Genomic DNA, 71,130 nt, shown 5'->3' with positions numbered 1-71,130 from the left:
ACGTGGAGAAGTGCATGCTCGATCGATGATGTGCGCTTGGTCATCGATCGCTCTCTCCACCGACCGCAACAGGCTTCAACGTGCGGGTGCTCGGGCCCGCAAGTGCTACAACGTAGCCCTAGTTCTTATTATTATTCTTATTATTCTCCGAACAATGAATTGGCTTTTTGAGGGCTTCAACGTGCTCAAAAAGTTTTTAAACTTTCCAGTAAATTAGAGAGTGGTGAAAATTTACGTAATCTGGAGTATTTGGAAATGGGCGTGGCAAAACGGCTCAACAGCGCCCCCTGGAACCAGCCCCTAGGTTTCCACATAAGCGATTTTCACCAAAATCTAGACACTGGTGTAACGTGAATAATCATAGAAAAAAGTCTCTTGGAGCATTATGAAAAACGCAACAGGAAGCCCGCCATTTTGGATTTAGTGGCCATTTTGGCCAAATTCCACATTTTTAGTTTAATGTACTTGTCGTAGAGCTTTCATCAGATCAACTTAAAAATTAGACGCGTGTCATCACAACAAGATTGAGAAAAAAAAGGATCAACGGAATTTTTTTCCGTCACTTCGTGTGACCGTGGCGTGTCGTCAAAGTTTGGTTCCACGCCATCAAAACACGGGCATCTGTATCTCGAACATACATGGTCCAATCAAGTCCAAACTAGACATGTAAGAGAAGAGTCCCGGCCTGATGACATCTACACAGAAATAATGACTTAAAATCACAGCGCCCCCTGGTGGCACCAGGAAATGTCTTGTTTTTTGCTTGTCTTACACTTGGATGTATTCCTCCTCATCCACTGATCTCAACCATGTCAAACTGTATCAAATGGGTCTCAAGACATTGATAATGAAGGCATAAGATAACTGTGACTTTTCGTCAAACGCCATATTAATGGCGTTGCATCAAAGTTCATCACCTCGCCGTGAAGCACGAAATTGCTTTAACTTCAGTGTTCATGGTTCTATCTCACTCAAACTACATGTGTGCAACAACATCCCCCCCCTGAAGATTTTCATATGGTTTTAAGGAATGGGCGTGGCAAAATAACTGACTAGCGCCCCCTAACGGGCAGCCCCGGCACTACAATTGGCCGACATGTACAAAAATCGATTTGGGCATGTGTCTTTTCATAACAAACAAACAAGTCTCTTGGATAGATATGCTAGACTAAACAGGAAGCCCGCCATTTTGGATTTAGTGGCCATTTTAGCCATATTCCACATTTTTACTTTGATTTACTTGTCGTAGAGCTTTCATCAGATCAACTTCAAATTCAGATGAGTGTCATCAGAACAAGATTGAGATAAAAACTGATTAAGGGATTTTTTTCCCTTCACACCGTGTGACCGTGGCGTGGCGTTAAAGTTTGGTTACACGCCATCAAAACACGAGCATCTGTATCTCGAACATACATGGTCCAATCAAGTCCAAACTAGACATGCAAGACAAGAGTTCCGGCTTGATGACATCTACACAGAAATTATGACTTGAAATCACAGCGCCCCCTGGTGGCAACATGAAGTGACATGTTTTATTCTTTGATGAACTGCTCCTTGCTGCTTTAAGATATACAGCTCAAATGAGCTCAGTCAAGTCATTGAATCAAGGTCAGAATTGTGACATTTCCTCAAACCATTTAAACATTGAGGTGCGGCGAAGGATCATCCTTCGCCAAAGGACACGATGTTTTCATAAGTCCACTGTGCATTGTCCTATCACTACCAAGCTTCTGTCACAGGATAAGAGTACAAGCCTGATCAGCTCTATGTGTCAATATTTCCTCAGTGTCATAGCGCCACCTACTGATTCGCCAGGAAACAGGAAGTACTTTGTTAATCCACTCTGCATTATCCAACCGGCTCCAAACTACTGACCTATGATCACAATACTGATCTGAACAGCTCCACATATAAATATGAGTTCAGGGTCATAGCGCCACCTACTGATCAGTGTGAAAATTAAGTTGTGTTAACATTGACCGATTGACACAAAATTGCTCACGCTACATCAGAGCGCCTACATGAACAGATATATATATGTCTGTGCGTAATAATAGTGATGGCGCCACCTACTGGCAAACCAACTGCCGCAGAGCGCAAAACGCATGCAACGTGGAGAAGTGCATGCTCGATCGATGATGTGCGCTTGGTCATCGATCGCTCTCTCCACCGACCGCAACAGGCTTCAACGTGCGGGTGCTCGGGCCCGCAAGTGCTACAACGTAGCCCTAGTTTTCTAGTGAAATCACTAAGAAACACAAACAAGCTGGGGGGAGAAAATAACCTAAAAAAAACTAGTCTTAAGTCATCAGAACCGTCTGTGCGGTCAGTGTCCATGGAGGGGGGGGGGGACAAGTGACGGATCAAGGGGACCTGAATCACTTCTCGTGTCTTGTCAAATTTACATGTGCTGGATGGTTCCTAGAGGACACTGCAGGAAAAGAGGAGTTTGTTAAATCAGAGACTTTCACAGAAGTGTGTCTAGACAAAATAATGTTCAAAACAATAATCAAAGAGATCATGGATAACACACACAGTAAGCCTCTGAGGCCACACAACCCTAGATGTCAAAATGGATGCCATGGCTGTGGCCTGTCCATCGTCTCAGTTGTCAGGCAGATTTCTTCTGTGTTGTGGCAGAACGGTTGTGTGGTTAATCATACACATCTCTCGCTGCTTCTCAATCAGTGGGAGTATCAGTGTGTGTGTGTTTTCAGTTGAAGGCGTCAGCTGGTCCGATGGAGCTGGAACTCGTTTGCAGTGGCTGGCGTGGATCCAGGTGGCTCTTTCAGCAACTTTCACTGCTGTGTAGGTTGTGAGCAGTATCTGGTGAGGCCCTTGCCACCTGCGTGAGCGCCAATTCTTTCTCCGGAAGTCCTTGAACACCACAAAGTCGCCTGGCTGGAGGTTGTGAAGTGGTTCAGTAGCTGGATGAGGAAGGGAGGAGGTCACCTGTGTATTCTGATGTCTGAAAGAGACAAAGTTAGGTTAGCACAATATGTCATCATCACACAAGTCTGTGGATCAGAATCAGAATCAGAAGTATTTTATTGCCAAGTAGGTTTACACCTACAAGGAATTTGCTCTGGTAATTGGTGCTTACAATTAACATAGAAACATGAAAACGCAATAACATAAAAACGCAATAAATACAACATACATAGGAAAAGCAATAAAAAATAGAAAACCAGTAAATATTTACTCACTGTTTACTTCTTATTTACTCACTTTTTTCCAATATCTATACAAAGTAACATTTATTTTGACAAACATTTCTGAATAAAAATATATAAAAGATAAAAGATGTAAAAAGTGAAGTAAAAAGTGATATGCAAAATGAAAAACAGTAAACAGTGACCGATTGCAATATGCAATGTAATGCAGTATAATATAATATGATATGATGTAATGTGTTAATTTAACACATCCTCAAGGTGTGGGGGCGGAATAAAAGTCCGAGTCAGGTGGGGGTCCCGGGCCTTGTTGATGAGGCCAACTGCAGCCGGGAAGAAGCTGGTCTTGTGGCGGGAGGTTCTGGTCCTGATGGCCCGCAGCCTCCTGCCCGAGGGAAGAACCTCAAAAAGTTTGTGACCCGGGTGGGAGGGGTCAGCCACCATCTTACCTGCACGCCTCAGGGTCCTAGAGGCAAACAGGTCCTGTAGAGATGGCAGATTGCAGCCGATCACCTTCTCAGCAGAACGGATGATCCGCTGCAGCCTCCTTTTGTCGTTGGCAGTGGCAGCAGCGAACCAGATGGTGATGGAGGAGGTGAGGATGGACTCGATGGTGCAGGTGTAGAAGTGCACCATCATTGTCTTTGGCAGGTTGAACTTCTTCAGCTGCCGCAGGAAGTACATCCTCTGCTGACCTCTTTTGGTGATGGACCTTAAGGAGTTTGACGGACAGGTGACTGGAGGTGCAGCTGTTGGTATACAGGGAGAAGAGAAGAGGTGAAAGAACACAGCCTTGAGGGGAACCGGTGCTAATGGAGGAAGCGGAGACTGAGGAGCCACACCAATGTGGGGAGGAGTTGCAAAAAGCATCTCATAAGGTGAAAGGTTAGACCTGGTTGGTTCTCATCCTCATGTACATCAGCACCAGAGGCAGGACTTTTGTCCATGCAAGACCTGTGTCTTCACAGCACTTTGCAAGTTTAGTTGTGAGTGTGCTGTTCTCTCGTTCCACAGCTCCACCACTGGCTGGATGATATGCACAGTGTGTTCGCTCATCCATACCGAGATGAGAACCGAGTTGTTTGACACCTTCGTTTACGAAGTGTCTGCTAGGAATTCCCCAACGTGGAATAATGTCTCTTAATACTTTGGTGACCACACTTGCAGTTTGTTTTGAGGCAGGAAAAGCTTCAACCCATTTTGACCACATGTCGACCATCACTAAACAGTGAGATTTACCTACTGATGGTGACAGCTCTATGAAGTCCATCTTCAGATGTTCAAAAGGTTGAGTAGGTGGTGGGTGTGCTGCCTGGCTGGTTACAGCCACTGGCCTGCCAACATTGTGTGTGGCGCAGATTACGCATGCCTGACAGTATTTTTGAGCATAGGTGGAGAAACCTTTCGTAAACCAATGTTCTGTGATCATAGATAACATCCCCATTTTAGATGTGTGATCTTTGCCATGAGATAACTTAGCATAATGGGGAAAGAAAAGTTTTGGCAAACAGGGTTTTTTGTCAGGACCATACGTCACACCAGCTCGGAACATAGCACCGGACGTCCTCCATAGGGAGATCTCAGGAGGAGCAGCAGTGGACTGTACTGCAGAGAGAGGAGGAGTCAGATGTGAGTGCAGCTTCTTGTGTGTGAGAAAGAGGAGGTGGTAAGCGAGCTGCAGCTTTAGCCGCTGTGTCTGTTTCACTGTGATGTTGGGCATGTCAAGAAGAATAGTGGGATACCACAACCAGCGAGCAGCCGAGAGATGTGAGGTCTTCCGTTCTGTAAGAATGAGAGACACAGCATGAGTAACAAGGAGTGTCAAGTCAGAGTGAACTACTATGTCTCGTAAGGACGGCCACTGCATGTAAACATGGAAGGCCAGCTGCCACCGGATCAAGTTTGGTGGAGAAGTAGGCGACAGGCCGATATTTGTCATCATGAGACTGAAGGAGGACGGTTGTCATGCAACGGGCAACATGGGCGGTGTGGCCTAGTGGTAAGAGTGATGGTTCTCCAACAACAAGGTTGCCGGTTCAAACCCCACTCTGTCCCATCTGCATGCCGAAGTGTCCTTGGCAAGATACTGAACCCTAAATGGCCCCTCATGAATGTTGAGTGTACTAATTGTAAGTCGCTTTGGACAAAAGCGTCAGCCAAATGACATGTAATGTAATGTCTCTCTCAACCACAGCCTGAACAAAAGGTTTGTCAGGGTTAGGGAGAGCAAGGTTAGGGAGAGCAAGAGTGGGATATTGCTGCAGCGTCTTCTTCAGTGTGACAAATGCCTTGTCTACCTCTGGAGTCCAAACCACACGTTCATGAGGAGTGAGTGATTTGCCGTGGTACAGAGCACCTAAAGGGGCTTCAAGAAGAGCAAAGTCAGGAATGAACATTCTACAGAAAGAGCATGTGCCGATGAATGACATGAGTTATTTCTTCGTCAAGGGTTTTGGCATGTTAACAATAGCTTCTACTCTCTTATCAGACAGGGATTTGCCATCTTTGGTGACGACATGACCTAGAATCAATTACAGCGTCATTCACAGCCTTCAAATCCTGCACAAACCGCCACTCAGTAGGTTGACCTTTGTCTCTGATCTTCTTAACTGGGAACAGTGGAGTGCGGACGAGTGAATCAGGGCAGGGGACAATTACACCAGCCTGCAAAAAGGATTAAAAAAACAGTACAAAAGTGATTTTGACTGGATCACAGCTTCTGATGACACCCACATCACATTTGTCCTTTGCCCACAGTGTTTCAGGCAGATCTGAAAGTAAAGGAGAAACTTTGGACAACGTTGCATAAGGATGAAGGTGATTTTCAGTCACAACAAATGAGTGTGTGGCTTGAGAACAGAAGGTTGGAGAATGATTTGAGATCAAATGCACTCAGACTGGGTGAATACAGTATGTCAGGCTGTTACGGTCTGTGGAAGGAGATGGACCCAGATGCAGAATTTTAAAACAAAAGGTGATTTTAATTAAACTAGCTCTTTTAACAAAACAAAACAAACGTGAGCACTAAAGGGGAAAAACTAAAACCGAAGGAAGCTTACACGAGGGGTTCAAAGTGAAGAGGCTCAGGGGACCAGGACAAGGCAGGACAGGAATTCAGGACAGTACCATGGACGACAGCGGGTAGAAGACCAAGCGATCCGACTGAGGACAAAGGAAGCACATAGGCTTAAATACACAGAGGGAAGGCAGGGGCAATTAAACACAGGTGAAAAACATGAGGATTGGGGACGACAATCAACGACAGGAAGTGAAGACAGAAGCCACACACAAGGAACAGAGACTACAAAATAAAACAGGAAACAGAAAACACAAAGAGACTGAAATCAGCAAACTAAAAATGACAGAACTGACAGTACCCCCCCTTCAAGGGCCGGATCTAAGACGGACCAAAACCTGAACTGCTCAAGGGCAAAGTTCTGAGGCAAGGGGGGGGCGGCACCGTGTTCACTCAAGGGCAGAGAACAATGGCTTCAGTGGACGGCCCAGAGGCCGGTCAGGAGCCAAGCACGGGAGCTCCTCAGGCGGGCGGCCCGAAGACCGGTCAGGGGCAGAGGGAAAGAGCTCCGACCTCAGCCCCGGACGTGGGGCAGGACTGGAGCTGGCACCGTCAGGAGGTCCGACGTCGGAACCAGAGTAGCTACTGCCGGGACCCTCCGGCGTGGGACAGGGACTGGAGCGGGGGCAGGAGCAGGGACTGGAGCTGGCACCGCGAAGACCTCCGACGCCAGAACCAGAGTGGCGTCTGCCGGGACCCTCCGTCGGGGACAGGGACTGGAGCGGGGACTGGAGATGGCACCGCGAAGACCTCCGACGCCGGAACCAGAGTGGCGTCTCCTGGGACCCTCCGGCGCTGGGGGAGGGACTGGAGCAGGGACTGGAGCTGGCACCGCGAAGACCTCTGACGCCGGAACCAGAGTGGCATCTGCCGGGACCCTCCGGCGTGGGACAGGGACTGGAGCGGGGGCAGGAGCAGGGACTGGAGCTGGCACCGCGAAGACCTCTGACGCAGGAACCAGTGTGGCGTCTGCCGGGACCCTCCGGCACGTGACAGGGACTGGAGCAGGGACTTGAGCTGGCACCGTGAGGACCTCCGACGTCGGAACCAGAGTGGCGTCTGCCGGGACCCTCCGGCGCGGGACAGGGACTGGAGCGGGGGCGGGAGCAGGGACTGGAGATGGCACCGCGAAGACCTCCGACGCCGGAACCAGAGTGGCGTCTCCTGGGACCCTCCAGCGCTGGGGGAGGGACTGGATTAGGGACTGGAGCTGGCACCGCGAAGACCTCCGACGCCGGAACCAGAGTGGCATCTGCCGGGACCCTCCAGTGCGGGACAGGGACTTGAGCGGGGACTGGAGCAAGGACTGGAGCTGGCACAGCGAAGACCTCCGACGCCGGAACCAGAGTGGCGTCTGCCGGGACCCTCCAGTGCGGGACAGGGACTTGAGCGGGGACTGGAGCAAGGACTGGAGCTGGCACAGCGAAGACCTTCGACGCCGGAACCAGAGTGGCGTCTGCCGGGACCCTCCAGTGCGGGACAGGGACTTGAGCGGGGACTGGAGCAAGGACTGGAGCTGGCACAGCGAAGACCTCCGACGCCGGAACCAGAGTGGCGTCTGCCGGGACCCTCCGTCGGGGACAGCGACTGGAACGGGGACTGGAGCAGGGACTGGAGCTGGCACCGCGAGGACCTCTGACGGCGGAACCAGAATGGCATCTGGCGGGACCCTCCGTTGGGGACAGGGACTGGAGCGGGTAACACAAGGACCTCTGACGTCTGAAGAGGAGAGACGTCAGCCGGGAGCCTCCGGCGCGGGGCAGGGACTGGTGCAGGTGCCCTGAGGAACTCTGAAGCATGAAGAGGGACGTCTGCCGGGGCCCTCCGGCGCGGGGCAGGGACTGACTGTGACCCAATCATGGCCGGAGATGGCTGGTGCCTCCGAGCACGCTGCTGAAGAGCGAGGCTTCCGCTGTGGATGCCCCCTCTCCAACGTCCACCCCTCATACCAGAACCCTTTCTGAGGCTTAAATACACGAGGGAAGGCAGGGGCAATTAAACACAGGTGAAACACATGAGGATTAGGGACGACAATCAACGACAGGAAGTGAAGACAGAAACAACACTTATGGAACAGAGACTACAAAATAAAACAGGAAACAGAAAACACAAAGAAACAGAAATCAATCAATCAATCAATCAAATTTTATTTGTATAGCCCATATTCACAAATTACAATTTGTCTCATAGGGCTTTAACAGGGTGAGACATCCTCTGTCCTTAACCCTCAGCAAGAGTCAGGAAAACTACTAAAAACCCTTTTAACAGGGTAAAAATACATAGAAACCTCAGAGAGACACATGTGAGGATCCGTCTCCCAGGATGGACAGAAGTGCAATAGATGCCACGTGTAGGAAAAAATCATCAAGATTAAAGATTAAAGTCTCTAGCAGCCTTGATCAGGGTAAGCATCCCGAAGGACAACCCCAACATGACATGCCAAGGAGTCCCGCTGCAATCACAGTCCATGATGAGCAACCAGCAGGACCACCATCCATCATCCAGACCAGAACGCCGCTCCAGTCCTCAGTCACCGTCCACCGCCGCCCACCAGGACCCACCACGAGCCGCGGTCCTGGTCCACCGCCCGTACCGGTAAAATGTCAGACCTGACACAGGCGTGGTTGTGGGTTGCCAATCAACGACAGCCTGGCATGATCTGACAAATGGGCCAAAGTCCTTTCACTGGTCATCATGTGACTTGGTTAGCGAGATGTGAGGGCTGGAATTCGAGACGCGAAACACTGCCACCTGCTGGTCAGTGAGTGAGATGACAGCTGCACTTCGGGACCAGACCAAAAAAGATTTGACACTTTCAGAGAATCATCAGAAAAAGGCAAAAATAGAGATTTCATAAAAATGATCTGCTGTGTGTGTCACATGTGAAGTGCAGTGCAATGAATCAGTGTGAATTAAATCTGAAAAAGGAGTGACAAGAGTGTGACGTGGAGAGCAGATCAGTGGAGCCATTTATAGGAGGTTGCCATCGATATACAAACAGCTGCTCATGTGTGGTCTGGGACATTGTGAAGGTGGGTGATGAAGAATTGTGTGTAACTGTAACTCCATCAGGGGAGGATACCAAATTGAGGCTTAACACAATCATCAAATCTCTGCCTAATAGATTAATTGGACAACAGGCAGACAACAACAAATCATGTTCAAACTTTATGGGATATTTGTCTAACTGAGCGGTGCATTTGAGAGGTTGTGAAATTTTATTTTACAATGGCACTGCTGGCACCTTGAGAGAATATAAAGCTTTTTCAGATGTGTTTCATAAGCCCCTGGATCGTTGCCAATGTTGTCAGGCATGGGGATGCTGCTGTGTTGATTAAACAGGACGGTCAGACATGTGAGGAAATCTCCTACGGTTTCATCTGGTTATTGTTTGCATCCCGTTATTTTTGACATGTACATTTTATTGGGGAAGGCGGTCCCCAGGGCGTTGCGGAGTGTGTTGAGAGCGTTGACGTATGCTACATTAACCGCATCATGTCGTTGGTGAGGAGAAAGGCGTTGAGAAGAGGACTGCCACACCCTGTAAGGGGAGAATACAGAGATCTATATGATTACTTTTCAACTTTCTTTTCAACATTCTCAGTTTCCTTCTTGTCAACAATCTGTTTTTAAATGTTTTATTCTGTCCATACACTCTGCCTTTTCTTCCCACATTTCAAGACACTTCTTATTATCTTCTGTCTTTCCATATTGTGACCTTGACATTTTTTTACCTGTTTCTCGAGGAGTTTCTCTCTTAAAAGTTTAGTTTTTTCAACACTGAATGACCCGTTGTGAGGAAAAGCAAAGTCTCTGGACCATACTGGAAAAATGTCACACTTTCCCGTCCGTGTCTTGAAACCATAACGTCCACAATACGGGCTATGAAGATCTTGACTTCCCAATCCTATCAGGTCTATGAAATCATACTCATCCACAATTTTCACAACATTCTAATTTAAGATGCGGACGTCTCCACGAATCCTTGTTTCTTTCTCTGGCAAAACAGGAGAAATGCCTTCAACTAGGATGATTGCCACAAAATGGGTCAGATTAACATTAATAATCCACAATAATCCAGAGAGAACGACCAATACACCCGTTCCAGATAAAATCTTTTAAATATGTTATTTCTTATGTTTGATTTCGTATTTGAGAAATCATCTAAACAGTTGTGAAAATCAGAATTTCAACACCTCACCGGATATAAGATGACCAAGGAGAGGTCTTTGAAGAAGGTCTGGAGCCCCAGTCACTTCGGTCCTCGCGTCTCTTCACTGTTGGAGGTGGAGGCAGAAGATTTGTTTCTCTCCTGGGTGGCCACCCACCGAAGACTTCTCAGGTCCAGACGATCTTTCAAGGGATCCTGTTCATGACGCCAAGTTTGTGATGGAATTCATCTTGTGAGTTGAAATAATGAATTCTCCGACTGGAGTTGCTTTTGAGTCTTTATAATAATAAGCTCTGCAGAGTTTACACAACAAGCACGGGAGCTAAAAATTAGCTTATTTAATGTTTTTTATATGTATCCATCAGATTTGTGGAAAATAACTTTTGTGATTTTTCAGATCAATAAAATGATTAATTAATAAATAATGAATAAATAATCATTAATGAGACGAGACTCACAGACTGAGGTGAACTCTGATGGATCTTCGGCCTCAGTGGCTCAGACTGAGAAGGAAGTTCTCTTAAAGATCAGCAGAAGAATAAGTCGGTTCCAGTGCACATCCAGGACCTGGTCAAACCTCACAACCCGTCCACTCCGCTCTGCATCGACCAATCAGCTGCTCCCTCACTGCGAGGCACAGCTGTCACTCAACAACGGCCTCTTGAAGCAAATGTTACCTTTTTGATTCTTGTTGTTCTGGGCTGTTCCCTCATGATGAATTCATTGTGAGTCTCTCTGAATAAAAGCATCGGCTCAATGAAATGTGATTTACAAAAGAAACAATGAAGAAAAGATGTTAATACTTTACATAAGAAATCATCTTTATTTTCTTAGTATTTGTTGATGAATGTTTTCTTTTTATTGAGTTGTTTTGAATAATGTTAATAAACAAAAAGCATCCATATCTTTATATATACAATACAATACAAGCAACAAAATATTCATAAATCACAGCAGCTCATAAATCCAAATGATAAATGATTATTAAAACACATACAGGCTTTCGTCCCAGTGTTTCTAGAAAAAATGGGAATTGCTTGTGTCACTGTGACGATGCTCAGGCTATGATGAAAACATTATTAAATCAGTTTATGAATGTACATAAATACATATGAACTTTTATATCCATATACAGAATGTGAAAGGTTCCTCAGAGCAGAGGAGGAGTTCTGGGTCTGGATCAAACTGAACCTGGTTCTCTGGGTTTGCAGTGAAAACACTTTGTTGGAGAGTTTGGACTTTTGAAAGTTAGTTTCATGTCTTTGTCTCTTTGTTTTCATATCGTTCGTCTGGAGAAATGTCCAGTGAACCTGTGCAGGAAGGTTTTCGGGTCACAGAGGAACTCGTTAAATTTAGATGCAGATCTGGATCACGGGGCGGATCCAGGAATCAATGATCTCTTTCTTTACCTTTTGTGACATAAAACAATAATGATGAAAAGTATCAGACTGATATTCATCAGTTTGATTTGATCCAATGACACTCGAGTGAATTTCAATGTGTTCATAAGGAGACTGTTGTTAAAGGGATGTTCTAGTTTACTTATACTCTACATTTATATTATATATATAGATTAATTCACAGTTCTTAGACACATGGCCAATAAACTTCATCAGGAAAAGGTTACTGTTGGGAAGAGATGCATTGTGGGAGATGCATTCTATTTGTTTTTCCAACAATCTTACGTAATGTTTTATGAAGTCTGAGATTAACACTGAAACACTGAGTCACAGTTTCAGGATGAGAGACGCGCTAAAGCTAAAGATCATGAAGCTTCTGATTAAAACGTCTGAGGCTGAACCATGAAATAACAAACATTGAAGTGTAAATGAGCTTTAATTTAAATCGGCGTCGTTCATCAACACGTTTGTTAAAGTTGTTCAAAATCCCTGTGACGTCTGAGCGCAGATGAGGAGTTTCCAGGCGTTTCGTATCGTTGACATCTGCAGTCCGAACATGAGAGGAGTCAACAGCGGCTGAATGATGAGAAAATACAGAGACAGGAAGATTCTGAGCTCAGAGGGAAACGTGCTCATATCAAACCTGCTGCGCAGGATCTCAAACAAACAGCCGAAAGAGAAGTTGAGCAGCGACACCAGGTGGGGGGTGCAGGTACTGACGGCTTTCTGTCTCGTCTGTTTGGAACTAGAGAAACAAACTTTGAGAATCTTCCTGTAGGAGAACAGGATCGGAAGCAGAGGAACTAAGACGGTTATAAAAACAATGAACAGTCCGTAGATGTTGTTCACTGTGGTGTCGGAACACGCTAACTTCACCACAAGGAAGTTATGACAATACAAACTGTCCAAGACGTTTCCACAAAGAGGCAAACGGATGTTCAACGATAGCGTAACCAGAAACTTAACAAAAGAGTAAAACCAGAGCACAATAATGAAGGTGACTGCTTTGTTCACCGTCATACGTGTGTTGTACTGCAGAGGACAACAAATGGCCAGATATCTGTCGTACGACATCACGGCTAAATTACAAAACTCCACATTCACATACGTGTACAAACAGAAGATCTGCAGGAAACAAAGAGGACGAGAAACAGTGTGAACGTCTGAGAGGATCTGGAGCAGGAGGAGAGGAAACAGCCCTGTGCTACCATACAGTTCATTTACAAACAGGCTGCACAGGAACACGTACATAGGTTCATGGAGACTTCTGTTAATACAGATAACTACAATCAGAGACGTGTTGGAAATCAGGATGAACACGTAAATCACTGCAGTCAACATGAAGAACAAGTATCTCAAAGTTCCCACTTGTAAATAAGCCTCAAGAACAAAGTAGGATGAAGTTGATGACGTTGAATTCAGCATTGTTTTCGTTTTCAGTGTAAAAACTGTTTAGAAATATTGAAACATTAACCCCCCCAAAGAACTGAAATCCTTTGGTTCACTGAACACAAACAACACCTTTGTTTTCATTCCTTCTGACACTGAAGCAACACAAGCTCCTCGACATCGCGTCACAAACACGTGAACATGCAGCTGAACTCACTCAGACGTCTGTTTAACAAGCAGCCGACAGAACGAGCTGCAGTCGACTGCACTTCTCAACGAGCCTTTAACAACAGGAACGTCCCCCGAGACCGTCCCACGTCATCACAACCCCCTTCACGTTGCAACTCAGACCACAGACTCTGCCTCTGACATGGAATTCATTCTCAAATTCATCTTCTCTTCAGACTGAATCACTGACAACGATTGATCAGTGCAACACGATTATCGTCTTTTACTGAGCTGAACAGTGTTCAGACAACATGACTGTCAGGGTTTCCTCAGAGATTTGAGCTGGTCCTCCACTTTAGCAATCTTCATAAAAAACTACTGATATTAATGTCCCTGAATAATCAGCGATAAAATGTGACTGAAGCAGTCGAGTGCTGAACTGAGTGACGAGGTCGGGAACTTGAACTGTCAGATCGATTCTGTGACTTCGATTGGCTGTGGGAGTTTCCTCAAGCTGTCCCTCCAAGGAAAAGCCTTGACCCTGTTTCCTGTCCGGACAGATAGAGGCCACGAGAAGGAAGCTCGAGCTATGGGACAGAAGAGTGGTCCAGAAAAACTACCAGTCCTTTGACCACCTGTGTGAGTTTCCCAACAAAGAGGAGAGGCCTGTGTCATCGAGGAGCACCTGTGGACCCTGAGGACGCAGCTCCGGAGACATGTCCCTGCACTCAGCGAGCAGATAAGCAGGATCCAGAACTGTTATTGCAGGCCTCAGTTCCAGGGAGAAGGAAAGACTTGTGGATCTTCTTGTGATACGTCTTTGAAGCTGATCTTTGCACAGACGCAACTGACACAGTTCTGGACACATGTGTACTTGGAGTATACTGATGTGTCTCCGAAGACGTTGATGGTTCTCATGCCTTTTGCCACAACTTACCTGTGTGAGACTGGATGTTCAGCCCTTGTGGCTTAAAGACAAAGGACAGGAACAGACTGGATGCTGGGCCTGGTCTCCGCCTGACGTTGACTTCCATTCAGTCGGACATCAGAACCTTGACAACATCCTCCCTCTCATCAGGTGAGTGACACGTGAAAACACGTTTGAACAATGTGTGATTCGATGTCCAGTTTATCCAGAGGAACTACCGGGTCACTCAGGCTGAGGAGATCCAGTGTTACCTCAGTTTATGGACATGTGAGACGGACGTTATTGGATTTGCACTGCATATGCCATGTTCATATACAAATACTCTGGCTATGAAATAAAGAATATGTATGGAAATATTTGATTGACGTCTTGTGTATGGATCGTATTGTGATGACAGGTTTGGCTTCTTCAGTTTGAGAATGGCTGCATTACATTACATGTCATGTCATGTGACTGACGCTTTTGTCCAAAGCGACTTACAATTAGTACACTCAACATTTATGAGGGGCCATTTAGGGGCTCAGTATCTTGCCAAGGACACTTCGGCATGCAGATGGGGAAGAGTGGGGATTGAACCGGCAACCTCTTGTTAGAGAACGACCACTCTATCCTCTAGGCCACTACCGCTCCCTCAGAGACACATGAGGACATCAGAGAAGAATGAGTTGTGCAGCTGTGCAGATCAACCAGTCTGATTGGTTGCTGCAATGTAAACATCACATCAGCAGTATAGAAACCAGCCTTTAGGGGGTGCTGACGCTAACCCTAACAAAATTAAAACGGCAAAACAAGTTGTCACAGGTCAGAGGTCACAGGTCGGTGGTCACAGGTCAAGGGTCAGTACCATGCAGAAACACGTTGATCACATGTATCACAGACAGATCAGTGAACAAGAAGTGAAAGTGGTTTGTCAGGGTTAGGGAGAGCAAGAGTGGGATATTGCTGCAGCGTCTTCTTCAGTGTGACAAATGCCTTGTCTGCCTCTGGAGTCCAAACCACTCGTTCATGAGGAGTGAGTGATTTGCCGTGGTACAGAGCACCTAAAGGGGCTTCAAGAAGAGCAAAGTCAGGAATGAACATTCTACAGAAAGAGCATGTGCCGATGAATGACATGAGTTGTTTCTTCGTCAAGGGTTTTGGCATGTTAACAATAGCTTCTACTCTCTTATCAGACAGGGATTTGCCATCTTTGGTGACGACATGACCTAGAATCAATTACAGCGTCATTCACAGCCTTCAAATCCTGCACAAACCGCCACTCAGTAGGTTGACCTTTGTCGCTGATCTTATTAACTGGGAACAGTGGAGTGCGGACGGGTGAATCAGGGCAGGGGACAATTACACCAGCCTGCAAAAAGGATTAAAAAAACAGTACAAAAGTGATTTTGACTGGATCACAGCTTCTGATGACACCCACATCACATTTGTCCTTTGCCCACAGTGTTTCAGGCAGATCTGAAAGTAAAGGAGAAACTTTGGACAACGTTGCATAAGGATGAAGGTGATTTTCAGTCACAAAAAATGAGTGTGTGGCTTGAGAACAGAAGGTTGGAGAATGATTTGAGATCAAATGCACTCAGACTGGGTGAATACAGTATGTCAGGCTGTTACGGTCTGTGGAAGGAGATGGACCCAGATGCAGAATTTTAAAACAAAAGGTGATTTTAATTAAACTAGTTCTTTTGACAAAACAAAACAAACGTGAGCACTAAAGGGGAAAAACTAAAACAGAAGGAAGCTTACACGAGGGGTTCAAAGTGAAGAGGCTCAGGGGACCAGGACAGGAATTCAGGACAGTACCATGGACGACAGCGGGTAGAAGACCAAGCGATCCGACTGAGGACAAAGGAAGCACATAGGCTTAAATACACAGAGGGAAGGCAGGGGCAATTAAACACAGGTGAAAAACATGAGGATTGGGGACGACAATCAACGACAGGAAGTGAAGACAGAAGCCACACACAAGGAACAGAGACTACAAAATAAAACAGGAAACAGAAAACACAAAGAGACTGAAATCAGCAAACTAAAAATGACAGAACTGACAGTACCCCCCCTTCAAGGGCCGGATCTAAGACGGACCAAAACCTGAACTGCTCAAGGGCAAAGTTCTGAGGCACGGGGGGGCGGTGACGTGGCCGCTCAGGGACAGAGTTCTGAGGATCTGGAGGGCGGCACCATGGCCACTCAAGGGCAGAGAACAAGGGCTTCAGTGGACGGCCCAGAGGCCGGTCAGGAGCCAAGCACGGGAGCTCCTCAGGCGGGCGGCCCGAAGACCGGTCAGGGGCAGAGGGAAAGCGCTCCGACCTCAGCCCCGGACGTGGGGCAGGAACTGGAGCTGGCACCGTCAGGAGGTCCGACGTCGGAACCAGAGTGGCTACTGCCGGGACCCTCCGGCGTGGGACAGGGACTGGAGCGGGGGCAGGAGCAGGGACTGGAGCTGGCACCGCGAAGACCTCTGACGCAGGAACCAGTGTGGCGTCTGCCGGGACCCTCCGGCGGGGACAGGGACTGGAGCGGGGACTGGAGATGGCACCGCGAAGACCTCCGACGCCGGAACCAGAGTGGCGTCTGCCGGGACCCTCCAGTGCGGGACAGGGACTTGAGTGGGGACTGGAGCAAGGACTGGAGCTGGCACAGCGAAGACCTCCGACGCCGGAACCAGAGTGGCGTCTGCCGGGACCTTCCGTCGGGGACAGGGACTGGAACGGGGACTGGAGCAGGGACTGGAGCTGGCACCGCAAGGACCTCCGACGCCGGAACCAGAGTGGCGTCTGCCGGGACCTTCCGTCGGGGACAGGGACTGGAACGGGTACTGGAGCAGGGACTGGAGCTGGCACCGCGAGGACCTCCGACGGCGGAACCAGAGTGGCATCTGGCGGGACCCTCCGGCGTGGGACAGGGACTGGAGCTGGCACCGCAAGGACCTCCGACGCCGGAACCAGAGTGGCGTCTGCCGGGACCTTCCGTCGGGGACAGGGACTGGAACGGGGACTGGAGCAGGGACTGGAGCTGGCACCGCGAGGACCTCCGACGGCGGAACCAGAGTGGCATCTGGCGGGACCCTCCGGCGTGGGACAGGGACTGGAGCTGGCACCGCAAGGACCTCCGACGCCGGAACCAGAGTGGCGTCTGCCGGGACCTTCCGTCGGGGACAGGGACTGGAACGGGTACTGGAGCAGGGACTGGAGCTGGCACCGCGAGGACTTCCGACGGCGGAACCAGAGTGGCATCTGGCGGGACCCTCCGTTGGGGACAGGGACTGGAGCGGGTAACACAAGGACCTCTGAAGCATGAAGAGGGACGTCTGCTGGGGCCCTCCGGCGCGGGCCAGGGACTGACTGTGACCCAATCATGGCCGGAGATGGCTGGTGCCTCCGAGCACGCTGCTGAAGAGCGAGGCTTCCGCTGTGGATGCCCCCTCTCCAACGTCCACCCCTCATACCAGAACCCTTTCTGAGGCTTAAATACACGAGGGAAGGCAGGGGCAATTAAACACAGGTGAAACACATGAGGATTGGGGACGACAATCAACGACAGGAAGTGAAGACAGAAACAACACTTATGGAACAGAGACTACAAAATAAAACAGGAAACAGAAAACACAAAGAAACAGAAATCAATCAATCAATCAATCAATCAATCAAATTTTATTTGTATAGCCCATTTTCACAAATTACAATTTGTCTCATAGGGCTTTAACATGGTGAGACATCCTCTGTCCTTAACCCTCAGCAAGAGTCAGGAAAAACTACTAAAAACCCTTTTAACAGGTACAAATACATAGAAACCTCAGAGAGACACATGTGAGGATCCGTCTCCCAGGATGGACAGAAGTGCAATAGATGCCACTTGTAGGAAAAAATCATCAAGATTAAAGATTAAAGTCTCTAGCAGCCTTGATCAGGGTAAGCATCCCGAAGGACAACCCCAACATGACATGCCAAGGAGTCCCGCTGCAATCACAGTCCATGATGAGCAACCAGCAGGACCACCATCCATCATCCAGACCAGAACGCCGCTCCAGTCCTCAGTCACCGTCCACCGCCGCCCACCAGGACCCACCACGAGCCGCGGTCCTGGTCCACCGCCCGTACCGGTAAAATGTCAGACCTGACACAGGCGTGGTTGTGGGTTGCCAATCAACGACAGCCTGGCATGATCTGACAAATGGGCCAAAGTCCTGCCACTGGTCATCGTGGGACTTGGTTAGCGAGATGTGAGGGCTGGAATTCGAGACGCTAAACACTGCCACCTGCTGGTCAGTGAGTGAGATGGCAGCTGCACTTCGGGACCAGACCAAAAAAGATTGGACACTTTCAGAGAATCATCAGAAAAAGGCAAAAACAGAGATTTCATAAAATGATCTGCTGTGTGTGTCACATGTGAAGTCTAGTGCAATGAATCAGTGTGAATGAAATCTGAAAAAGGAGTGACAAGAGTGTGACGTGGAGAGCAGATCAGTGGAGGCATTTATAGGAAGTTGCCATCGATATACAAACAGCTGCTCATGTGTGGTCTGGGACATTGTGAAGGTGGGTGATGAAGAATTGTGTGTAACTGTCACTCCATCAGGGGAGGATACAAAATTGAGGCCTAACACAATCATCAAATCTCTGCCTAATAGATTAATTGGACAACAAGCAGACAACAGCAAATCATGTTCAAACTTTATGGGATATTTGTCTAACTGAGCGGCGCATTTGAGAGGTCGTGAAATTTTATTTTACAGTGGCACTGCTGGCACCTTGAGAGAATATAAAGCCACCACTCATCTCAGGGGATGTGGGCAAATCTGACGTCCTAACCACAGAAAAACCGGCACCAGGGTCAAGAATGAAATTAAACTTACCTGACTAGTCCTTCACACTACAGCAGGCCTCAATAGCGCTGCTGTACTGTGCAGGATGCTGGGAATTATCTGCACAAGTGATGGAGAAATTCATGGAAAGTTTCCGGAAAGTTTCCGGAAATTTACAAAAAATGTGCCACCCCTTTGCAACCCTACACATGGCTAATGAACTTCATCAGGAAAAGGTTACTGTTGGGAAGAGATGCATTGTGGGAGATGTATTCTATTTGTTTTTCCTACAATCTTACGTAATGTTTTATGAAGTCTGAGATTAACACTGAAACACTGAGTCACAGTTTCAGGATGAGAGACGCGCTAAAGCTAAAGATCATGAAGCTTCTGATTAAAACGTCTGAGGCTGAACCATGAAATAACAAACATTGAAGTGTAAATGAGCTTTAATTTAAATCGGCGTCGTTCATCAATACGTTTCTTAAAGTTGTTAAAAATCCCTGTGACGTCTGAGCGCAGATGAGGAGTTTCCAGGCGTTTCGTATCGTTGACATCTGCAGTCCGAACATGAGAGGAGTCAACAGCGGCTGAATGATGAGAAAATACAGAGACAGGAGGATTCTGAGCTCAGAGGGAAACGTGCTCATATCAAACCTGCTCTGCATTATTTCAAATAATGTTTTATTTCCATTTATTTATAGAATCAACGGAAAAATTGGTGAAATATTTCCAACACTTTGTCTGTGACGTTTACATTTTGCTGAGGTGACGCACATCCCTCCTCTTCATCTCCCAGATGTTTCTGAATCCACCTGTAGTGAGTGAAGCTGACGTGCAGACGCTGTGAAGCTCTCTAACTTCAGAAGCTCTGTCAAACGGCTTCAGATTCACCAAACACAGAAGATCCTGGAGGATCAGAGCTTCATGAATGAACAGATGATCATCACAGATTACAGTTCAAGATGGACCCGGCCTTTTGTTACAGTATCATCTAACAAGTGAATAAAGATAGAAAATAGAAAAATAAATAAAGATGCTATAATTTGTCCTACTCTTCTCACAGAGGAAACGTAAACACACACAAGTAGATGTTCGCATAGATGAAGATGACCTTTAACCCCGGACACACATGTTCCATCACGTGACTGAGAAGTGAGGCTTCAGACGTCGTCCAGCTCATCTGTTCCCTGACGTGTTCCATAAAGTTCATATTAAAACATAACACGTCTCTAACATGTCAGGTGTTTAATCTGCTGCAATGTTGTGAATTATCTGCTGTCACTGATTCTCGTGAGCAGACACCGTCGTGACTTTAGAACAGAACAGACGTTTATACGTTTGTCGTATTTTTGACAGCTGCATTCCGAACATGATGGGACTGAGCAGCGGCTGAATGATGAGGAAGTACAGAGACAAGATGATCTGCAGCTCAGTGGAGACGCTGCTCATATCAACCCTGCTGCGCAGGATCTCAAACAAACAGCCGAAAGAGAAGTTGAGCAGCGACACCAGGTGGGGGGTGCAGGTACTGACAGCTTTCTGTCTCGTCTGTTTGGAACCAGAGAAACAAACTTTGAGAATCTTCCTGTAGGAGAACAGGATCGGAAGCAGAGGAACTAAGACGGTCAGAACAACTCCAAACAGTCCGTAGATGTTGTTCACAGTGGTGTCGGAACACGCTAACTTCACCACAAGGAAGTTTTGACAATACAAACTGTCCAAGACGTTTCCACAAAGAGGCAAACGGATGTTCAACGATAGCGTAACCAGAAACTTCACAAAAGAGTAAAACCAGAGCACAATAATGAAGGTGACTGCTTTGTTCACCGTCATACGTGTGTTGTACTGCAGAGGACAACAGATGGCCAGATATCGGTCATAAGACATCACGGCTAAATTAGTAAATTCGATGTGTATATACGTGTACAAACAGAAGATCTGCAGGAAGCAAAGAGGACGAGAAACAGTGTGAACGTCTGAGAGGATCTGGAGCAGGAGGAAAGGAAACAGCCCTGTGCTACCATACAGTTCATTTACAAACAGGCTGCACAGGAACACGTACATAGGTTCATGGAGACTTCTGTTCATACAGATAACTACAATCAGAGACGTGTTGGAAATCAGGATGAACACGTAAATCACTGCAGTCAACATGAAGAACAAGTATCTCAAAGTTCCCACTTGTAAATAAGCCTCAAGAACAAAGTAGGATGAAGTTGATGACGTTGAATTCAGCATTGTTTTCGTTTTCAGTGTAAAAACTGTTTAGAAATATTGAAACATTAACCCCCCCAAAGAACTGAAATCCTTTGGTTCACTGAACACAAACAACACCTTTGTTTTCATTCCTTCTGACACTGAAGCAACACAAGCTCCTCGACATCGCGTCACAAACACGTGAACATGCAGCTGAACTCACTCAGACGTCTGTTTAACAAGCAGCCGACAGAACGAGCTGCAGTCGACTGCACTTCTCAACGAGCCTTTAACAACAGGAACGTCCCCCGAGACGTCCCACGTCATCACAACCCACTTCACGTTGCAACTCAGACCAAAGACTCTGCCTCTGACATGGAATTCATTCTCAAATTCATCTTCTCTTTTCAGACTGAATCACTGACAACGATTGATCAGTGCAACACGATTATCGTCTTTTACTGAGCTGAACAGTGTTCAGACAACATGACTGTCAGGGTTTCCTCAGAGATTTGAGCTGGTCCTCCACTTTAGCAATCTTCATAAAAAACTAATATGGCGACGCCTGCGAGCTAGTTCTGGCAGGCAACTCGAGCGGCGCTGCGCCAATCAGGTGTCATACATCATGTGACATACCTCAATCTCCACAACCATCTTAATACACACCCACCTTATCAGGTGGTCTATTTAACCAGAGAGACATTTCCCATCAACCCCTCTTGCTCGCACTGCTGCTGCAGTATTGCTACCTGTTGCTTCAGTGTCTCAGCCGTTGACCAAGTGACCGTTGTTCCTCCGTGGGTCGTTGTCTCTCTCAATCCGAGTAATTCCTCCTCTGAAGAAGTTCGCTTTATTTCCGAAATTTCGGCTCGGTCCTTCAAGATTCACTACGTGTGAATCGGACGTCAAGCGTCTGCGCCACGACTCCCGCGGGCCTCTCAGCGCGCACCACATCCTGGAGGAGCTGCGCACCCGAAGCGTTTAATTCATCGGGTCTGAGCCACGAGTTAGTTTCAACTACTTCTTGACTGAAGGCGGCTCCGCGAGGCCGAACAAACGCTGGTGGCAGCGTCACTGACGGCAGCTTCGCTGACGGATTCTTCCCGGGACATCTCTGCTCTACCAACTTCTCCCTCACCGCGGGATGTTGTCCCTCGGAGGCAGAGGAAGCGCGCCTGGATCCGCTGGGGCTTTCATCCTGTCTCCTCTGCTGAATGAAGTCTGCACTGAACGTTATGAATGAAACAATTCAGGCTGGAATCACACGCCATCTTCCCGGCACGTGATGTAAACAAAATTACGGGACCGGCTCGTGTTATAGTACTTCCTGGTACGTCACTCCAGCAGGATTATGGGAGTTGTAGTCCAATCTCCAGCCATGGGTCTGAAGCTTCTGTCTCCTGACAACAGTACCTTTCCCAAAGGAATCAAAGGCTAGCAGGTAATATGTTTTGTTATTCCGGAAACTTTCAATTATATAATATAATATATATGTGGGTGGAGTGGTCTTCCTCCAACCAAGGGTTGGGGTTCAATCTTGTGCAGGGTGCTGGGCCCTCAGGTGGGCCCTCATAGATGTTGAATGCAATAATTGTAAATAACTTGTATATATGACTTTCTTATGACTTCTGGCATGCGATGATTTCGCAACGGACGTGCCATGTGCTATATTTATCGCATTGCACATGCCCGAGTTTCAGGGATAGGAAGGGAGCGAGATGGCTCACTCCTCAGCTACTTCCATCAGCACCTCCGGTAAAACAAAGTTTATTACAGCAGCGCGAATAACACGCGCATGAGGTAACTAACGAATGATCGAATATTAAATTCGCGGGCAACTATTTTGTCTTCGGATTGTCAACTACAATCTGGTGCACTTTGAGGAAGTGCACCAGAAAATTCTGGACATCCTTCATTGGATGTGAGAGAGTGGTGGTTTACTGTTGTGTCAAGACACCACAACACTTCTGTGCGCAGCGTTGTCGTAAGGCCTGCATGATTATGGCCAAAATCATAATTACGATTATTTAGATCAATATTAATATCATGATTATTCATACATTTTAGGAACAATATATTTTTATAGCATTTTCATGTTTAAAGGCACAAGAACACTGCTTCACTTCCATGTGCTACATTCCAGCTAATGTACACATCTTTCATTAGGTCCTGGGCAATTGACTCTCCTGTCGGTTCTTATGAGAAAAAATGACGTCTGTAAGCATCGACTCTTCATTGCAAATTACAATCAATGCAGTGAATTGTCAGGGACATGTACGGCTCCATTGTTGTGCTTGGTCATTGCTCACAGTATTTATTGGACACATGTCTTTGGCCAAATGAAATGCGATCGCATCAGTTATTCCAGTGTGTCTTCGGGAAGGGGATGGATACGCTGTCGCACCATACATGGTCGTTTATGGTTTTCTCTGTTGACGTTGGACATGGACGGAGATTCAGGGAGGTAATGTTAGCTTTGGCCTTGATGCACTTGTTGTACTATGGTTTGTGGGTCGTTTTTTCAGGTGGTTAAACAAGGTAGTTGTATTGCTATGCGGCGCAAACACAACTCTAAACGCACTCTGGCATGATTTGTTCTTGGTTATCATCACTTGCCCTAAATTCCAAAACTACCATACAACGGTTGATGATCCTTTTCGAAGGACTAGCTCCTCGCCTTCTGCTCCTGATAATTGATTTACCTTTCACACGACACCGTGATTGGCTACTCTCTGTCTCTACTCTCTAAGAAATACCGGAACTGACTGCAGACAAAACGTTGTTCTGGCTACCGCTGCAGGGTGCGTGCATGACAACTCCCATTTTGTTCTCCCTCTGGTGGTTAGCGAATGTTAGTCGAGAAAGCGCTTGATTTGATATGTAGCAAAGCACGCATTTTAATGTCAATATCGCTGACGATCATGCAATTCGATTAATTGTGCAGCCCTAGTTGTTGTGGCTCCCTTTGTCACTCTGAGGTCCGTAAATAGATAGATAGATAGATAGATAGATTACTTTATTCATCCCCGAAGGGAAATTAAGTCGTCATAGCAGCCGGTACATTTGATTACAATAAAATAAATACAATAGAATAAAATATTGAGGTAGAAAGAGTAAAAACAGAAACACAAGATAAATAGGTAGATAAGGTGCAGTGGCAGATGATGGTAATAGTACTGATGATATGATGGTAATGTTATTGTTAGATAGTATATAAAAAATTGTATAGTATATATAATATATATTTATATATGATAGTAATTATACCAATATAATAGCAGTATATAGTAATAATAGCAGTAACAGTATATATAATAATAGTCAAATATAATAATAATAATAATAATAACAGGTACACATGTATAATATGTGTATATAGACTTATATATACAAAGAGTATGATATAATATATAGTACGGGTATAAATATAAGTATTTGGCGATGCAATAGATAATATAATGTACTATGAGTGTAAGAATATGTAGACAGAGTGTGCAAAAGACAATATTATTGTATAAAATGATGAATTGAGACAGGTATATTTAGTTCAGTGATGGTGGCTCTGACAGAGGTAGATGCGTTGTACAGTCTTATTGCGGTTGGGAGGAACGACCTGTATCGTTCCTTAGAGCAGCGGGGTTGAATGAGTCTATGGCTGAAGCTGCTCCTTAGCCTGTCCAGTGTTTTGTGGAGGGGTGAGACGGATTGTCCATGATTGCCAGCATTTCAGGTGGTTTGCTGGACTTAGAGTGTTAAATTCTGGGGTATAGGTTGCCATGTGCCAAGTTCACAATATATTCTCCTACAGCCAGGGCAGTTGGGGGGAACCTCACCAGGCAGTATATATTCTCCCGCGACAATGTGCCTACAGCGAATGACCACACCACGGGGGTGCATGATGCGCATCACAGTTTCACAGGTAGCATATTCTCCTGCAGGCATGCGCCATGGAGAATGGCCCCACCGCGGCGGTGAATGGCGCACATAATCAGTTTCACAAGGTAGCATATTCTCCTGCAGGCATGCGCCTATGGAGAATAGCTACACCGCAGTGGCATGGCACACATAACAGACTCACTAGGTAGCATATTCTCCAGCAGGCATGCGCCTATGGAGAATAGCCACACCGCAGTGGCGTGGAACACATAACAGGCTCACTAGGTAGCATATTCTCCAGCAGGCATGCGCCTATGGAGAATAGCCACACCGCAGTGGCGTGGAACACATAACAGGCTCACTAGGTAGCATATTCTCCAGCAGGCATGCGCCTATGGAGAATAGCCACACCGCAGTGGCGTGGAACACATAACAGGCTCACTAGGTAGCATATTCTCCAGCAGGCATGCGCTTATGGAGAATAGCCACACCGCAGTGGCGTGGAACACATAACAGGCTCACTAGGTAACAGGCTCACTAGCCAGCAGGCATGCGCCTATGGAGAATAGCCACACCGCAGTGGCATGGAACACATAACAGGCTCACTAGGTAGCATATTCTCCAGCAGGCATGCGCCTATGGAGAATAGCCACACCGCAGTGGCATGGAACACATAAACAGGCTCACTAGGTAGCATATTCTCCAGCAGGCATGCGCCTATGGAGAATAGCCACACCGCAGTGGCGTGGAACACATAACAGGCTCACTAGGTAGCATATTCTCCAGCAGGCATGCGCCTATGGAGAATAGCCACACCGCAGTGGCGTGGAACACATAACAGGCTCACTAGGTAGCATATTCTCCAGCAGGCATGCGCCTATGGAGAATAGCCACACCGCACTGGCGTGGAACACATAACAGGCTCACTATGTAGCATATTCTCCAGCAGGCATGCGCCTATGGAGAATAGCCACACCGCAGTGGCGTGGAACACATAACAGGCTCACTAGGTAGCATATTCTCCAGCAGGCATGCGCTTATGGAGAATAGCCACACCGCAGTGGCGTGGAACACATAACAGGCTCACTAGGTAACAGGCTCACTAGCCAGCAGGCATGCGCCTATGGAGAATAGCCACACCGCAGTGGCATGGAACACATAACAGGCTCACTAGGTAGCATATTCTCCAGCAGGCATGCGCCTATGGAGAATAGCCACACTGCAGTGGCATGGAACACATAAACAGGCTCACTAGGTAGCATATTCTCCAGCAGGCATGCGCCTATGGAGAATAGCCACACCGCAGTGGCGTGGAACACATAACAGGCTCACTAGGTAGCATATTCTCCAGCAGGCATGCGCCTATGGAGAATAGCCACACCGCAGTGGCGTGGAACACATAACAGGCTCACTAGGTAGCATATTCTCCAGCAGGCAGGCGCCTATGGAGAATAGCCACACCGCAGTGGCGTGGAACACATAACAGGCTCACTAGGTAGCATATTCTCCAGCAGGCATGCGCCTATGGAGAATAGCCACACCGCAGTGGCGTGGAACACATAACAGGCTCACTAGGTAGCATATTCTCCTGCAGGCAGGCGCCTATGGAGAATAGCCACACCGCAGTGGCGTGGAACACATAACAAGCTCACTAGGTAGCATATTCTCAAGCAGGCATGCGCTTATGGAGAAATGGCCACACCGCGGCGGTGAATGGCGCACACATAACAGATACCGATTCATTCGTCAGGCTCCGAATTTGTGCAGTGTTGGGGGGTTACAGTATTAGCTCATCACTCCCACCATTCCTGTGTTAGCATATGGGGAGTGATTAAGTTGGAGCCTAGACACCAAACACAAACATGTTCTATTGTGAATAATAAATATCTTAATAAATAAGATAAATAATCAAACGTGAGTAGTCTGACTGAAATGGAGCGAAGCCAGCGAGCTAGTTCTGCCAGGCAAATTGAGCTGCGCTGCTTCAGTCATGTGCCATACATCAGGTGACATAAATCATGTGACATATCAGGTGACATACTTCACTTGCCACAACCAGCCACAGCACTCATCCACTGCATTAGGCGGTCTATTTAAGCAGAGGGAAATCCCATCTGTCCAACCATACCAGAGCGTCTTGACCCCATGGTATTCATCCAATTCCTACAGAGCAGTGAATAGATCAAGAACCAATAACCTTATCATGTGTCAATGCTGCTACAATAGAAAATCTATGAATCCTCAATGATGACAGGTAAGACTGTCATTTACCTTGGCTTTATATTTCCTTATTACTGAATTGTTGTCAAGGTGAGTCAGAGTATACGATAACGGAAGCAGTCTAATAGGAAATCTGACAAGGACGCTCATTTAATCCTCTACATGACCTTATCCTCTCTAGTCTTAGAAGAACACATGTTCACAACAAGTCTGATAGATCTTGTCGAGACTTCTGAATTATCATTGCTAAGAATAAATACTGCTTTCTGTTCTTTCTTCTCTATGATCAAACGCTTGCATCCCTCTTCAACCCATCTGACGACACCCTTGCCTACCAACAATGGTTGAAAATGCATGACGAGATCTCCTCAAAGCTTCGCCATCCCTGCCAGAGCTGAGGCCTAACACCTGGATGCTGTCCCCGCACTCCCTAAGATGTGGCACCGCTATGACTGCAACACTCCATCATCAATGCTACTCATGCTATGTTGGACACCACAAGAAGGAATATTGACTCTCAAACATCATCTGCAGCCTTGATGTTTTAATATGTATTCTCCGCTGCATAAATCCTTTGTTGCATGTCAGATCTCGGGATCCATCACGTCTCTGCGTCCGGGGTAGTCACTGGCATGTTTCAGAGCGCCTTCATCCCCTCAAATGGTGACGATACAATGCAAACGATGCCAAGGGATTCATTGCACCCTTGCCGTGGCATACATCTGTTCCTGTCCATCCTGGGAGAGGGATCCCTCACATGTGGCTCTCTCTGTGCTTTGCAGACTGATTCTTTTATTGCATTTCAGGTGGTTTGCTGGGCTTAAAGGTGAAATTCCGATGCATATGTTGCCATGTGCCAAGTTCACTATATTCCCGTATATGGAACCTCACCAGGTAGTATATTCCCCCGCAGACAATTTGGCTACATCGAATGACCACACCACGGCGGTGAATGGCTCACATAACAGGTTCACTAGTTAGCATATTCTCCTGCAGGCTAATGCCCCTACGGAGAATGGCCACACCGCTGCGGTGAATGGCGCACACATAGCAGATACCGATCCATACGTCAGGCTCCGACTATGTGCAGTGTTGGGGGGTTACAAGTATTTGCTCATCACTCCCATCATTACTGTGTAATCATATGGGGGAGTGATTAAGTTGGAGCCTAGACGCCAAACACTAAATCTGTTGTAATAAATATATTACATGATCAAACGTGAGTTGTCTGACAGAAATATGGCGACGCCTGCGAGCTAGTTCTGGCAGGCAACTCGAGCGGCGCTGCGCCAATCAGGTGTCATACATCATGTGACATACATCATGTGACATACCTCAATCTCCACAACCATCTTAATACACACCCACCTTATCAGGTGGTCTATTTAACCAGAGAGACATTTCCCATCAACCCCTCTTGCTCGCACTGATGCTTCAGTATTGCTACCTGTTGCTTCAGTCCCTCCACCACCCCAGCATCCACCTGTAGGCCCAGCATCCACCTGTAGGCTCCAACGGGGGTTACAAGTATTTGCTCATCACTCCCATCATTACTGTGTAATCATATGGGGGAGTGATTAAGTTGGAGCCTAGACGCCAAACACTAAATCTGTTGTAATAAATATATTACATGATCAAACGTGAGTTGTCTGACAGAACTGATATTAATGTCCCTGAATAATCAGCGATAAAATGTGACCGAACCAGTCGAGTGCTGAGCTGAGTGACGAGGTCGGGAACTTGAACTGTCAGATCGATTCTGTGACTTCGATTGGCTGTGGGAGTTTCCTCAAGCTTTCCCTCCAAGGAAAAGCCTTGACCCTGTTTCCTGTCCGGACAGATAGAGGCCACGAGAAGGAAGCTCGAGCTATGGGACAGAAGAGTGGTCCAGAAAAACTACCAGTCCTTTGACCACCTGTGTGAGTTTCCCAACAAAGAGGAGAGGCCTGTGTCATCGAGGAGCACCTGTGGACCCTGAGGACGCAGCTCCGGAGACATGTCCCTGCACTCAGCGAGCAGATAAGCAGGATCCAGAACTGTTATTGCAGGCCTCAGTTCCAGGGAGCAGGAAAGACTTGTGGATCTTCTTGTGATACGTCTTTGAAGCTGATCTTTGCACAGACGCAACTGACACAGTTCTGGACACATGTGTACTTGGAGTATACTGATGTGTCTCCGAAGACGTTGATGGTTCTCATGCCTTTTGCCACAACTTACCTGTGTGAGACTGGATGTTCAGCCCTTGTGGCTTAAAGACAAAGGACAGGAACAGACTGGATGCTGGGCCTGGTCTCCGCCTGACGTTGACTTCCATTCAGTCGGACATCAGAACCTTGACAACATCCTCCCTCTCATCAGGTGAGTGACACGTGAAAACACGTTTGAGCAATGTGTGATTCGATGTCCAGTTTATCCAGAGGAACTACCGGGTCACTCAGGCTGAGGAGATCCAGTGTTACCTCAGTTTATGGACATGTGAGACGGACGTTATTGGATTTGCACTGCATATGCCATGTTCATATACAACTACTCTGGCTATGAAACAAAGAATATGTATGGAAATATTTGATTGACGTCTTGTGTATGGATCGTATTGTGATGACAGGTTTGGCTTCTTCAGTTTGAGAACGGCTGCATTACATTACATGTCATGTGACTGACGCTTTTGTCCAAAGCGACTTACAATTAGTACACTCAACATTTATGAGGGGCCATTTAGGGGCTCAGTATCTTGCCAAGGACACTTCGGCATGCAGATGGGGAAGAGTGGGGATTGAACCGGCAACCTCTTGTTAGAGAACAACCACTCTATCCTCTAGGCCACTACCGCTCCCTCAGAGACACATGAGGACATCAGAGAAGAATGAGTTGTGCAGCTATGCAGATCAACCAGTCTGATTGGTTGCTGCAATGTAAACATCACATCAGCAGTATAGAAACCAGCCTTTAGGGGGCGCTGGAGCTAACCCTAACAAAATTAAAACGGCAAAACAAGTTGTCACAGGTCAGAGGTCACAGGTTGGTGGTCACAGGTCAAGGGTCAGTACCATGCAGAAGCACGTTGATCACATGTATCACAGACAGATCAGTGAACAAGAAGTGAAAGTCCCTGATAAAAGAGCATTTCAGTGAATGTGAGCAGGAATCAACTCAACAGTTCCAGAAAGTTTTCTACACGACAAGAATCAGAAAGTTAAAATTCACATGTAACTTTCTGTTTGTCATGTGACCTGAAGTCCACGGGTCCGAGGGGAGGTCCTTACCGGTCCTGCTGATTGGTCTCTGTGGAAAACTCCAAGTGCTCCGTCCTTTCTGAGGGAACCAGTGGAAACTGTGTCTCGTGTGAAGACGTCTCAGGGACAAACACGTTGATGAGCTGCAGTGACCTTTGACCTGAGGGACTTCATTAACCGTGTCCAACTTAATGAGGTGATCGTCCACCTGAGGACACTTCAGCCTCTGGGAGCTGGAGTTTGAACTCTCACTAATCAGTGTCTTCATTAGAACAAATGTTGTGAGATTTCTCCTGCAGCTTTTTGGTGTATGCATATATATATATATATACATGCATATATATATATGCTATGATGGAAATTCATCTTGAGATTTGAAATAATGGAATAGGGTTAGGGTTAGTTGGAAGACTGGAGTTGCTTTTGAGTCTTTATAATAATGAGCTCTGCAGAGTTTACACAACAAGCACGGGTGCTCAAAGTGGAAAAACGTGCCGCAAGTTCAAAAAAGCCAGAACTTATACAAAGAGGCGTTTCATAAAACGTAATATGAAAAAAGACATGAAATCCTCCTCTGTGTCTATCTGCTGTGTCCGTCCTCTGTAGCAAACTCTACCCTTTCATTCCCCCCTTTGATCCTCAGTAAAAATATGATCACTGACAAAAAAAAAAAATCAACATCATAACAAACATCAAATCATAGAAGAAAATCGACGAGTCTGCTATCCTGGTACTCCGTCCACAACCACTGGCGATAAGGCCACAATTGGTAGCCGCTGCTGTTTTTGTGGAAAGAAAAGAAGTTATTCTCTTGCAATGAGCAGCATTTAAAATGAAAAAAATGAAGAAAATCAGGTCAAACATCATCATCATCTCATTGATTGATGGACTTCATTGACACTGTATTGATTGGCAAAAGTAACTCATATTAACATGTAATAAAACGTTAAATGTCAACATATGTTATATCTAAGGTTGAAAATATCCAGTAAAATCTTCTAAAATTCATCATACGAAGTAAAATTGATTAATCAATAAAACAACCAAATTGTATTTGTAAAGCCCATATTAACAAACCACAATTTGTCTCATAGGGCTTTAACATGGTGTGACATCCTCTGTCCTTAACCCTCAACAAGTGTTAGGAAAAAAACTACAAAAAAAATGTACAAACTTCATAAAGTAACTCACATCAACCTTAAACATTCATAGAGATTTAAATTAATGCATCATAAAATATGAAGTTGAAAGGATTAATTGCAGTAGCTGTTTTTTTCTAGTGAAATCACTAAGAAACACAAACAAGCTGGGGGGAGAAAATAACCTAAAAAAACTAGTCTTAAGTCATCAGAACCGTCTGTGCGGTCAGTGTCCATGGAGGGGGGGGGGGGACAAGTGACGGATCAAGGGGACCTGAATCACTTCTCGTGTCTTGTCAAATTTACATGTGCTGGATGGTTCCTAGAGGACACTGCAGGAAAAGAGGAGTTTGTTAAATCATCAGAGACTTTCACAGAAGTGTGTCTAGACAAAATAATGTTCAAAACAATAATCAAAGAGATCATGGATAAGACATACAGTAAGCCTCTGAGGCCACACAACCCTAGATGTCAAAATGGATGCCATGGCTGTGGCCTGTCCATCGTCTCAGTTGTCAGGCAGATTTCTTCTGTGTTGTGGCAGAACGGTTGTGTGGTTAATCATACACATCTCTCGCTGCTTCTCAATCAGTGGGAGTTTCAGTGTGTGCTCTCAGTTGAAGGCATCAGCTGGTCCGATGGAGCTGGAACTCGTTTGCAGTGGCTGGCGTGGATCCAGGTGGCTCTTTCAGCAACTTTCACTGCTGTGTAGGTTGTGAGCAGTATCTGGTGAGGCCCTTGCCACCTGCGTGAGCGCCAATTCTTTCTCCGGAAGTCCTTGAACACCACAAAGTCGCCTGGCTGGAGGTTGTGAAGTGGTTCAGTAGCTGGATGAGGAAGGGAGGAGGTCACCTGTGTATTCTGATGTCTGAAAGAGACAAAGTTAGGTTAGCACAATATGTCATCATCACACAAGTCTGTGGATCAGAATCAGAAGTATTTTATTGCCAAGTAGGTTTACACCTACAAGGAATTTGCTCTGGTAATTGGTGCTTACAATTAACAGAAACATAAAAATGCAATAACATAAAAATGCAATAAATACAACATACATAGGAAAAGCAATAAAAAATAGAAAACCAGTAAATATTTACTCACTGTTTACTTCTTATTTACTCACTTTTTTCCAATACCTATACAAAGTAACATTTATTTTGACAAACATTTCTGAATAAAAATATATAAAAGATAAAAGATGTAAAAAGTGAAGTAAAAAGTGATATGCAAAATAAGAAACAGTGACCGATTGCAATATGCAATATAATATAATATGATGTAATGTGTTAATTTAACACATCCTCAAGGTGTGGGGGCGGATTAAAAGTCCGAGTCAGGTGGGGGTCCCGGGCCTTGTTTATGAGGCCAACTGCAGCCGGGAGGAAGCTGGTCTTGTGGCGGGAGGTTCTGGTCCTGATGGACCGCAGCCTCCTGCCCGAGGGAAGAACCTCAAAAAGTTTGTGACCCGGGTGGGAGGGGTCAGCCACCATCTTACCTGCACGCCTCAGGGTCCTAGAGGCAAACAGGTCCTGTAGAGATGGCAGATTGCAGCCGATCACCTTCTCAGCAGAACGGATGATCCGCTGCAGCCTCCTTTTGTCGTTGGCAGTGGCAGCAGCGAACCAGATGGTGATGGAGGAGGTGAGGATGGACTCGATGGTGCAGGTGTAGAAGTGCACCATCATTGTCTTTGGCAGGTTGAACTTCTTCAGCTGCCGCAGGAAGTACATCCTCTGCTGACCTCTTTTGGTGATGGAGCTGATGTTCAGCTCCCATTTGAGGTCCTGGGAGATGATGGTGCCCAGGAAGCGGAAGGACTCCGCAGTGACGGGGGGGGGGGGGGGGGGGGGGCGGCTTGGTTCCTTCTGAAGTCCACAACCATCTCCACTGTTTTCAGAGTGTTGAGCTCCAGGTCACACCAGGTCACCAGATGGTCAATCTCCCACCTGTAGGCGGACTCATCCCCATCAGATATGAGCCCGATGAGGGTGGTGTCATCCGCGACCTTAAGGAGTTTGACGGACTGGTGACTGGAGGTGCAGCTGTTGGTATACAGGGAGAAGAGAAGAGGTGAAAGAACACAGCCTTGAGGGGAACCGGTGCTAATGGAGGAAGCGGAGACTGAGGAGCCACACCAATGTGGGGAGGAGTTGCAAAAAGAATCTCATAAGGTGAAAGGTTAGACCTGGTTGGTTCTCATCCTCATGTACATCAGCACCAGAGGCAGGACTTTTGTCCGTGTAAGACCTGTGTCTTCACAGCACTTTGCAAGTTTAGTTGTGAGTGTGCTGTTCTCTCGTTCCACAGCTCCACCACTGGCTGGATGATATGCACAGTGTGTTCGCTCATCCATACCGAGATGAGAACCGAGTTGTTTGACACCTTCGTTTACGAAGTGTCTGCTAGGAATTCCCCAACGTGGAATAATGTCTCTTAATACTTTGGTGACCACACTTGCAGTTTTTTTTTAGGCAGGAAGAGCTTCAACCCATTTTGACCACATGTCGACCATCACTAAACAGTGAGATTTACCTACTGATGGTGATAACTCTATGAAGTCCATCTTCAGATGTTCAAAAGGTTGAGTAGGTGGTGGGTGTGCTGCCTGGCTGGTTACAGCCACTGGCCTGCCAACATTGTGTGTGGCGCAGATTACGCATGCCTGACAGTATTTTTGAGCATAGGTGGAGAAACATTTCGTAAACCAATGTTCTGTGATCATAGATAACATCCCCATTTTAGATGTGTGATCTCTGCCATAAGATAACTTAGCATAATGGGGAAAGAAAAGTTTTGGCAAACAGGGTTTTTTGTCAGGACCATACGTCACACCAGCTCGGAACATAGCACCGGACGACATGCAAGGTTAGGGAGAGCAAGAGTGGGATATTGCTGCAGCGTCTTCTTCAGTGTGACAAATGCCTCGTCTGCCTCTGGAGTCCAAACCACACGTTCATGAGGAGTGAGTGATTTGCCGTGGTACAGAGCACCTAAAGGGGCTTCAAGAAGAGCAAAGTCAGGAATGAACATTCTACAGAAAGAGCATGTGCCGATGAATGACATGAGTTGTTTCTTCGTCAAGGGTTTTGGCATGTTAACAATAGCTTCTACTCTGTTATCAGACAAGGATTTGCCATCTTTGGTGACGACATGACCTAGAATCAATTACAGCGTCATTCACAGCCTTCAAATCCTGCACAAACCGCCACTCAGTAGGTTGACCTTTGTCGCTGATCTTATTAACTGGGAACAGTGGAGTGCGGACGGGTGAATCAGGGCAGGGGACAATTACACCAGCCTGCAAAAAGGATTAAAAAAACAGTACAAAAGTGATTTTGACTGGATCACAGCTTCTGATGACACCCACATCACATTTGTCCTTTGCCCACAGTGTTTCAGGCAGATCTGAAAGTAAAGGAGAAACTTTGGACAACGTTGCATAAGGATGAAGGTGATTTTCAGTCACAACAAATGAGTGTGTGGCTTGAGAACAGAAGGTTGGAGAATGATTTGAGAACAAATGCACTCAGACTGGGTGAATACAGTATGTCAGGCTGTTACGGTCTGTGGAAGGAGATGGACCCAGATGCAGAATTTTAAAACAAAAGGTGATTTTAATTAAACTAGCTCTTTTAACAAAACAAAACAAACGTGAGCACTAAAGGGGAAAAACTAAAACTGAAGGAAGCTTACACGAGGGGTTCAAAGTGAAGAGGCTCAGGGGACCAGGACAAGGCAGGACAGGAATTCAGGACAGTACCATGGACGACAGCGGGTAGAAGACCAAGCGATCCGACTGAGGACAAAGGAAGCACATAGGCTTAAATACACAGAGGGAAGGCAGGGGCAATTAAACACTGGTGAAAAACATGAGGATTGGGGACGACAATCAACGACAGGAAGTGAAGACAGAAGCCACACACAAGGAACAGAGACTACAAAATAAAACAGGAAACAGAAAACACAAAGAGACTGAAATCAGCAAACTAAAAATGACAGAACTGACAGTACCCCCCCTTCAAGGGCCGGATCTAAGACGGACCAAAACCTGAACTGCTCAAGGGCAAAGTTCTGAGGCACGGGGGGGCGGCACCATGGCGCTCAAGGGCAGAGTTCTGAGGTTGGGGGGGGCGGCGACGTGGCCGCTCAGGGACAGAGTTCTGAGGCTCTGGAGGGCGGCACCATGGCCACTCAAGGGCAGAGAACAAGGGCTTCAGTGGACGGCCCAGAGGCCGGTCAGGAGCCAAGCACGGGAGCTCCTCAGGCGGGCGGCCCGAAGACCGGTCAGGGGCAGAGGGAAAGAGCTCCGACCTCAGCCCCGGACGTGGGGCAGGAACTGGAGCTGGCACCGCGAAGACCTCCGACGCCGGAACCAGAGTGGCGTCTCCTGGGACCCTCCGGTGCTGGGGGAGGGACTGGAGCAGGGACTGGAGCTGGCACAGCGAAGACCTCCGACGCCGGAACCAGAGTGGCGTCTCCTGGGACCCTCCGGCGCTGGGGGAGGGACTGGAGCAGGGACTGGAGCTGGCACCGCGAAGACCTCCGACGTCGGAACCAGAGTGGCGTCTGCCGGGACCCTCCGTTGGGGACAGGGACTGGTGCAGGTGCCCTGAGGACCTCTGAAGCATGAAGAGGGACGTCTGCCGGGGCCCTCCGGCGCGGGGCAGGGACTGACTGTGACCCAATCATGGCCGGAGATGGCTGGTGCCTCCGAGCACGCTGCTGAAGAGCGAGGCTTCCGCTGTGGATGCCCCCTCTCCAAAGTCCACCCCTCATACCAGAACCCTTTCTGAGGCTTAAATACACGAGGGAAGGCAGGGGCAATTAAACACAGGTGAAACACATGAGGATTGGGGACGACAATCAACGACAGGAAGTGAAGACAGAAACAACACTTATGGAACAGAGACTACAAAATAAAACAGGAAACAGAAAACACACAGAAACAGAAATCAATCAATCAATCAATCAAATTTTATTTGTATAGCCCATTTTCACAAATTACAATTTGTCTCATAGGGCTTTAACAGGGTGAGACATCCTCTGTCCTTAACCCTCAGAAAGAGTAAGGAAAAACTACTAAAAACCCTTTTAACAGGGTAAAAATACATAGAAACCTCAGAGAGACACATGTGAGGATCCGTCTCCCGGGACGGACAGAAGTGCAATAGATGCCACGTGTAGGAAAAAATCATCAAGATTAAAGATTAAAGTCTCTAGCAGCCTTGATCAGGGTAAGCATCCCGAAGGACAACCCCAACATGACATGCCAAGGAGTCCCGCTGCAATCACAGTCCATGATGAGCAACCAGCAGGACCACCATCCATCATCCAGACCAGAACGCCGCTCCAGTCCTCAGTCACCGTCCACCGCCGCCCACCAGGACCCACCACGAGCCGCGGTCCTGGTCCACCGCCCGTACCTGTAAAATGTCAGACCTGACACAGGCGTGGTTGTGGGTTGCCAATCAACGACAGCCTGGCATGATCTGACAAATGGGCCAAAGTCCTTTCACTGGTCATCATGGGACTTGGTTAGCGAGATGTGAGGGCTGGAATTTGAGACGCTAAACACTGCCACCTGCTGGTCAGTGAGTGAGATGACAGCTGCACTTCGGGACCAGACCAAAAAAGATTTGACACTTTCAGAGAATCATCAGAAAAAGGCAAAAACAGAGATTTCATAAAAATGATCTGCTGTGTGTGTCACATGTGAAGTCTAGTGCAATGAATCAGTGTGAATTAAATCTGAAAAAGGAGTGACAAGAGTGTGACGTGGAGAGCAGATCAGTGGAGCCATTTATAGGAGGTTGCCATCGATATACAAACAGCTGCTCATGTGTGGTCTGGGACATTGTGAAGGTGGGTGATGAAGAATTGTGTGTAACTGTCACTCCATCAGGGGAGGATACAAAATTGAGGCCTAACACAATCATCAAATCTCTGCCTAATAGATTAATTGGACAACAAGCAAACAACAGCAAATCATGTTCAAACTTTATGGGATATTTGTCTAACTGAGCGGTGCATTTGAGAGGTCGTGAAATTTTATTTTACAGTGGCACTGCTGCAGTGTTAATTTTGGCAGCTATTTTTGATTTAGTCTTAGTCTTAGTCTTTTGACGAAAATGCATATTAGTTTTAGTCAGCTTTTAGTCATTTTAATCCTTCTTAGTTTTAGTCTAGTTTTAGTCGACGAAAACAAATTCCATTTTAGTCTAGTTTTAGTCGACGAAAACTAATTCCATTTTAGTCTAGTTTTAGTCGACGAAAACTAATTCCATTTTAGTCTAGTTTTAGTCACATTTAATAGCCACATTAAACTCCTTTTCTATAAAAACATATAGCTGCAGCCTAATAGCTTAAAAATATATATTTAATTTTAAATGTGAAAACAAAAAGGGAGAGCAGGTCAGACTGGAGCCGGACACAGAAACTGAACATCGGTACAAACCAACTGCAGCTTCTGCTCTGATGAAGAAGCTGAGGCTGATCTCTGAGCAGCTGAGACCAGAGAAACTCTGGTTTTCACTGTTTCCATAGTTAAGAAGCAGCCGTCACTGAGAGGCTGCTCCACGAGAACGCGCTCTGCTTTCACTGTGTCTCTCTGAGCGAGTGCGCGAGGCGGGGGGCGGAGCTACGGACCGGAGCGCTATCTGGGAGCGCACAGGCACACACACACACACACACACACACAGATTCACTCGCCCGCTCCTGATACTTCATGACGGCCTGATACGATGATGTTTTAAAAATTATTGTGACTTAGTCAACCACCAACATTTTCGTCTCGTCTCGTCTCGTCAACGAAAATTAAAATAGATTTCGTCATAGTTTTTATTTTCAAAGATTCGTTTTCGTTACGTCTTCGTCTCGTCTTCGTCATGGAAAAAAGGTCGTTAACGAATATATTTCGTCATCGTCTTCGTCAACGAAATTAACACTGCACTGCTGGCACCTTGAGAGAATATAAAGCCACCACTCATCTCAGGGGATGTGGGCAAATCTGACGTCCTAACCACAGAAAAACCGGCACCAGGGTCAACCATGAAATTAAACTTACCTGACTAGTCCTTCACACTACAGCAGGCCTCAATAGCGCTGCTGTACTGTGCAGGATGCTGGGAATTATCTGCACAAGTGATGGAGAAATGCATGGAAAGTTTCCGGAAAGTTTCCGGAAATTTACAAAAAATGTGCCACCCCTTTGCAACCCTACACATGGCTAATGAACTTCATCAGGAAAAGGTTACTGTTGGGAAGAGATGCATTGTGGGAGATGTATTCTATTTGTTTTTCCTACAATCTTACGTAATGTTTTATGAAGTCTGAGATTAACACTGAAACACTGAGTCACAGTTTCAGGATGAGAGACGCGCTAAAGCTAAAGATCATGAAGCTTCTGATTAAAACGTCTGAGGCTGAATCATGAAATAACAAACATTGAAGTGTAAATGAGCTTTAACTTAAATCGGCGTCGTTCATCAACACGTTTCTTAAAGTTGTTCAAAATCCCTGTGATGTCTGAGCGCAGATGAGGAGTTTCCAGGCGTTTCGTATCGTTGACATCTGCAGTCCGAACATGAGAGGATTCAACAGCGGCTGAATGATGAGAAAATACAGAGACAGGAAGATTCTGAGCTCAGAGGGAAACGTGCTCATATCAAACCTGCTCTGCATTATTTCAAATAATGTTTCATTTCCATTCATTTATAGAATCAACGGAAAAATTGGTGAAATATTTCCAACACTTTGTCTGTGACGTTTACATTTTGCTGAGGTGACGCACATCCCTCCTCTTCATCTCCCAGATGTTTCTGAATCCACCTGTAGTGAGTGAAGCTGACGTGCAGACGCTGTGAAGCTCTCTAACTTCAGAAGCTCTGTCAAACGGCTTCAGATTCACCAAACACAGAAGATCCTGGAGGATCAGAGCTTCATGAATGAACAGATGATCATCACAGATTACAGTTCAAGATGGACCCGGCCTTTTGTTACAGTATCATCTAACAAAAGAATAAAGATAGAAAATAGAAAAAGAAATAAAGACGCTATAATTTGTCCTACTCTTCTCACAGAGGAAACGTAAACACACACAAGTAGATGTTCTCAAAGATGAAGATGACCTTTAACCCCGGACACACATGTTCCATCACGTGACTGAGAAGTGAGGCTTCAGACGTCGTCCAGCTCATCTGTTCCCTGACGTGTTCCATAAAGTTCATATTAAAACATAACACGTCTCTAACATGTCAGGTGTTTAATCTGCTGCAATGTTGTGAATTATCTGCTGTCACTGATTCTCGTGAGCAGACACCGTCGTGACTTTAGAACAGAACAGACGTTTATACGTTTGTCGTATTTTTGACATCTGCATTCCGAACATGATGGGACTGAGCAGCGGCTGAATGATGAGGAAGTACAGAGACAAGATGATCTGCAGCTCAGTGGAGACGCTGCTCATATCAAACCTGCTGCGCAGGATCTCAAAGCAACAGCCGAAAGAGAAGTTGAGCAGCGACACCAGGTGGGGGGTGCAGGTACTGACGGCTTTCTGTCTCGTCTGTTTGGAACCAGAGAAACAAACTTTGAGAATCTTCATGTAGGAGAACAGGATCGGAAGCAGAGGAACTAGGAGGGTTATAAAAACAATGAACAGTCCATAGATGTTGTTCACTGTGGTGTCGGAACACGCTAACTTCACCACAAGGAAGTTATGACAATACAAACTGTCCAAGACGTTTCCACAAAGAGGTAAACGGATGTTCAACGATAGCGTAACCAGAAGCTTCACAAAAGAGTAAAACCAGAGCACAGTAATGAAGGTGACTGCTTTGTTCACCGTCATACGTGTGTTGTACTGCAGAGGACAACAGATGGCCAGATATCGGTCATAAGACATCACAGCTAAAGTAGTAAATTCAACACTTCCGTAAGAATAAACACAGAAGATCTGCAGGAAACAAAGAGGACGAGAAATAGTGTGAACGTCTGAGAGGATCTGGAGCAGGAGGAAAGGAAACAGCCCTGTGCTACCATACAGTTCATTTACAAACAGGCTGCACAGGAACACGTACATAGGTTCATGGAGACTTCTGTTCATACAGATAACTACAATCAGAGACGTGTTGGAAATCAGGATGAACACGTAAATCACTGCAGTCAACATGAAGAACAAGTATCTCAAAGTTCCCACTTGTAAATAAGCCTCAAGAACAAAGTAGGATGAAGTTGATGACGTTGAATTCAGCATTGTTTTCGTTTTCAGTGTAAAAACTGTTTAGAAATATTGAAACATTAACCCCCCCAAAGAACTGAAATCCTTTGGTTCACTGAACACAAACAACACCTTTGTTTTCATTCCTTCTGACACTGAAGCAACACAAGCTCCTCGACATCGCGTCACAAACACGTGAACATGCAGCTGAACTCACTCAGACGTCTGTTTAACAAGCAGCCGACAGAACGAGCTGCAGTCGACTGCACTTCTCAACGAGCCTTTAACAACAGGAACGTCCCCCGAGACCGTCCCACGTCATCACAACCCACTTCACGTTGCAACTCAGACCAAAGACTCTGCCTCTGACATGGAATTCATTCTCAAATTCATCTTCTCTTCAGACTGAATCACTGACAGCGATTGATTAGTGCAACACGATTATCGTCTTTTACTGAGCTGAACAGTGTTCAGACAACATGACTGTCAGGGTTTCCTCAGAGATTTGAGCTGGTCCTCCACTTTAGCAATCTTCATAAAAAACTGCTGATATTAATGTCCCTGAATAATCAGCGATAAAATGTGACTGAAGCAGTCGAGTGCTGAACTGAGTGACGAGGTCGGGAACTTGAACTGTCAGATCGATTCTGTGACTTCGATTGGCTGTGGGAGTTTCCTCAAGCTGTCCCTCCAAGGAAAAGCCTTGACCCTGTTTCCTGTTCGGACAGATAGAGGCCACGAGAAGGAAGCTCGAGCTATGGGACAGAAGAGTGGTCCAGAAAAACTACCAGTCCTTTGACCACCTGTGTGAGTTTCCCAGCAAAGAGGAGAGGCCGGTGTCATTGAGGAGCACCTGTGGACCCTGAGGACACAGCTCCGGAGACATGTCCCTGCACTCAGCGAGCAGATAAGCAGGATCCAGAACTGTTATTGCAGGCCTCAGTTCCAGGGAGCAGGAAAGACTTGTGGATCTTCTTGTGATACGTCTTTGAAGCTGATCTTTGCACAGACGCAACTGACACATTTCTGGACACATGTGTACTTGGAGTATACTGATGTGTCTCCGAAGACGTTGATGGTTCTCATGCCTTTTGCCACAACTTACCTGTGTGAGACTGGATGTTCAGCCCTTGTGGCTTAAAGACAAAGGACAGGAACAGACTGGATGCTGGGCCTGGTCTCCGCCTGACGTTGACTTCCATTCAGTCGGACATCAGAACCTTGACAACATCCTCCCTCTCATCAGGTGAGTGACACGTGAAAACACGTTTGAGCAATGTGTGATTCGATGTCCAGTTTATCCAGAGGAACTACCGGGTCACTCAGGCTGAGGGGATCCAGTCTTACCTCAGTTTATGGACATGTGAGACGGACGTTATTGGATTTGCACTGCATATGCCATGTTCATATACAAATACTCTGGCTATGAAACAAAGAATATGTATGGAAATATTTGATTGACGTCTTGTTTGTGGATCGTATTGTGATGACAGGACATCACAGAAGAATGAGTTGTGCAGCTGTGCAGATCAACCAGTCTGATTGGCTGCTGCAATGTAAACATCTCATCAGCAGTAGAGAAACCAGCCTTTAGGGGGCGCTGGAGCTAACCCTAACCAAATTCAAACGGCTAATCAAGTTGTCACAGGTCAATGGTCACAGGTCAGTGGTCACGGGTCAAAGGTCAGGGGTCACAGGTCAGAGGTCGCAGCTAAGATAAGATACATTTATTGATCCCAAACACATGCACCATCACACGACATGCAGGGTTAGGGTTAGTAGGGAAATTTGTCTTCTGCTTTTGACCCATCTGGTGAACATCACAGGACACACAGAGCAGTGGGCAGCCATGCACAGCGCCCGGGGAGCAGATGTTGGGGGAGTAAGGTGCCTTGCTCAGGGGCACTTAGACAGTGGGGGTAGGGAGAGTGCTCTTTGGAACAGATCCGGGTGTTGTCCTGGCAGGTATGTTGTATTTTCATCGCGAGGAGTCGAACCAGCGACCTTCCAGTCCGATGTCCGTAACTTTCTGCCCATAGTCCAATTATTCTGCCACTAGTCAAGCGCCTCTCTGATAGTGGTCAGTGGTCACAGGTCAGAGGTCAGAGGTCACAGGTCTCAGGTCAGTACCATGCAGAAGCCCGTTGATCACATGTATCACAGACAGATCAGTGAACAAGAAGTGAAAATCCCCGATAAGAGAATTTCAGTGAAGTGAATGTGAGCAGGAATCAACTCAACAGTTTTTTAACCCTTGGTTACACTAGAATAAGTGTTAGTCTGGACCAGGATAGAAGATTCTAAGTAAGGAGGAGCCCTGGAGTTGAGAATCAATAATGAGAAATACAAAAATACAATTTCTTTACATTAACTTATATTTAAACATAACAGCAGTTCAACTTGGTTTGACAATAGAACACATCAAAAATTCTCCCCAAAATAATAAACAGAAATAAATAAAAGAAAAGTGTGCACATAAAAGTCAATTCAAAGTCTGTCAGTCAAGTCGTAAATGTCAGTTTGTAGATGGTTGTTTGGTCCAATCCGTCTTTATACAGGGTCTGTCCTACCACACTGTGGAGTGAGGAATGTGAAAGTCCAATCTCTTCTGATAGATTGTAGGGTAGCTCGCCACCAGTTAACTGGAATCTTTGTTCCTCGCCGTCCTCTTTGACACCGGAGAATTCTTTTCCTTAGAATCAAAAACCTGACCTATAAACAGGTCACACATGTATATCGATTGTATCAATACAACTTCAATTCTCAAAGGTCAAACTCAATGCTAAATAAAATTATAATACTATAAGGTTCAAGTATTAACATGAAAACAGAATCACATTAACTTAAGACATTCATTCATACACATTTATCATAAACAGTTCTGAGGTAACAGAATTGTGGTTAGCTCACAACTATATCCCAGATGCTACATGCTAACGCTATTAGCGAAAGTGAATGGAGTTTTACATGTTAGCCGTTAGCTTAGCGGCTAGCGGACTTTTTTTTTACTCCGTGATTTACTATGTTTCTCAACTAAATCAGCAGCTACGGATGTCGTTCTACTCACCGTTGATCCGTAAATATCCCTGCACCTTTCAACAGGTCAGCAGGATTACTTCACTCATCTACACAGATTATGATCTGACCAAAACCGAGAGCATGCGTCTAGCTCGAGTGATCTAAAATGGCGGACCGAATGTAGACAGGTAATGACGTTTGACACAGAGTAGGTGAGTTAGATGACTGGTACCTCCCCCTACTGGCTAGAAACGTAACAGCATGTCAAAGTCTACATTCTCCCTTTCTCTCAATATGTGCTCACTGGTTTTATAATGTGGGCTACATCTTCCCCCCCTAAACTCATGCACGTCCCGTTGCATGGCAGTGGTTGGGCAATTACTGCTTGATGGGACTGCCCAGAGTGGAAGTGCTCAGTCTCACTTAAAACATCAGTAAATGCTGTGGTTAGACCCTGGAACAGAGACTGCACAACAGCTATCAATGGGTTTCCAGGTTTCACATACTGGAGTCTGCTAGGCTGCTGCCTATTCCTAACTGAACGTCGGGCAGAACTAGGCTGATTGTCACTGCAAGGCTGCGACTGGTTTTCTGACTCTTTATCACAAGGCTCAAGGATGCGAGGCTTATCTACTAAGTCAGTCTCAGCCTGGCCCTTCCCCCCAATAGTGTCAGACAAGTTAGTAATAACTGGAGGACTCTCAGAACTTAAGTCATGGCAGTCACTCAGAGACACCACCCTTTCAGTCAATAGTTCTACTGGTGGGATTCCGTCAAGGAGTAAGTGTTCATTGTCATTATCGTTAGACAATGCAAGTGTCTCTGGGCTTGGAACAACACCAGGTAAGTCATTCAAATGGGCAGTCTCTGAAATGGGTTCAGTATCTTGTGAAGTCACAGGAGTCTCAACAGGAAAATAGTACTCTGAAGGCTCAGCATGGGGTGTATCTTGCACCTCAGACATAACCGGACCTGATTGCACTGGAACATTATTGACTGCTGAGAACCTGGAGATTTCGGCACTGGGGAATTCACTGAACCAACACGTTCCATCCTCGTCCTCTTCTGAGAACTGCTCTACATCTGCAGCAGGACTAAGACGTGTTGCAGGTCTGCATCTTTGGGACTGCTTATCAGGCTCATTACTGGTTTCGGGAATGAGGTAGCCACAAGGGAGTAATAGGTCCCTATGTAGGGTTCTGAGTGGACCGTCCCTGTTTTCAGGTCTAATGGTGTACACTGGGAGGGTTCCAGCCCTTTTTACCACTACATAGACAGTGGACTCCCACTTGTCCATAATCTTATGCTTCCCTCGAAGACGAACATTCCTGACCAGCACTCGATCACCAGCTTCTAAATCTGAAGCAGTTACACGTTTGTCAAATCTGGTTTTATTCTTTTCTGCTACCTTGGCAGCATTACCTATGGCTAGCCTGTAGCTCTCTTCAAGATGGGACTTGAGGTTTTGCACATATTGGGAGTGTGATGTGTGTTGCCCCCCTTTCACAGGTAACCCAAATGCCAAGTCAACCGGCAAGCGGGGCTGATGGCCAAACATTAGCTCGTAAGGCGTGAATCCTGTCACCTCATTCTTGGTGCAATTGTAGGCGTGTACCAAAGGTTTTACAAAATCACGCCAGTGAGATTTCTCCTGTTCCTGAAGAGTGCCTAACATATCCAACAAGGTGCGATTAAATCGCTCCACAGGATTACCCCGGGGATGGTATGGAGTAGTCCTCCCCTTATGTATGTTAGCCATCTGACAGAGCTCCTTTATAGTGTGTGATTCAAAGTCTCGTCCCTGATCGCTGTGTAACCTCTCAGGGAACCCATAATGCACAATGAGATTGTCCCAAAGACATTTCGCAACCGTGCGGGCCTTCTGGTTCGGCGTTGGAATAGCAACTGCAAACTTGGTAAAGTGATCTGTAACCACAAGAATGTCTTTGGTCCCACTTTTGTCTGGTTCAAGCGAGAGAAAATCCATACAGACTAACTCAAGGGGTCGTGTGGTGTTAATATTGACTAAGGGTGCCGCTTTCTCAGGCAAGGCCTTTCTGCGAACACACCTGCCACAAGTCTTTACTTTCCTCTCTACATCCAAAGCCATTCTTGGCCAGTAAAACCGAGTACGTACAAGATCTAACGTGCGGTCAATCCCCATGTGACCCATGTGGTCATGCAGGCTGGTCAAGACGGTCTCCCGGAGTTCAACTGGCAACACAAGCTGGTGCAATGTTTGAGACCCTACTTGGCGCTTTCTGTACAAGATGTTGTCAAGGAGTTCTAAGCGACTTAGCTCTCGAAGCAGGAGTGGAAGATCTGGAAGCTCATGCCTCACAGTTGGAGGTGGACTCACTCCCTGTTCGATCTGATGTATAACATGCTTGAGACACTGGTCAGCCCGCTGCTTAAACATCAACTCTGCCTCGGTTAGATGAGGAATTACTGGCAATCCTCCAAGTTTATCCTCTTCCCCATAGCTGTCAGGCACAGCTCCTGGGGACATAGCAAGAGCCTCAACAAAAGCAACACCACTGGCGCAGCTGTGGTCGACATTGCTGACACTATAGACAAGTTGTTTCTCACAAATGGCTTGCACCACATCATGATCCGCTGCATCAATGTTCCCAGGATCAGTAAGATGACCCTTTGCAAACTGATAGATGCGTTCTCGCTCTTTTCGTGATTTTTGGTCATCAACAAGAGGTCCATGAGATCTGCGGGACAATGCATCTGCATCAGCGTTTTGCTTCCCAGGGCGATACAGAAGATTGAAAGTGAAGGTTGACAAAGCTGCAAGCCATCTATAGCTGGTTGCATCAAGTTTTGCAGATGTCAGTAAGTAAGTTAGAGGATTATTGTCAGTGACTACAGTGAAATGGTTGCCATACAGATAGTCACTAAACTTCTCCGTCACTGACCACTTGAGTGCCAGGAATTCTAGCTTGTGCGCTGGGTAGTGAGACTCACTCCGTGACAGGCCCCTACTTGCATAGGCAATGACCCGTTGCTGCCCCTCCTGCTCTTGATACAAAACAGCACCAAGGCCAATGGCGCTTGCATCGGTGTGTAGCACATACGGTTTCTCTGGATCTGCAAACCCTAAAACAGGAGCGGTTGTGAGCTTCTCAATAACCAGATCAAATGCTTGCTGGCAAGCTTGTGTCCAGCGACCCCCGAAGGGTTCCTTAGGATTGTGGTACTGGACAGTGTCGTCCCTTTTTCTGAGCCCCTTTTTGGAAAGCGGGTAACCAGAAGTTAGATTATGGAGGGGTTTTGCAATGTTGGAATAGCCCATGACAAACCTCCGGTAATACCCAGCAAACCCAAGAAAAGATCTCAAGTCTCGAAGGTTCTGAGGGACTGGCCATGTTCGGAGAGCTGAAACTTTCTCGGGATCTGTCTCAACTCCATTTCGGGATACAATATGCCCCAAGTAACGCACAGATGTCTGAAAGAAAACACACTTTTCAGGGGACAGCTTCAGCCCAAACTCTCTCAGACGGGTGAGTACCTTCACTAACCATGCCTCATGTTCCTCCAATGTTCTGGAGAACACAATGATGTCGTCGAGAAAGACTAGTACCTCCTTCAAGTGCATATCCCCCATGCACCTTTCCATAAGCCGTTGAAAGGTGCTTGGCGCGTTGGTCACCCCCTGGGGCATACGGTTGAACTCCCAGAAGCCGAGGGGACACACAAAAGCCGTCTTAGGCTTGTCTGCTTCTTCGACCTCGATCTGGTAATAACCCGATTTTAAATCAAGGACGGAAAACCACTGTGACCCAGTGAGGGCCATGAAGGTGTCCTCTAGCTTTGGAAGTGCATACGCGTCCTTTATGGTCTGAAGATTTAGTCTCCTATAGTCAATGCACAATCGAACCTGACCATTTTTCTTACGTACAACCACGATTGGTAACGAGAACGGAGACTCTGACTCTCTGATGACCCCTGCTTGAAGAAGCTCTTGAATGTGCTTTCGGACGGCTTCTCTGTCATGCGGGTGTATCGGTCGTGCACGCTGTTTAAAAGGGGTTTCATCCGAAAGCTTTATGTGGTGGGTCACCTTGTCTGTCCTGCCAAAATCTATTTCGTGGTGTGCGAACACCTCGGGCATGTCGTTAAGGAGCTGAGCGATGCGATCTTTCCACACTGGTGGGACTGGGGACTCCCCAAAGTTGAAACTCACGCTTGACCTTTGGGTCGATTCAGTCTCCTGCGAACTGACCACACTATGCTCCTGTGACAAGACACCTTGATAAGCACTGATTTCGGCAATCTGACACTTCGCTGGAATGACAATGTCATGGTCTGATTGATTTCTAACTACAACTGGCAGCTTAAAAGGCCACTGCTTTGGGAAATCTACCAAGCAACTTTTAATAAGCAGGCCACCAGGCAAGGAAGACAGGGAGGGATGTTCTACGATAACAGCCCTCTCATTCTTAAGGTCATTAGCTATCACAATTCCCTCTAGCACTACAGTGGTCCTAGCTGGTATAGACTGTTGATTATTGCCTTGCAATTTCACAACACAAGGGTGATTGATGTTGGACTGTTGGCGCCTTAGCTGTAGTACTTTGATTACTGCTCTGTAACCTTGAGGAACTGGCTGGTGACGTGTTAGACTAGCTTCATGGTAAATGTCATACACCACATCAAGAGTATTTGTTCCTATCAATAAGTAAGACTCTGAAGTGGTCCTAACATCAGGAACTACTAGAGCCAAAGTGGATACTTCAATGCACATACCCAGAAACTCTTTTGGGAAGGTGATGCTGGTCTCTATGTAACCTAAATAAGGCACAGCTTGTCCATTTGCACCCTCAACCTCTAGGAGGTCATAGAGGGGCTTTATATCTTGTTCTGACAAATGTTGTTCATAAAACGATTGGGGAATTGTGGTCACTTGTGAGCCTGTGTCAAGTAGGCAGTTGAACTGTTCACCTTTTATGGTCACCTGGGCTGTACTCTTTGTACCAACTAACCTTTCAGGAAGTTTGGAAAGATATCTTTTAGAGCTGTGATGTTCTAGATTAACTTTTAGTTGAGCTCTGGTTTCAATAGTTGCATCTAAGGGACGTTGCTGAGTCACTCCAGCCCCTATTTGTCCCACAACAGGGGCTGAATCTAGTTTAAAGTTGGGTTGAAGTCCCTGGGATAGTTTTGCCTGTCCCATGCGTGGCGCTTTTCCTCCAACTGCTTCCTCTTGTCACTTACTAGAGCAGGGTTTGCAGCATTGGTGTAAGACGTGGCTATGTGCCCATCCTCCCCGCAGTGAAAACAATACCAGGGCCTAGGTTTGCTGGTCTGCTTCTCTTTTGTCTGCCTCAGCATCTCTGTATTTGCACCACTAGGCTTAGGTTCACCAGGAAACTTCCCAGCTTTCCCTTTTGTGCTATAGACCTTTGTCTGTTTCTGTGATACAAAAGAAGCTAACTGGCTCTGCAGACTTGCCATTTGCCGTTTAAGATCTTCGATGGCACTGGGTTGAGTCTCTGACTCCTCTTTTGGTTCTACGCAGTTACAAGCGCTCTGAGAGTGAACATTGACTCGCTGTTTTGTGGAGCCCATGTGCTTTCTCATTCTATCAGCCTTTGCTGCTTGTCTGTCTTCTTCAGTGCGCAGCATTAGCAAAAAGTCTGCAAAGGATGGTGGATTACTTTTCCTTTGCTCAAGTTGCAGTTTACCAAGCAGTGCACTATCCCAGCACCCCCTACAGAATTGCTTCAGGAGGTGTTTCTCTACATTTTCAGGTGCAACCCCTCCCCTCTTTACAGCTAAGTTTAGTGCAAACTGCAGTCGATGAAGGAAAGTTGATGGTTTTTCACCAGGATCTTGGAGAGTGTTCATAAACTGAGCAAGAAGCTCCTCCCCATCCTCAACCACACCAAAAGCTGAGTCTAATAGCGTTAGATAGGCTACAGGGGGAGATTTGGGGCTCAGTCCCTTAACTAGGTCAGCTGCAGGGGAGAGCAAGCTCTCTAGAATCCTTCTAGATAGCTGAATAGGAGGCATGCTTGGATCACTGAGGAGTAGTTCGATTTGTGAACGCCAAGTATCATAGTCTGTCTCATTATTAGGCCTGGGGGTCTTTCCAGAGAAGGAGCGGAGCCGCACTGGGGAATGAACGTGTGCCCCTATGTCCTCTCTCCTTAGAATGTGCTCAACCACGACCTTCTGAATTTCTGGTGGATTCACATCACTAATCGTAATGGATGGAGACTTTGGTCCAGCAAACTGTGTAACCGTGACTACACCACCTTCGTCTTTTCGAAAAGGGTCTGAAAGCAAGTGTGGCACGTCATCAACCGCATCGGTTTGCAATGGACCTGCAAGTGTCTCCTCTACAGGTTCAACAGTCTCAATAGTCTCACTGATCTGTGACATCATCTCTCTTAATACTTCTTCGAAGTCTTTTCCACTAAGCTTGGCTATGTCCTTTAACTCAGTAAGGAAGGACTTAGTAGACTCCCCCCCCACCTTAGTAGTATACACACTGGCTAGTGTCCTTATATGGTATACAACACTTGGATCATCATCTAGTGTGTGCTTGTATGGCAAAAGGGGTTCTAGAGCTTCTATAACCAAGCTGCTTGAATATTCAACGATCAGGTTTTGATAGAACTCTGAGGTAGCATCATCAACTGGTATTATTCTCTGAATAGCACCATACTTCCTCAAGAAATCAAGCACTCCCTCATCTCTTTCTGAATTGGTTGTTCCACTTAAAATAACTGCATTGGGAATCTTAACCCCTGACTGCTGTATGAAGTCCATTTTACAATCTCCCAATACTGATACTCAATTTACCCTGGGCTCCTGGCTAGCTCGCCAATTATGTAACCCTTGGTTACACTAGAATAAGTGTTAGTCTGGACCAGGATAGAAGATTCTAAGTAAGGAGGAGCCCTGGAGTTGAGAATCAATAATGAGAAATACAAAAATACAATTTCTTTACATTAACTTATATTTAAACATAACAGCAGTTCAACTTGGTTTGACAATAGAACACATCAAAAATTCTCCCCAAAATAATAAACAGAAATAAATAAAAGAAAAGTGTGCACATAAAAGTCAATTCAAAGTCTGTCAGTCAAGTCGTAAATGTCAGTTTGTAGATGGTTGTTGGGTCCAATCCGTCTTTATACAGGGTCTGTCCTACCACACTGTGGAGTGAGGAATGTGAAAGTCCAATCTCTTCTGATAGATTGTAGGGTAGCTCGCCACCAGTTAACTGGAATCTTTGTTCCTCGCCGTCCTCTTTGACACCGGAGAATTCTTTTCCTTAGAATCAAAAACCTGACCTATAAACAGGTCACACATGTATATCGATTGTATCAATACAACTTCAATTCTCAAAGGTCAAACTCAATGCTAAATAAAATTATAATACTATAAGGTTCAAGTATTAACATGAAAACAGAATCACATTAACTTAAGACATTCATTCATACACATTTATCATAAACAGTTCTGAGGTAACAGAATTGTGGTTAGCTCACAACTATATCCCAGATGCTACATGCTAACGCTATTAGCGAAAGTGAATGGAGTTTTACATGTTAGCCGTTAGCTTAGCGGCTAGCGGACTTTTTTTTTACTCCGTGATTTACTATGTTTCTCAACTAAATCAGCAGCTACGGATGTCGTTCTACTCACCGTTGATCCGTAAATATCCCTGCACCTTTCAACAGGTCAGCAGGATTACTTCACTCATCTACACAGATTATGATCTGACCAAAACCGAGAGCATGCGTCTAGCTCGAGTGATCTAAAATGGCGGACCGAATGTAGACAGGTAATGACGTTTGACACAGAGTAGGTGAGTTAGATGACTGGTACCTCCCCCTACTGGCTAGAAACGTAACAGCATGTCAAAGTCTACATTCTCCCTTTCTCTCAATATGTGCTCACTGGTTTTATAATGTGGGCTACAAGTTGCAGAAAGTTTTCTACACGACAAGAATCAGAAAGTTAAAATTCACATGTAACTTTCAGTTTGTCATGTGACCTGAAGTCCACGGGTCCGAGGGGAGGTCCTTGGCGGTCCTGCTGATTGGTCTCTGTGGAAAACTCCAAGTGCTCCGTCCTTTCTGAACCAGTGGAACCAGTGGAAACTGTGTGTCATGTGAAGACGCCTCAGGGACAAACACGTTGATGAGCTGCAGTGACCTTTGACCTGAGGGACTTCATTAACCGTGTCCAGCTTAATGAGGTGATCGTCCACCTGAGGACACTTCAGCCTCTGGGAGCTGGAGTTTGAACTTTCACTAATCAGTGTCTTCATTAGAACAAATGTTGTGAGATTCCTCCTGCAGCTTTTTGGCGTATGCATTTATATATATGCATATATTCATCTAAAGATTTGAAATAATGGAATTCTCAAACAGGAGTTGCTTTTGAGTCTTTATAATAATAAGCTCTGCAGAGTTTACACAACAAGCACGGGTGCTCAAAATGGAAGAACTGGCCAAGTTAAAAAAAGACAGAACTTATACAAAGAGGCGTTTCATAAAACGTAATATGAAAAAAGACATGGACAAGTGTCTATCTGCTGTGTCCATCCTCTGAAGCAAACTCTACCCTTTCATTCCCCCCTTTGATCCTCAATAAACATATGATCACTGACGAAAAATCAACATCATAATCAACATCAGAAACAAACATCCAATCATAGAAGAAAATCGACGAGTCTATGCTGGTACTCCGCGTACGTACAGCGTCACTGGCAATGAGGCCACAAAAGGTAGCCGCTGCTGTTTTTGTGGAAAGAAACGAAAAGTAATTTTCTTGCAATGAGCAAGAATTTAAAATGAAAGGAAATCAGGTCAAACAACATCATCTCTTTGATTGATGGACTTCATTGACACTGTATTGATTGGCAAAAGTAACTCGTTATATCTAAGGTTGAATGTACAAAGTTCATAAATTAACTCACATCAAATTCAGAGATTTAAATTAATGCATCATGAAATATGAAGTTGAAAGGATCAATTGCAGTAGTTGTTTTTTTTCTAGTGAAATCACTAAGAAACACAAACAAGGTGGGGGGAGAAAATTACCTAAAAAAACTAGTCTTAAGTCATCAGAACCATCTGTGCTGTCAGTGTCCAGGAAGGGGGGGGGGGGGAGGGGGGGATCAAGGGGACCTGAATCACTTCTCGTGTCTGGTCAAATTTACATGTGCTGGATGGTTCTTAGACTTTGTTTAATCATCAGAGACTTTCACAGGAGTGTGTCTAGACAAAATAATGTTCAAAACAATAATCAAAGAGATCATGGATACACACATAGTGAGCCTCTGAGGCCACACAACCCTGGATGTCAAAATGGATGCCATGGCTGTGGCCTGTCCATCGTCTCAGTTGTCAGGCAGATTTCTTCTGTGTTGAGGCAGAACGGTTGTGTGGTTAATCATACACATCTCTCGACTCTTCTCAATCAGTGGGAGTTTCAGTGTGTGCTCTCAGTTGAAGGCGTCAGCTGGTCCGATGGAGCTGGAACTCGTTTGCAGTGGCTGGCGTGGATCCAAGTGGCTCTTTCAGCAGCTTTCACAGCTGTGTAGGTTGTGAGCAGTATCTGGTGAGGCCCTTGCCACCTGCGTGAGCGCCAATTCTTTCTCCGGAAGTCCTTGAACACCACAAAGTCGCCTGGCTGGAGGTTGTGAAGTGGTTCAGTAGCTGGATGAGGAAGGGAGGAGGTCACCTGTGTATTCTGATGTCTGAAAGAGACAAAGTTAGGTTAGCACAATAGGACAACATGTCATCATCACACAAGTCTGTGGATGGAAGCGGAGAAGAAGGAGGAGCCACACCAATGTGTTTAAAAACTTTCCTGCAGGTTTGAGTTTATAATGTTTATTCTTCATGTGAATCATTAATTCAAATCATCAGTTTTATTCATGATGATAAACTCCTCACGTGTTTCACATTTCGTCCTCACTGCATACGTCCACACTGCAAATTTCAAACACATGTTTGCTGTGCTGGTGTTGTTTGTGTATGTTGTGATCATTTGTGCCAACGTGCTGCTGATTGTAGTTATCTGTATGAACAGAAGTCTCCATGAACCTATGTACGTGTTCCTGTGCAGCCTGTTTGTAAATGAACTGTATGGTAGCACAGGGCTGTTTCCTCTCCTCCTGCTCCAGATCCTCTCAGACGTTCACACTGTTTCTCGTCCTCTTTGCTTCCTGCAGATCTTCTGTCTGTACACGTATGCCAGTGTCCAGTTCAGTAGTTTGTGCGTGATGTCGTACGACAGATATCTGGCCATCTGTTATCCTCTGCAGTACAACACACGTATGACCTCCAGGAGAGTCGCCCTGCTCATCGCGTTATCCTGGTTTTATCCATTTGTTTCTATTTTTGTTTTGGTTTCTCTGAGCTTTTCTCTGCAGCTGTGTGGAAACGTGATTCACAAAGTTTACTGTGATAATTATTCTGTGGTCAAACTCTCCTGCTCTGACACCTCAGTCAACAATCTTTATGGAATATTTTATACTTTATACCACTGTTCTCCTGGTTCTTTTCATCTTTTACTCGTACATGAGGATTATAAAAGTTTGTGTCTCTGGTTCCAAACAGATTAGACAAAAAGCCGTCAGTACCGTCACACCCCACCTGGTGTCGCTGCTCAACTTCTCCTGTGGCTGTTTCTTTGAAATTGCACAAAATCGATTTGATATGAAACATGTGCCAAATATGTTGCGTATTTTTTTATCATTGTACTGGCTCACATGTCAGCCGCTGTTTAACCCCATCATGTACGGACTGAAAAGCACTAAGATACGCATCACATGTAAACATTTTGTTATTGGTAAAACATGAAACGAACTTTAATCTCATTGTTTTCTATCTTTAATCTTATATCTTTTATCTTATATTATTATGTTTTTATTTTATTTTTCTGCGTTTATAAGTTTATAAGTCTAAGTTTTTATGTTTTTATGTTTTCATCCTTTATCTATTATATTTGATCTTTTATCTTTTTTATATTTTATGTTTTTTAAACACAGACTTTGTTCATCCTTTGAATCATCTGAACTCTGTTGATAATAAATATTTTTACTCTGCTTTAATATTGTGAGAATGTTTTTAAAAAGCAGGTGATGATATTCATTTCTGAATTTAGCTAGCAGTGGCCTGTTAGCTATTAGCTCTTATGAGATAGCTGTTACAGTTTTTTTCGATTGCATAAACACTAAAATCAAAAGTATAACACAATTATCAAACCTGACACTCAAGGAGCAAAACTTGGGCCCAGATCTGCACCACAATAAGCACAATGTCAGCTTCACACTTTTGCAAAACAATACACACAATGATCTGCAAAACATTAAACACACTTGTATACATTAAACACAGAAGGATATCAAGATGTCACTTCCTTGCAATTCCTAAGCACTGCCTGTCAAATGCCCCCCCCCCCCCCCCACCCCTATGGGCCAATTGGTTAAACACAGCCATCAGGTGTTCAAACACATGATTGCTTAATTGTAGACACACCAATCAGGTTTAAGCACTTTACAAATGCAGCAGCTGAGTTCACCTGTTTTCAACCTAAATGGAGCTTGTGCTCAAAGAAGAAGAAGAGTGAGGGTGAGAGGGAGAATCCACGGAGGAGGAGAAGGCTGCGGCTGTGGCATTAGTAATGATGTGTGTGTGATGTTCATACTGCACACGTAACTTTCATAATGTAAATGTACTGTATTCCAGACCCAATGCTGAACTACACAATCTTGTCTTTCACTGTATTTCTGAGTTTTACAGATGGATGACGAGGAAATCACATGAATTCATATTCATAGATGAGGCAGGGTTCATAGGACAAAATCAAAAAGGAGAGGCAGAAATATCATTGTCCACGGGGCTATGATCCATGTCCCAGGGCAGCGTGGGGGTAACATCCCCCTTTGTGCTGCCACTACACAGAATGTGGTCCTCCTCCGTCACGACAACATGGGTCCTTACAACACAACTCACATTCTCACATGTTTGGACCGATTACACAACATCGTCACAGCAGTAAATCACAGGCACCAGATGCAATCCACTGTCATCTGGGACAATGGGTCATTCCACCGCTCTGCTCTGGTCCAGAACTGGTTTCAACACCATCCACAGTTTACAGAACCATACCTTCCACCATACTCTCCGTCTCTAAACCCAATCAAAGAGTTATTCTCTGCTTGGCGGTGGAGGGTTTACGATCTCCAGCCCCAGGCTCAGGTTCCCCTCATTGAAACTGTACTGGATACACAATGTTCTGTTGTCTGATATTTGTCGAGCTTACAGTGTTATGCACACTCCTGTAGTAGCATGACAACTGGGACATGTTGTGATTCTCCATGTTGACATGTTGACTGATTTGGGGATATGAAGAGAAATAAATGATATTTTCATGAGTCTGCAGCATTGGTCTTGTGTTGTGTTTGGTGAATTTATTGTATATTTGCACTTTCTCAGAGTACTTCACTTATAGAACTCTAATCACTGAGAACTGGAATTGCTAAAAGTGTTTAAGGTTAGTAACAGCAGTGTGTAACTGGCTAGAGCAGAATTAAGTCATATGAAGCATGTGTGTTTCATATGGCAAAAAAATATGGTTTTGATAAATAAGTGTATAGTTTTTACAAGAGTGTTTAGTTTTGCAAAGGATCTGAGGTGTTCTGCTGATTGGGTGTGTGGTTGTGCTCATTGTGTTTAGTGTGTGAAACACCGGGCCCTGTTTTGAAAATCGTGCTTAAGCAATAGAGAAAAACTGTAACTGGTACCTGTTAACTGCTAAGTGCTAACTGATGGCTGCTAGCTGATAGTTAGCTTTTAGCTGTGAGCAGATGGCTGCTAGCTGATATTTGTTAACAGTCAGTAGATCTGGAGGTGATGACTTTCCATTTATTTCCTACTTGGCTACAAACTGAAGAACAGAACCACATCATCTGCAAAGAACAGAAAGGGGAGCTCTGAGGTTCTCCTCAAAGAGGCGGTACCTTTAAGTCCTGTCCATCAACATCACAGATGTTTGGTATAAAGGGGGCGGAGTCTAAACAGCTGTTGGCAGGAAGCACCATTTGTCACGAATCCTTCGACCCGACAACAAACATCAACATTAGTGACGCAGTGTTTTAACTTGTTTGTGGCAGAAGAAGCGACGCCCGTTGATCCAGGAACAGAAACATGAATTCATCCGTTTTTTATAAAGATCAGTTTTAAGTGTGATGATTAGAAAACATCAGAGAGATGTGAAATCATATCTCTCAGTTTTCTTTTATGAGATGAAAGAGAGAAACGAGACTGATGGGCCGAACCCTCTTCACACATTTATTCATATGAAATCGTTTCACAATAGATTTTGTTTCTTGCAAGTTTATGCGATTGAAACATTGACTCATGTTTATATTTTGTCATTTATTCTAACTTATAATAATAATAACAGGAACCATAATCTGAGAATATTTGACATTAAATCTACGGCAGAATTCTTCAGGTTAAAAAAAGCATCCTTGATGTTCTGCTGTGGAACGTTCTGCAGAATAGAAGAAATCCATACTTATAAAAAACATTTGTTTCTACAATAAAATCCACCAATCAATGAAGTTTCATTTGTATTGTCTCATATTCATGAATCCCTGTTTGTCTCATGGATCTCAACAAGGAGCCACATCCTCTGATGATCAGGAGTCAAACTGTCGGGCACATGTGAGGAGCAAGTCTAACACCATGAAACCAGATTTCAGATGAAGACGAGTGAAACACGAGTGAAGTGTTTCTACACAAGAGGAACAAAGAGCGATCACAACTGGGATGTGAGTTCTATTGTTCCTCAGTTCTAATCATCACACCATATCAAACCAGCTCTGCATCATCTTCACTGAAATCAACTCTTAATAAAAACATCTTCAGATATTTCATTCAGACCTAGATTTACCATGAAAGTTACATTTTACCAGCGAGCAGACTTTTACATGAGATGCGTATTTTGGTCAAGTTCAGTCCGTAGATGAAGGGGTTGAAGAGCGGCTGACACGTGATCCAGTATAAAGACAAACAGACGCGCAGCGCGTTGGGAACGCTGCGCATGTCGAACCTGCTCTGAAACACCTCGAACGTGGCACCGCAGCAGAAGTTGAGCAGCGACACCAGGTGGGGGGTGCACGTGCTGAAGGCCTTCTGTCTCGTCTGCTTAGAACCAGAGAGACAGATTTTTAAAATCTTCACGTACGTGAAAAAGACAGAAAAGATGACTCCACCCACGATGACTGTGGAGTAAATGGTTCCGTAGATGTTGTTGACTGAGGTGTCGGAACAGGCAAGTTTGACCACATTGTAATTATCACAGTAAACTTTGTTGATAATGTTTCCACACAACTGCAACGGTGCACTCAGACAAATCATCACAGCAACTTCCACAAACGGGAACAGCCAGCTCAGAGCGATGAGCACGGCCACTCTGTTCACCGTCATACGTGTGTTGTACTGCAGAGGACAACAAATGGCCAGATATCTGTCGTACGACATCACGGCTAAATTACAAAACTCCACATTCGCATACGTGTACAAACAGAAGATCTGCAGGAAGCAAAGAGGACGAGAAACAGTGTGAACGTCTGAGAGGATCTGGAGCAGGAGCAGAGGAAACAGCCCTGTGCTACCATACAGTTCATTTACAAACAGGCTGCACAGGAACACGTACATAGGTTCATGGAGACTTCTGTTCATACAGATAACTACAATCAGCAGCACGTTGGCACAAAGGATCACAACATACATACAGATGAGAGTGATAAAGAACAAGTGTCTCAACAGTCCAGAGTCATAAGCAGCCAGAGTGAAATAAGAAACTCGTGAAGAGTTCATGATGAATCACAGGAGGATGTCCGTGTTTCTGAGTCAGAGAAGACGAACGACGGCAGCCTCCTCCTCCGCTGCTGCTTTTAACTGGTCACCTCATCACAGTAAGCGTCCCAGTTCAACCTGACACGTGTGTACTCATAGGAATACTCAGCACTTTACATCGGTACAGCATGAGGGGGGGAACCCAGGGTAGCCACACATGGCCTGTGATACAATATGATCACGAAACTGAGCAATTATCAATAAATTGTGAGACCATCAGAACGATTCATCAGGAATCTGTGAACCTGAAGGAAGATGATCTGAAGGGTCAAAACAGGATTTATGTCAATTTCACAAAAACACTTCAGTTTCCTCAACACAAAGTTCACATGTGACATCACGTCAGCTAAAATAACTAGAACCTACAGAGGGTTTTATATATAGACATATCGTATATATGTACATATAAATGTAGACATACATACACACATGTCCAGATGAAAGCACAAAGTCAATGAAGGGCTCGGCCTGTTTCTGTTTCTAACGTTGAGCATAAATTAATCTTCATGTTTGAACTAAACTCTTTAAACAGATTCTTCATATAAACACATGAAAAGCTGCTGCTCCAGCTCCAGTTGGAGCCGAGGCTTTGAGTCGCCTGCAGGCCAACATGTGGATCTGAAGGGAGATGAGACAAAGTGTCGTCTGGAGCTGGAACAACATCCAACTGGACATGAAAGAATCCGAAAATAGGGAACCAGATTTCTGCTGATTTACAATTTATAAAATCAAGTTCATTAGTTCATCATCAGAGATTGAACGAGACCTGACGTCGTCAGCTGATCAAAAGATAAAACACTTTATTTATTGAACGATAGTAAAAGGAACAACTCACAACACACCGGTACAAAGGATCCTCAACAACGACAGGACAGACATGAAGAAGTATTTTTAACTGCTGATGGGACATGTGAGATCTGAGCTGATCGTTTGTAGCTCCAGGATCACAGCTGCAGCCACATCATAGATCCTGGTGGTGGATCCAGATCCTGATGGTGGATCCAGATCCTGATGGTGTCAGTTGATGGAGGACTATGATCAACATGTCTCATCACATCTTCTACCATCAGGAACTCCTCAGTTCATCTGCTCCATCATCTTCATCACACATTATGTATAAACATTTTAAAATGAAGTTACAAACTGGTACTTCTCATGTAGTGAATCCTGTTGTTGTGTTGTTGTGTTCAGGTCCATCAGCATGTGTGTGTCCTGGGAGAGGATCCTCACATGGGACTGAGATTTATTCACTGATCACTAAGTTTCTGTTTGACTCTAGTTGAGTTAAGAACAGAGGAAGTTGATCCTTGTGAACATCTATGAGACAAACTGGGAATATGAGACAAACTGGGAATATGAGACAAACTGGGAATATGAGACTGATAGAATGTGATTGATTGAATATGGTAAAGAGAGATTAGTTGATAACAATCATCTAATACAAGTGTTTCACAGACGAATCAGTATCAGTGTTTGATGATATAAAACATTGATTTGTCCCATCCTCTTCTCTCTGTCAGTCACTCACAGGACTTTTCCTACCACAGCTTCGCTGATGACACCCAACTAATCCTCTCTCTTCCCCTGAAACACAGGAAGCAGCAGTAATCTGTCTGTCTGACGTCTCTCAGTGATAAGACTGAACTACTTTCCTTCCAGGGAAAGACTCCTCCTACCGACGACCTGACAACTCTGTGTCCCCCCCCCCAGGCCCTGGTCATCTCACTCCTAGACTACTGCCCCCCCTTCCTGGTAGTTCGACCTGCTGCTGCCCTCCGACCTCTGCAGCTCATTCAGAAACCAGCAGCTTCACTGGTCTTTAACCTGAGTTCACTCACGCTCCCCCACTTCCTTCACTGGTTACCAGTGGCAGCATCTGCTTAAAGACACTAGTACTTGGTACCGTGCTGTGAACGGATCGGGTCCAGTCTACATCCAGGACCTGGTCAAACGTTACAACACGTCCACTCCGCTCTGCATCGACCAATCAGCTGCTCCCTCACTGTGAGGCACAGCTGTCACTCAACAACATCACGACTGTTTCCTGTTCCGGTCCACATGGACATCAGGACAGGAAATTGCTTGTGTCACTGTGACGATGCTCAGGCTGTGATGAAAACATTATTAAATCAGTTTATGAATGTACATAAATACATATGAACTTTTATATCCATATACAGAATGTGAAAGGTTCCTCAGAGCAGAGGAGGAGTTCTGGGTCTGGATCAAACTGAACCTGGTTCTGTGGGTTTGCAGTGAAAACACTTTGTTGGAGAGTTTGGACTTTTGAAAGTTAGTTTCATGTCTTTGTCTCTTTGTTTTCATATCGTTCGTCTGGAGAAATGTCCAGTGAACCTGTGCAGGAAGGTTTTCGGGTCACAGAGGAACTCGTTAAATTTGGATGCAGATCTGGATCAGGGGGCGGATCCAGGAATCAATGATCTCTTTCTTTACCTTTTGTGACATAAAACAATAGTGATGAAAAGTATCAGACTGATAATCATCAGTTTGATTTGATCCAATGACACTCGAGTGAATTTCAATGTGTTCATAAGGAGACTGTTGTTAAAGGGATGTTCTAGTTTACTTATACTCTACATTTATATTATATATATAGATTAATTCACAGTTCTTAGACACATGGTCAATAAACTTCATCAGTAAAAGGTTACTGTTGGGAAGAGATGCATTGTGGGAGATGTATTCTATTTGTTTTTCCAACAATCTTACGTAATGTTTTATGAAGTCTGAGATTAACACTGAAACACTGAGTCACAGTTTCAGGATGAGAGACGCGCTAAAGCTAAAGATCATGAAGCTTCTGATTAAAACGTCTGAGGCTGAACCATGAAATAACAAACATTGAAGTGTAAATGAGCTTTAATTTAAATCGGCGTCTTTCATCAACACGTTTGTTAAAGTTGTTCAAAATCCCTGTGACGTCTGAGCGCAGATGAGGAGTTTCCAGGCGTTTCGTATCGTTGACATCTGCAGTCCGAACATGAGAGGAGTCAACAGCGGCTGAATGATGAGAAAATACAGAGACAGGAGGATTCTGAGCTCCTTGTGGCTTAAAGACAAAGGACAGGAACAGACTGGATGCTGGGCCTGGTCTCCGCCTGACGATCAGTGAACAAGAAGTGAAAGTCCCTGATAAAAGAGCATTTCAGTGAATGTGAGCAGGAATCAACTCAACAGCTCCAGAAAGTTTTCTACACGACAAGAATCAGAAAGTTAAAATTCACATGAAACTTTCAGTTTGTCATGTGACCTGAGGTCCACGGGTCCGGGGGGAGGTCCTTACCGGTCCTGCTGATTGGTCTCTGTGGAAAACTCCAAGTGCTCCGTCCTTTCTGAGGGAACCAGTGGAAACTGTGTCTCGTGTGAAGACGCCTCAGGGACAAACACGTTGATGAGCTGCAGTGACCTTTGACCTGAGGGACTTCATTAACCGTGTCCAACTTAATGAGGTGATCGTCCACCTGAGGACACTTCAGCCTCTGGGAGCTGGAGTTTGAACTCTCACTAATCAGTGTCTTCATTGTTTACACAACAAGCACGGGTGCTCAAAGTGGAAAAACTGGCCGCAAGTTCAAAAAAGCCAGAACTTATACAAAGAGGCGTTTCATAAAACGTAATATGAAAAAAGACATGAAATCCTCCTTATTTTCTTGCAATGAGCAGCATTTAAAATGAAAAAATTGAAGAAAATCAGGTCAAACAACATCATCATCTCATTGATTGATGGACTTCATTGACACTGTATTGATTGGCAAAAGTAACTCATATTAACATGTAATAAAACGTTAAATGTCAACATATGTTATATCTAAGGTTGAAAATATCCAGTAAAATCTTCTAAAATTCATCCTACGAAGTAAAATTGATTAATCAATAAAACAACCAAATTGTATTTGTAAAGCCCATATTAACAAACCACAATTTGTCTCATAGGGCTTTAACATTGTGTGACATCCTCTGTCCTTAACCCTCAACAAGTGTTAGGAAAAAGAGTATGTACAAACTTCATAAAGTAACTCACATCAACCTTAAACATTCATAGAGATTTTAATTAATGCATCATAAAATATGAAGTTGAAAGGATTAATTGCAGTAGCTGTTTTTTTCTAGTGAAATCACTAAGAAACACAAACAAGCTGGGGGGAGAAAATAACCTAAAAAAAACTAGTCTTAAGTCATCAGAACCGTCTGTGCGGTCAGTGTCCATGGGGGGGGGGGGGGGGGGGGGACAAGTGACGGATCAAGGGGAGCTGAATCACTTCTCGTGTCTTGTCAAATTTACATGTGCTGGATGGTTCCTAGAGGACACTGCAGGAAAAGAGGAGTTTGTTAAATCATCAGAGACTTTCACAGAAGTGTGTCTAGACAAAATAATGTTCAAAACAATAATCAAAGAGATCATGGATAACACATACAGTAAGCCTCTGAGGCCACACAACCCTAGATGTCAAAATGGATGCCATGGCTGTGGCCTGTCCATCGTCTCAGTTGTCAGGCAGATTTCTTCTGTGTTGTGGCAGAACGGTTGTGTGGTTAATCATACACATCTCTCGCTGCTTCTCAATCAGTGGGAGTATCAGTGTGTGTGTGTTTTCAGTTGAAGGCATCAGCTGGTCCGATGGAGCTGGAACTCGTTTGCAGTGGCTGGCGTGGATCCAAGTGGCTCTTTCAGCAACTTTCACAGCTGTGTAGGTTGTGAGCAGTATCTGGTGAGGCCCTTGCCACCTGCGTGAGCGCCAATTCTTTCTCCGGAAGTCCTTGACCACCACGAAGTCGCCTGGCTGGAGGTTGTGAAGTGGTTCAGTAGCTGGATGAGGAAGGGAGGAGGTCACCTGTGTATTCTGATGTCTGAAAGAAACGAAGTTAGGTTAGCACAATAGGACAACATGTCATCATCAAACAAGTCTGTGGATGGAAGCGGAGACTGAGGAGCCACACCAATGTGGGGAGGAGTTGCAAAAAGAATCTCATAAGGTGAAAGGTTAGACCTGGTTGGTTCTCATCCTCATGTACATCAGCACCAGAGGCAGGACTTTTGTCCATGCAAGACCTGTGTCTTCACAGCACTTTGCAAGTTTAGTTGTGAGTGTGCTGTTCTCTCGTTCCACAGCTCCACCACTGGCTGGATGATATGCACAGTGTGTTCGCTCATCCATACCGAGATGAGAACCGAGTTGTTTGACACCTTCGTTTACGAAGTGTCTGCTAGGAATTCCCAAACGTGGAATAATGTCTCTTAATACTTTGATGACCACACTTGCAGTTTGTTTTGAGGCAGGAAAAGCTTCAACCCATTTTGACCACATGTCGACCATCACTAAACAGTGAGATTTACCTACTGATGGTGACAGCTCTATGAAGTCCATCTTCAGATGTTCAAAAGGTTGAGTAGGTGGTGGGTGTGCTGCCTGGCTGGTTACAGCCACTGGCCTGCCAACATTGTGTGTGGCGCAGATTACGCATGCCTGACAGTATTTTTGAGCATAGGTGGAGAAACCTTTCGTAAACCAATGTTCTGTGATCATAGATAACATCCCCATTTTAGATGTGTGATCTTTGCCATGAGATAACTTAGCATAATGGGGAAAGAAAAGTTTTGGCAAACAGGGTTTTTTGTCAGGACCATACGTCACACCAGCTCGGAACATAGCACCGGACGTCCTCCATAGGGAGATCTCAGGAGGAGCAGCAGTGGACTGTACTGCAGAGAGAGAGTAGGACATGTCAGATGTGAGTGCAGCTGCTTGTGTGTGAGAAAGAGGAGGTGGTAAGCGAGCTGCAGCTTTAGCCGCTGTGTCTGTTTCACTGTGATGTTGGGCATGTCAAGAAGAATAGTGGGATACCACAACCAGCGAGCAGCAGAGAGATGTGAGGTCTTCCGTTCTGTAAGAATGAGAGACACAGCATGAGGAACAAGGAGTGTCAAGTCAGAGTGAACTACTATGTCTCGTAAGGACGGTCACTGCATGTAAACATGGAAGGCCAGCTGCCACCGGATCAAGTTTGGTGGAGAAGTAGGCGACAGGCCGATATTTGTCATCATGAGAATGAAGGAGGATGGAAGTCATGCAGCGGTCTCTCTCATCCACAGCTTGAACAAAAGGTTTGTCAGGGTTAGGGAGAGCAAGAGTGGGAGATTGCTGCAGCGTCTTCTTCAGTGTGACAAATGCCTCGTCTGCCTCTGGAGTCCAAACCACACGTTCGTGAGGAGTGAGTGATTTGCCGTGGTACAGAGCACCTAAAGGGGCTTCAAGAAGAGCAAAGTCAGGAATGAACATTCTACAGAAAGAGCATGTGCAGATGAACGACATGAGTTGTTTCTTCGTCAAGGGTTTGGCATGTTAACAATAGCTTCTACTCTCTTATCAGACAGGGATTTGCCATCTTTGGTGACGACATGACCTAGAAACAATTACACCATCATTCACAGCCTTCAAATCCTGCACAAACTGCCACTCAATAGGTTGATCTTTGTCTCTGATCTTCTTAACTGGGAACAGTGGATTGCGGACGGGTGAATCAGGGCAGGGGAAAATTACACCAGCCTGCAAAAAGGATTCAAAAACAGGACAAAAGTGATTCTGACTGGATCACAGCTTCTGATGACACCCACATCACATTTGTCCTTTGCCCACAGTGTTTCAGGCAGATCTGAAAGTAAAGGAGAAACTTTGGACAACGTTGCATAAGAATGACGTTGTTACGATACGTGTCAGTTGGACCCCAGAGCGGAGGCAAAACACAGAGCACAGAGGTGGTGCGTTCAATGACGTTTATTTAACGTGGGACAAGGTAGATAGACGGGGTGCTGATGGCTCCGGGAGATCTTCAGCGCAGAGGAGAAGCAGTTGAGCAGGATGACGGGGTAGCTGGAGGACAGGAGAACAGACACAAGGATTAACGGAGATAATATCCACAGGAGAACCTGACTTAGGAGCCGAGAACGAGAAACTACCACTGTAGTGACGAGGACGAACTGGCAATGACTCCGCGCCCAGCCAGGGCAGATATAGTGAGCAGTTGATGAGTGCAGGTGCGCCTGGTGAGCCGAGTCATCTAACGGGACGAGCTGCACCTGCGGGAAAAGGAGAGAAGAGAGGACGAGGGGCACTGGAGGAACAGAGAACTGTGACAGTACCCCCCCCCCCCTCAACGGACGCCTCCGGGCGTCCCACCAGGACGGTCCGGATTGGCCCGATGGACGTCTCGGAGGAGGGTAGGGCCAAGGATGAGTCACCGGGAGATCCGAGACCTTTCCTCTGGACCGTATCCCTCCCAGTCAACCAAGTACTGGTACCCCGTGCCCCGTCATCTGACATCCAGGATCCTGGAGACAGTGTAGGCCGGATGACCGTCGATGAGCCGGGTGGGTGGTGGGGGCTCGGCCGGAGGGCGCAGAGGACAGGTGGAGACAGGTTTGATGAGGGAGGTGTGGAAGGTCGGATGCACCCTGAGAGCGGCGGGAAGCTTAAGGCGTACGGTCACCGGATTTATTACCTTCACCACCTCGTACGGACCAATGTAACGGGGAGCCAACTTCTTAGACTCCACCTGGAGTGGAATTTCTCGGGAGGAAAGCCACACCTTCTGCCCAGCTGTGTAGGTAGGTGCAGCCGTACAACGGCGGTTGGCCATCCTTTCGTTCCTGGCTGCCGTACGAACCAACGCTGCCCGAGCCTCCCTCCAGATTCTCCGGCAGCGGCGTAGATGGAGCTGAATGGAGGGGACGGCCACATCCTCCTCCTGCGATGGAAACAAGGGGGGTTGAAAGCCGTTCATTATTATGAAAGGGGTCATACCTGTGGCTGAGCTAGTCAGGGAGTTGTGGGCGTACTCGACCCAGGCCTGGTGTGAACTCCAGGACGAGGGATGTCGGGCAGAAACGCAGCGGAGGGCTGTCTCCAAGTCCTGGTTACCTCGCTCGGTCTGTCCGTTAGTCTGGGGGTGATAACCCGAGGACAGGCTGACCGAGGCCCCCAGAGCCCGGCAGAATGCCTTCAACACATGTGAGGTGAACTGTGGCCCGCGGTCGGAGACAATATCCAGGGGCAGACCGTGCAGCCGGAACACGTGCTGGGTGAGGTCAGCTGTCTCTAGGGCAGAGGGGAGTTTGGGAAGAGGGACAAAATGCATGCCTTTAGAAAAGCGATCCACAATGGTGAGTATGGTGGTGTCACCTGCCGAGGGAGGAAGCCCCGTGACGAAATCCACTGCGATGTGGGACCATGGGATGGGAAGTGGTCGGAGTAACCCCGAGGAAGGTTGGTGAGAGGCCTTCCAACGGGCGCAGACCGGGCACGCAGCGATGAAGGCCTGGATATCTTGAGTCATGCCGGTCCACCAAAAACGCCGGCGGATGAACTCCAGCGTCCGCTGGTTCCCAGGATGGCAGGCTAGCTTGGATGCATGCCCCCAAACTAGCACTTGGGATCTGAGGGGGGCCGGAACATAAAGGCGGTTAGGAGGACCGTTACCTGGACCAGGATCTGTGAGCTGGGTCTCCTTGACCCGAGACTCCACCTCCCAGAAGGCCGCCGCCAAGATGCATGATGGAGGAAGGATGGTCTCAGGTGCCTGACTGGGGATCGCAGGAGCCATCTGCCGGGAGAGAGCGTCTAGCTTGAGGTTGCGGGAACCAGGTCTGTAAGTCAAGGAGAAGTTGAATCGACCCAACAATAGAGCCCATCTAGCCTGTCGAGGGCTAGATGGGCTCCCAATTACCGACATCGTAGTTCTGCTCAGCGGGGGGAAAACGGTGTGGAAAAAAAGCACATGGGTGCATCTTACCGTCCACTGGGGAACGTTGAGAGAGGACCGCCCCAACCCCAGTGTCGGAGCCATCCACCTCCACCACGAACTGCAGGGACGGATCAGGGCACACCAGTACTGGGGTGGGGGGGGGGCTGCGACGTGGGACAGTTTTCTGAGGCTCGGGAAGGCGGCACCGCGGCCGCTCAAGGGCAGAGAACAAGGGCTTCAGCGGACGGCCCGGAGGCCAGTCAGGAGCACAGGACAGGGACTGGAGCTGGCACCGCGAGGACCTCTGATGCCGAAACCAGAGTAGCGTCTGCCGGGAGCCTCTGGCGTGGGGCAGAGACTGACTGTGACCCAATCAGGGCAGGAGGTGGCTGGTGCCTCCGAGCACGCTGCTGAAGAGGGAGGCTTCCACTGTGGATGCCCCCTCTCCAACGTCCACCCCTCATACCAGAACCCTTTTTTAGGCTGCGGGGTCCTCCCGGAGCCTAACAGCCCCCCAGGTACCATTCAGCAGATGGGGCAGGGGGCTGGTGCATGTGAGCTTGCTGTAGAGATGAAGGCAGGGGCAATTAAACACAGGTGACGACAATCAACGACAGGAAGTGAAGACAGAAACAACACACACGGAGAAGAGACTACAAAATAAAACAGGAAACAGAAAGCACAAAGAAACTGGAATCAACAAACTAAAAGGACAGAACTGACACAGCATGGCATGATGAGCAAATGTTACCTTTTTGATTCTTGTTGTTCTGGGCTGTTGTTCAGGATGAACTCATTTTGAGTCTCTCTGGATAAAAGCATCAGCTCAATGAAATGTGATTTACAAAAGAAACAATGAAGAAAAGATGTTTATACTTTACATAAGAAATCATCTTTATTTTCTTAGTATTTGCAGATGTATGTTTTTTTTTTATTGAGTTGTTTTGAATAATGTTAATAAACAAAAAGCGTCCATATCTTTATAGAAACAATACAATACAAGCAACAAAATATTCATATACTCACAGCAGCTCATAAATCCAAATGATAAATGATTATTAAAACACATACAGGCTTTCGTCCCAGTGTTTCTAGAAAAAAAAGGAATTGCTTGTGTCACTGTGACGATGCTCAGGCTGTGATGAAAACATTATTAAATCAGTTTATGAATCTACATAAATACATATGAACTTTTATATCCATATACAGAATGTGAAAGGTTCCTCAGAGCAGAGGAGGAGTTCTGGGTCTGGATCAAACTGAACCTGGTTCTGTGGGTTTGCAGTGAAAACACTTTGTTGGAGAGTTTGGACTTTTGAAAGTTAGTTTCATGTCTTTGTCTCTTTGTTTTCATATCGTTCGTCTGGAGAAATGTCCAGTGAACCTGTGCAGGAAGGTTTTCGGGTCACAGAGGAACTCGTTAAATTTGGATGCAGATCTGGATCAGGGGGCGGATCCAGGAATCAATGATCTCTTTCTTTACCTTTTGTGAAACAAAACAATAATGATGAAAAGTATCAGACTGATATTCATCAGTTTGATTTGATCCAATGTCACTCGAGTGAATTTCAATGTGTTCATAAGGAGACTGTTGTTAAAGGGAAGTTATGTATTTAGATTAATTCACAGTTCTTAGACACATGGCCAAGAAAAGTCATCAGGAAAAGGTTACTGTTGGGAAGAGATGCATTGTGGGAGATGCATTCTATTTGCTTTTCCAACAATCTTACGTATTGTTTTATGAAGTCTGAGATTAACACTGAAACACTGAGTCACAGTTTCAGGATGAGAGACGCGCTAAAGCTAAAGATCATGAAGCTTCTGATTCAACCTCTGAGGCTGAACCATGAAATAACAAACATTGAAGTGTAAATGAGCTTTAATTTAAATCAGCGTCTTTCATCAACACATTTGTTAAAGTTGTTCAAAATCCCTGTGACGTCTGAGCGCAGATGAGGAGTTTCCAGGCGTTTCGTATCGTTGACATCTGCAGTCCGAACATGAGAGGAGTCAACAGCGGCTGAATGATGAGAAAATACAGAGACAGGAAGATTCTGAGCTCAGAGAGAAACGTGCTCATATCAAACCTGCTGCGCAGGAGCTCAAACAAACAGCCGAAAGAGAAGTTGAGCAGCGACACCAGGTGGGGGGTGCAGGTACTGACGGCTTTCTGTCTCGTCTGTTTGGAACCAGAGAAACAAACTTTGAGAATCTTTGTGTAGGAGAACAGGATCGGAAGCAAAGGAACTAAGACGGTTAAAGAAACAATGAACAGTCCGTAGATGTTGTTCACAGTGGTGTCGGAACACGCTAACTTCACCACAAGGAAGTTATGACAATACAAACTGTCCAAGACGTTTCCACAAAGAGGCAAACGGATGTTCAACAATAGCAAAACCAGAAACTTCACAAAAGAGTAAAACCAGAGCACAATAATGAAGGTGACTGCTTTGTTCACCGTCATACGTGTGTTGTACTGCAGAGGACAACAGATGGCCAGATATCGGTCATAAGACATCACGGCTAAAATAGTAAATTCAACACTTCCGTAAGAATAAACACAGAAGATCTGCAGGGAACAAAGAGGACGAGAAACAGTGTGAACGTCTGAGAGGATCTGGAGCAGGAGCAGAGGAAACAGCCCTGTGCTACCATACAGTTCATTTACAAACAGGCTGCACAGGAACACGTACATAGGTTCATGGAGACTTCTGTTCATACAGATAACTACAATCAGAGACGTGTTGGAAATCAGGATGAACACGTAAATCACTGCAGTCAACATGAAGAACAAGTATCTCAAAGTTCCCACATGTAAATAAGCCTCAAGAACAAAGTAGGATGAAGTTGATGACGTTGAATTCAGCATCGTTTTCGTTTTCAGTGTAAAAACTGTTTAGAAATATTGAAACATTAACCCCCCAAAGAACTGAAATCCTTTGGTTCACTGAACACAAACAACACCTTTGTTTTCATTCCTTCTGACACTGAAGCAACACAAGCTCCTCTACATCGCGTCGCAAACACGTGAACATGCAGCTGAACTCACTCAGACGTCTGTTTAACAAGCAGCCGACAGAACGAGCTGCAGTCGACTGCACTTCTCAACGAGCCTTTAACAACAGGAACGTCCCCCGAGACCGTCCCACGTCATCACAACCCACTTCACGTTGCAACTCAGACCAAAGACTCTGCCTCTGACATGGAATTCATTCTCAAATTCATCTTCTCTTCAGACTGAATCACTGACAACGATTGATCAGTGCAACACGATTATCGTCTTTTACTGAGCTGAACAGTGTTCAGACAACATGACTGTCAGGGTTTCCTCAGAGATTTGAGCTGGTCCTCCACTTTAGCAATCTTCATAAAAAACTACTGATATTAATGTCCCTGAATAATCAGCGATAAAATGTGACTGAAGCAGTCGAGTGCTGAACTGAGTGACGAGGTCGGGAACTT

At 45.8% G+C, this 71,130-nt stretch overlaps 6 protein-coding genes and 1 pseudogene across 8 annotated transcripts; 1 reads left to right on the top strand and 6 right to left on the bottom strand.

Annotated features, from left to right (window-relative positions):
- Positions 1-6,256: 6,256 nt before the first annotated feature.
- On the bottom strand, positions 6,257-13,382 carry LOC128440363 (olfactory receptor 1509-like). Its single transcript, XM_053423049.1, has 6 exons — positions 13,364-13,382; positions 12,317-13,268; positions 9,668-9,790; positions 7,818-8,215; positions 7,614-7,716; positions 6,257-6,335 (listed from the first exon to the last, which is right to left on the bottom strand). The coding sequence occupies exons 2-6, from the start codon at positions 13,243-13,245 to the stop codon at positions 6,257-6,259; spliced, it is 1,632 nt and encodes a 543-aa protein (XP_053279024.1). The 5' UTR covers positions 13,246-13,268; positions 13,364-13,382.
- Positions 13,383-20,387: 7,005 nt separating this feature from the next.
- Positions 20,388-21,362, bottom strand: LOC128440362 (olfactory receptor 11A1-like). Its single transcript, XM_053423048.1, has one exon. The coding sequence runs from the start codon at positions 21,345-21,347 to the stop codon at positions 20,388-20,390; it is 960 nt and encodes a 319-aa protein (XP_053279023.1). The 5' UTR covers positions 21,348-21,362.
- A 10,901-nt stretch (positions 21,363-32,263) lies between these two features.
- On the bottom strand, positions 32,264-45,374 carry LOC128440700 (uncharacterized). Of its 3 annotated transcripts, none has more exons than XM_053423501.1 (2): positions 44,055-45,374; positions 32,264-32,641 (listed from the first exon to the last, which is right to left on the bottom strand). In XM_053423501.1, exon 1 carries the CDS (start codon positions 45,300-45,302, stop codon positions 44,295-44,297), a length of 1,008 nt encoding a protein of 335 aa, XP_053279476.1. In that variant the 5' UTR covers positions 45,303-45,374; the 3' UTR covers positions 32,264-32,641; positions 44,055-44,294. The 3 variants fall into 3 exon arrangements, with proteins under 3 accessions (XP_053279476.1, XP_053279477.1, XP_053279475.1); XM_053423502.1 differs by lacking the exon at positions 32,264-32,641 and adding an exon at positions 35,487-35,566; XM_053423500.1 differs by lacking the exon at positions 32,264-32,641 and adding an exon at positions 43,059-43,699.
- On the bottom strand, positions 39,277-41,023 carry LOC128440361 (olfactory receptor 2G6-like). The gene is made up of 2 exons (XM_053423047.1): positions 40,242-41,023; positions 39,277-39,439 (listed from the first exon to the last, which is right to left on the bottom strand). The coding sequence occupies exons 1-2, from the start codon at positions 41,021-41,023 to the stop codon at positions 39,277-39,279; spliced, it is 945 nt and encodes a 314-aa protein (XP_053279022.1).
- An 8,541-nt stretch (positions 45,375-53,915) lies between the features above and the next one.
- Positions 53,916-54,840, top strand: LOC128440360 (olfactory receptor 10R2-like; annotated as a pseudogene).
- A 3,108-nt stretch (positions 54,841-57,948) lies between these two features.
- LOC128440602 (putative gustatory receptor clone PTE03) lies at positions 57,949-59,818 on the bottom strand. The gene is made up of 2 exons (XM_053423352.1): positions 59,798-59,818; positions 57,949-58,872 (listed from the first exon to the last, which is right to left on the bottom strand). Exons 1-2 carry the CDS (start codon positions 59,816-59,818, stop codon positions 57,949-57,951), a joined length of 945 nt encoding a protein of 314 aa, XP_053279327.1.
- Positions 59,819-69,592: 9,774 nt separating this feature from the next.
- On the bottom strand, positions 69,593-70,673 carry LOC128440359 (olfactory receptor 1509-like). The gene is made up of 2 exons (XM_053423046.1): positions 70,655-70,673; positions 69,593-70,560 (listed from the first exon to the last, which is right to left on the bottom strand). The coding sequence occupies exon 2, from the start codon at positions 70,535-70,537 to the stop codon at positions 69,593-69,595; it is 945 nt and encodes a 314-aa protein (XP_053279021.1). The 5' UTR covers positions 70,538-70,560; positions 70,655-70,673.
- Between the last annotated feature and the right edge of the window lie 457 nt (positions 70,674-71,130).

This window comes from Pleuronectes platessa, chromosome 5 (assembly GCF_947347685.1).
Source record: "Pleuronectes platessa chromosome 5, fPlePla1.1, whole genome shotgun sequence".
In the NCBI taxonomy this organism is placed as follows: domain Eukaryota; kingdom Metazoa; phylum Chordata; class Actinopteri; order Pleuronectiformes; family Pleuronectidae; genus Pleuronectes; species Pleuronectes platessa.
Note: the sequence above shows the minus strand (reverse complement) of the source record. Positions and strands in the feature narration are given on the sequence as shown.

Bases quoted from the DNA above. Each gene is read 5' to 3' on its own strand.
- LOC128440602 (XM_053423352.1), bottom strand. From the start codon at position 59,818: ATGTCCCATCAGCAGTTAAAA. The intron at 58,873-59,797 runs ATACTTCTTCAT...CTCCTGTGATTC, and splicing joins TGTCCCATCAGCAGTTAAAA to ATCATGAACTCTTCACGAGT.
- LOC128440359 (XM_053423046.1), bottom strand. From the start codon at position 70,537: ATGCTGAATTCAACGTCATCAACTTCATCCTACTTTGTTCTTGAGGCT.
- LOC128440363 (XM_053423049.1), bottom strand. From the start codon at position 13,245: ATGCTGAATTCAACGTCATCAACTTCATCCTACTTTGTTCTTGAGGCT. The intron at 9,791-12,316 runs GTCACAGGGATT...CTCCCCTTACAG, and splicing joins CTCCTCATCTGCGCTCAGAC to GGTGTGGCAGTCCTCTTCTC. The intron at 8,216-9,667 runs GTACATGTCAAA...CGTGTATTTAAG, and splicing joins ACCGCCTTCCCCAATAAAAT to CCTCAGAAAGGGTTCTGGTA.
- LOC128440362 (XM_053423048.1), bottom strand. From the start codon at position 21,347: ATGCTGAATTCAACGTCATCAACTTCATCCTACTTTGTTCTTGAGGCT.
- LOC128440361 (XM_053423047.1), bottom strand. From the start codon at position 41,023: ATGCTGAATTCAACGTCATCAACTTCATCCTACTTTGTTCTTGAGGCT. The intron at 39,440-40,241 runs GTTTGATATGAG...AATGCAGAGCAG, and splicing joins TTTGAGATCCTGCGCAGCAG to GTTTGATATGAGCACGTTTC.
- LOC128440700 (XM_053423501.1), bottom strand. From the start codon at position 45,302: ATGGACAAGTGGGAGTCCACTGTCTATGTAGTGGTAAAAAGGGCTGGA.